Here is a 72,089-nt window from a genome sequence, read left to right as displayed (position 1 = left end):
ACCTTAATTTGGACCTTAAATTCATTAATAAAAATGGGCAAATGAAGATTTAAGAGTAGGTATCGTTACCCAACTATTTCTTCTAAAAATCTTATTCAAATCACCACACCAAAGCTATCGTAACTCAAAATGGTGAAATTTGGATCAAAACCCCAATTTGTTATAAACCATTCTGCCCAGGTATAAAATTCCCATCGCGATCATGATGACCAAAAACTCATGATTGTGTTTTGTTAGAAAGGTCAATTCACTTATGTTGATCATCACGATCACAACTAGACTTCAAACAATCATGATGTACGCAAAAATGCTTCGCGCGATAACGAGAGAAGGCCAAGCTTTCATGCCCCGAGCCTATACCCTAGACGTGGACAACACCCAATAACCATTTACGGACTTGAGCGAACCCTTGTCCTGACTTATTTAACTCATCGGAAAGACTTGTCTTAACTCCATTATAAAACTGGAAACATTCTCATGAGAAATACTTTAAATAGTTGTCTTGGCCAAAATGACACTTAAGTCTCAACATTTGAATATATAAAATGTAAGATAAGAAGAGACTGAAACTGAACTAATTGACTATCTGTGTATGAATCCTCTACAAATAATAAGATGAATGTTGGAACAGACCCCACAACATTCTAATAAAGAAACCTGAAAAACTTAAAAGAGATCCTTCGAAATGCAAGGAGGCCCAATGACTCTGGGTGCTCAAACTGGATCAACGAGGCGCTGGATGCTGATCCTGGTTACCTGGGTCTGCATCATAAGACGATGGAGGCCAATTGACATCGGTATATGTAATGTACGAGTATGCGAGTTGGATTGCTAAAGAACAACTTAGGCTTGATAAGAATAAGATGAGCTTACCTTGTGTCTGCTCAACTCAAGAATAACTCAACATAATATATGTATGTAAAGAAATTTAAAACTCATGCGATATATATAAATCCTTGTAAAATAGTAAAGCAACTCAATTCATCAAAGAAAATGCAGTATCAAACTCAACTTTACGTATATATGAAAGTAATTAGTTCTAGGGAGTTTCTCTAACTGACAACCACCACTATGAGCCTAAGTGGTAATACGACGTCTCGCCCATTCTGCCAGAATTGTCTTATACTTTGTTGTATAGAATATCCTCAACCTAGTGGATCCACTGCTTAAACTCACGTGATCATCTAAAAAGTAGGACCCATTGATACCCATGATGGATACATGGTTTACATGGAAACCTTAGTTAATATGAACTTTCATCCCCACATCGGTGCTCAATACTACTCCCAAAATATACTTTACCTCATGCTTTAAAAATCCCTCTTGGAATATATGTTTCTTTTTGTTGTTCAAAACTCTGTTGGGAAATCTTAGTTTCCTCTTTAGTTAAATCTAATAACATTTATAAACTCTCTAGGGAATGCTTATTTCCCTTATATCTTTTGATAAATAAACTCAACTCTTTACTCTTTACTTGACTTGAAATTTTTGATCTTACTCAACTCTTTAGGGGATACTTAGTTCCCTTATATATTTTGAAGGAAAGAATTCAAATTTCACTCTTACTTTAACTCTAAACTTGAGCCTTAAAATGAAGTTAAAAAACTTTACCTTAACTTACTTCTTAGCTTCAGACTTGACTTCCTTACTTCTTTTACTTTGATTCTAACTTTTTTTGAGTTGAATTATGGATTCAAGGTTCATGATTCATGTTTGTAGATGATTTTATGATGTTTATATGTACCTTAGAGTATTGGAATCGACTAGGAATAGTAGGTACATCACTTTGGAACTAGTACAAAAAGATAGGGAAAGAACGGGGTCTCCAGGTGACCTTTGCGCTCTGAGAGGCATGGAGCGCTAGATCCTAACGGACAGACTCTAGTCTGAGGTACTCTGGCTGGCGCGGCGCTCCAGAGCCTATCAGACAGAGGTTGTCTTGAGGGGCTCTGGTTGGCGTGACGCCCTAGGGCCTTTCAAATGGGACCTCCAACTTTTCTTTTCTATTTTTCATTTCTAAGCCTTCTAATCTTTCATGGATCTCACCGTAATCACTTCGAATTACTAATAAATCTAATAATACCCAATAGATTAGACCCAAAAAATAACTCAGGAACACAAATCCTATCTACTAGAATATGCAACAACTCAACCAACAAGAATTCAACAATTGTTCATCAAGAACTTTAATATTCATCAACCAATCTATTCAAAATTCGCTGAATTAAACATGATGGTGTGTGGGTGAACGAACCCAACACAGAAAGATCTCACATACCTTATAGGGATTACCCCCGGCGAATTAAACTCGAAGATCTTAGTGTTTTTAACGAGTTCTTAGCCTTTTCTCCTTTCTCCTTCTTATCTTATGTTTTCTCCTAATCCCTAAGCGTATTCAAATTTTAGTTTTACCCCAAATAAACCCTTAAAATAAATTAGGAAATAGTAGGGTGAAAAGACCACTTTACCCTTACTAAAATCTAGATTGGATTTTCCTCAATCCAATAGCCCAAATATCTCCCTTATACTATATTTAAAATGCGCAAACTCGGCGGCATTAGAAAGATCTCTTCAAGGTATTTTCAACCATATAAAGATTTAGTTATAACTCATCCTGAGCTAGAAGTTACAGCCATTTTAAAATAACCAAAAACTTACTTAAACACTTAGCAGATTTTCCAGATTTCTCATATTCTTTCCAAAAACAACTATTCTTAGTTTCTTTGTTTAATCCTAGATATTTTTGTTTACGAGATGTTGCACATGTGATCGTGATGAACATAATGTACACAAGACAACAGAAACCAACAATTCATATAAGTCACACAGGTACTCGAAATGGCCTTTGAAATTTGTTTGAAATCCTTTTTCGACAATTCAACTATGCTGCTAGCTTAAATTTGATGTTCCAGGCTCAATGTTACCATTTAAATACAAATATGAGATCATCTAACCTAAGCCTTCATAAGTCAAAAGAAATAAACATAACAGCTAAAATTGTCAAATCAAACTCTGAACCTCTAAAATTCAATAAAGACCTCACCTAGGCCTAAAATTATCCCCTAAATCCAATGGAACTCTCAAAATTCCCATCTAAGCATCTGTAGCTTGAATATTGACCAAAGCCAATCCAAAGGCTACAATTCCATAAATTTTTAACTTAAGACCTCAAATCCTCAAAATGACTTCGAATCAAAAGTCATCAACTCTCTCAGACCAAATTCTATATCCCATAACTAATGGGATCAATACAATTTTATTCCAACACTCAAAACTCTAATATACAGCAAAAACACTTTTTAACACAACCTTTAAAATTTCTAAAATTCTCATAATTCATAACTTTTTATTCAAAAATTGGAACTAGTTTCAAAACCTCATGAAAAATGACTCGGGGGAAATATCAGGAGGGGTAAAATAGTAATTATATGAAAAATTTAAAAAGCAACAAATGAGATAATTACATTATCCACCACCAGAAATTATGTTCGTCTTCGAACAAAAAGAAAGAAAAAAGAAGTACTTGAAACTTTAAAAAGAGGAGGATATCTAGCACGCGTAACAGACTAATTTGTCTCCCTATTCTTCTCACCAATTGAAGGGTGCTCCCACTACACCTTCACTGAAGGAATCTTCTTGGTCATAATCTTTCAAACATGTCTATCCAATATGGAAAGAGGATTTTCTCAAATGTGAAGTCTGGACCCAAAACTAGCGAATCGAGCAAAAACACATCGGACTTATCTGACACGTACTTTCGAAGCATGGACACACGAAACACATGATACACAACTGATAAGCTTGGTGACAAGTCCAACTTATAGGTCAACTATCCTACTCAAATCAAAATCTCAAAAGTTTCAATGAACATACGGCTTAGGTTGCCCTTCTTTCCAAACCTCATCAACCATTCATGTGTGACATGATACGCTCAAACTTACTTCTCAAATAAGAAGTAAAGCGGTCATATCAAGTAAATAACCCAACTAATGAGGTTGGGATCGTTCCCACAAGAAAAATAGTTCAAACTTAACATCAATCTATTTTTACTATTATTTAGTCAATTATTTCCTTAGAAAACAAAGACAATAAAGGGGGGGGGGGTTTATTTCTAAATGAATGAAAATAACTAACTAAATTAAAGTAGACACAAACAGATTCAAATGTTGGAGTTTAATCAACTAATAAAGTAACTAGGGTTTACGTGTTCCCCACAAGTTTCTAACTTGATAATTCTAACTATAACAATTCTTTCCTAGTATATTACATGCAAAGTGATAAGTTATGTATTTCTAAATCCTTGGTCCGGCATCTAGAAAATTTCACTCCGCACCTTGGTCTGGCTACGTGTGTTTCTATACTAACCCTTACCTTTTACCTCATATTAAGCATTGTATTCAATATTTGACTAAGTTATTACCTCGTACCAATCAATACTAGCCTATTAGAGAGTATATACACTAAATCTATGTTGATAATTCTTTTCCTATTATCTACGTCCTTGGTCCAGCAAGTAGCATTAAGGCGAGTTCTAACATTGGCCATCCACTAAAAAGACTTTTAAGTGAATCAATTATCAATACATGCAAGACACTATTCTAGAATTGTTATTTTAGTTAGAGTTTATCTTATTATTCACCCATGGTTCCCCAACCGTAGTTATGGAGTTTACTTACCCATAGTCATAATCACAATATTCACATATATAATATAAGAATTCATGAACTTACTTCAATGAGAAAGAATAAAATCCAGAAATTTACTTGATTAATCGACAAAATCACCAACAATCAACTCCAGAGAAAAGTGTAACAATCAAAAGTGTAATAATCAATATAATCTACTAACAAAGAATCTAACATAAAAGTGTCTAATCACCAAGAGTCTAACTCCAAAAGAGAGGTTTTTCGAACTATTTATAAAAAACAAAAACCTAATCAAAGAAGGACTCTATTTGCTGAAAATCTGTCAAAACACGGCTGGGTCGACGGACCTCGCGATGGGCCGTCGTGGTCACGACGGGCCGTCATGGTCACGACGGGCCGTCATGGTCACGACGGGCCGTCATGGACTCCATTGTCTCATACTTTATAAATTCTTCTGCTTCTCTCTTCATTACCCTCGACGGCAGGCATGACAGATCGTCACAGGCACAATGGTCCGGTGAGGGTCTCCGTTCTATAATACTTAAACTCTTTAAATTTGGGTACTAGGACTACTTCTCTGATCATCACGACGAACCAGCAGAACAGACCGTCATGGCTACGACGGTTTGTCATGAACTTTGTAACCCCACACTTGGTCAGACTTCTCCATCTTCCTTCAGTAGCTTCATTACGATGCCACCTACGGACCGTCACAGGCATGACAAACCATCACAAGCTTTGTAGGTGGTAACTTTTCTGCATTTATTGCTCAAAAACATCTGCGTTCATATTCAGACAGATTTCCTGCAAATAAAGGGAAACTTACATAAAAATCAATGCAAAAGGCTTTTGGACACACACTAAACTTAAGGAAAACGCATTAAAAATATTGTGAAACCACGGTATTTCAACGCCCTCAACTTAAATTCGTTGTTTGTCCTCAAGTGACGCACTATGACTCATTACAAAATCTTTGTACAATAGTATCCATGTTTTATCTTTCACAATCATTTGTCTATCAATCCCGATTAGTATCATCATATTTATGCATGTTATCACTATTAGGATTGAATTATGTGGAATCAAACCATGACACGGACTTACCACGCACTGACACCTATCCTCTTCAATTTCACACCGAGGTGCTAATATTTTTGGTATTGCAACTAGTGTCCTCACTTCAAAACAACATCCTCATTTTTAACAAAATGATTTAAGTTTGAGTATAAGGATTACTTTTCAACACTCACTCTCAGAACAAATTCACAACTCATTCATACATATTGCCATAAGCTTGCCTTATTTTCACTGCTTTAAGTTCGCTATACAACTCTTAGGATCACGAAAAGACTTTCTTAGCTTGTAACATAGGCTCAGGGTCAGGTAGGGTATATTTAGGTATTCTTTAGTAACTTTTTTCCCTCCTTGACATATCAGCTAAACATACCTCTTTTCATCATTTTATTTCACCCAATGTCTCATATTCTTTTACCTTGCTATTTTACCCTCTTTATCCAATTGTTTAAGTGACTCTCTTCTTTTGTTGCTTGTATTAATTGTATTTTTTTTATTTCACTTTTCTTTCAACTAATTCTTGAGTCACTTTACTTTTATTCTTTCTCTCTCTTTGTTCTTTCAAATCCACTTTCCAGAGCATTCCTCATAATAGCCACCCTCAACTCATGGCTTTGCCATGAGTCAAAGTACACAATACCCAAAGTTGGTTCACGGCCATAAAAAGGTTTTTTACTGCATTAGCCACCCTCAATTTATGCTTTTGGCATAAGCTGAGGTGCACATGTCCAAGGAGGGACGAGGGCTAACACATTATTTCCAGAAAAGATCAGTTGGGGTAAAAAAGAAAGGTCTAGTTTAAGCTCAAATCATTTGGATCAAAGAAGGATTACTTTCATTTGTTTTTTTTATTTAGGCTAAAAAATGGACTATATTGAACAAGGGCCTATGATCCTTTCCTAATTTTCTATTACAACTTACTTATAGCAGGACTAACTAGGCAAGTTCTAGCTCAGTACAAATAGTGGACTATTCAAATCTTCCTCACACTCACTTGACATCTCATTACTCTACCAAATTATCAGACACCTAGTTTGAATTTTAGACTTAAGGTCATGCAGTGGTGTATCTCTGTGTCATGCTTAGATCCACACATTTATCAATTACTATGCCTAGTCATGCATCATTTTAATTTCATCAGGATATCATTTTAGCCATCATGCTTCAGAGTTAAACTATGTACACAAGATATAGACATGCCGGTTAAACAATAAAAATAATCAGTCTCTTGGGAAAAAAAAACACAGGCAAGAATATTCCAAAAGAGGATAGTGAATTGGGCTACTCAGACTTCACCCTAGCACTCACTTTCCATTTACCCCACCCCCAACAAAATTCAAATGTCCCCAATGCATAAAAAATTGAAATACGAGAGTGGTAGGTGAAGCAAACCTGTGGGGCAAAGCACCGACGATCAGCAAGCTGGTGGGTCCGGTTCCCTGGAACCCACTACCTCTATAATCTGGACACCCTCAGTAGTGTCCTCATCAGCAACAACACTATCAGCAGTGCCTCCCGCTATCGCCACATCTCTGGAGCTAGATGCCCCAGCAGCTGACTCTACAACCCCATCCGACGCGCCTCCTCATCAGCAAGCGAGTCTCTCCTCGCAGCCTCCATCTCACGACGCTCCTTTTTTCGTGATCTAGCCTCATCCTCCTCTCAACCCTTACGCCTCTTGGCATGCTCTCGAGGGGGAGGTGGTGGAATCTCAGAAGTGGTGAATAAGGTCGCCATCACTATGTCCTCAGTAGGGTCTGCAGAAGGGGCCTCAGACTCATGCACCCTAGCCTCTAGGATCATATCATTGTCTGCTCGAAGACTCTCGACTGAAGCATGAAGGGTCGACACATCCACCTGAGGGGTTGGCGGAGCTATCACCCGCAACTCAAAAGTATCCAAGCGCTGATGAACCTCATCGATCTTCCGCTCTGTGTGCTGGGCCATTCTCCGCTCCAATCGCTCTTATGCCTCAGCAATAGACCTCTGAATCCAAGGCTGAATGTGATGCAGAAGTGTAGCCATCTGTGCCTCTAGTTTCTGGACCCTAAGAAGCGGGACCAGAGTGGGGAAAGGGGCTGAGCGAGAGGCGATCGGGGCAGTGCTACCACCCGAGATAGACTCGACCGGGGTAGTGTCAGTGGTTGAAGAGGCACCCTGCGTAGCCGTGCGAGCCTGTGCTACCGTATCAGCCAGGTTGTCTCCAAGTGGAGGCAACTATGGATGGGGACCTCTGCGTGAAGACAAATCATTGGCCTCATCCCTGATGAGGCCTATATCAACGGTGCCCAGTGGAGTCTTGAGCTGATCAATGTGCCAGATGGGCACACCTGTGAACCTTCATAAAGAAAATTTCATGCACGGAAAAAGGGTAAGTAGGATTGACCTTAAAAGCCCTCTCGTGCATGACCGCCTGTAGAATCCAAGCAAAGTCCACCTCAAACCCGGCTATCATCGCCGCCATCAGAACTGCATGATCTCATGTGACTATATTATCAACGGCCGTGGGGGAAAGGTAGTGGTGGACAATCAACCATAAGAACTTAGCTGTGAAGGTCTGGTTAGCCTTCTTGATGTCTCCCTTCGACTCGGTTACCTAGTCGGCACCCTCTCCATTAACAGACAAGTGCAGGGCCATCCACCTCTTGGTGGTCTCTCTCAGCGATGGATCACGCAAGAATTGGTCATCTTAGAAAATTTGCCACCGGTAGTCGAACTTAGCGGTGAGAGGGGTCTTGTTGGCATCAATATCCTCGCTATATAGATACCGGCGGATGGCAGGCAGGGAGATATCAACCTGAATGTGGTGTACTCAGACATATTCAAGTGGGGCCTGCTTGGCGGGGACAGCCCGCCTATCAATCTATGATATGAGAGTTGCCACGTAGGAGGCGTAGAACTCTCGGACCAACTCTTCACTATAACGGCCCAAAGAACGCGCTGTCTACTCCAGTCAGTGTCTGGTGAAGAGATTGTGGATCTCTAGCATAGTAGGGAGACTTCTCGTAAGGACCCGTCTCTCCAACGTAAGGGTTCGTGTCATGACTCCTTTATCATTAAGAAACTTTGTGTCTGAATAAACTTGATACTGCCCATCGACACATCACCATTTGGGCTGGTCGGCAACTGGGGTGAGAGCACGAGTAGGTGAGCCGGGAGTGTATTCAGAACTGTCAGCCTCATCAGATGAGGCAGACTGTGCAGCTGTGGCGGGTGCAGGGACTTTAGCAGACTCAGAGGCTTCCACCGACCACAAAACTCCTAAAGATCCAGACGCTCCTTCTTCATGAGTAGGTGATCCAGAAGGTGTGCCGGTCAGTGTGCGCTTCTCATCAGACTGGGAGGCAGTGACTACGCCGGACGCCACCTTTATGGGCGTAGATTTGGCAGCATGTGCAGCTTAGGATGGAGTGGCAGTACCTGGGGGCACGTACTCGGGGTCACGCTCATCATCAGAGCCAATGACCAGGCGGGTAGACGGGGAGACAAACTTTGATCGGCCACGTGTGTATACTCGATCTTGTTTTGGTGCCATAATAGATAGTACCTATAAAGAATCAATATTAGTACGAGGAGGAGCAAACAAGACGAGCAAAAATGAAAGAAGATAATATAAGAGCTAAGTTGTAATGACTTTTCTGTAGTAACAGTGAAACATGACGGACCAGGAGACCGTTCATCATGAGTACGACAGACCATCATGGGGTCTGTCATGTCTTACTTTAACAATATTGATGTGGAGACCCTTGAAGGAAAGTCTCTGAAAAGTATGAAGGATAAGAAGGACGGACCGTCGTGACAATGACGGTCCATCGTTGATGTCCGTCGTGGAGACCCTTAGGTGAGGGGTCTCTGACCATCACAACGGTTGTTCATGACGGACCGTCGAGGATTTGACAGTCTGTCGTAGATGTCCGTCAGAGGACACTTAGAAAAAGTGGGAGACCCTTAGCACAAGGGTCTCTGACAACCATGACGGTTATGCAGGACAGGCCGTCTTGGTAACGACGGTCCGTTGTAGATGTCCGTCAGAGGACACTTAGAAAAAGTATGAAGACCCTTAGGAGATGGGTCTCTAACAACCAGAACAGTTGTGTAGCACGGACGACGACGGTTCATCGCATGTATCCGTTTGTAGACACTTGGAGAAAAACGTACAGTGGGATGTTGGAATAGACCCTATGACGATCCTTCATGGGTACGACGGTCCGTCATCGGGGTCTCGTTCTTTCATTCAGTGACAAAACGAGGGATTCCACAATCATCCCATATGACTCATATTGAATACTTAGTGATAACCTATATGCTTCTAACCCAAATACCTAGTAAATTAGCAATGCTAAAGCACCTATTTGTAGAGTTTTAACAAGACAATTTTGAGGATTCTCAACCTAGGTCAGACAAAATTTGTAATAAAGAAGGAACCTATCAATAAGAAATATGCTAATACTAATTGATAAACAAAAATGCAATGTAAATGGGTACAAATCAGAGACACATACCTGAGAATTTGAGAAAAACAAGCGAGGAAGGTACTTGGTGATCAAGAAGAGAATCACAGCAGCAGACTCCGACCAATAAAATGGAGATATCCGAAATTAGGGAATTTGGGGACACGATCAGTTAATAGATAAGGAGGGGGGGGGTATGAAGTTGAAAGTTGAAAAGCGAGGGAAAATGGGAGAAAGAGGGAAGGAAATGGGTGAAATGAAAGGGTGGGGTTTTTAATGGTTTCCAATTTTTCAAATTTCCCCCAATCGGGTGGGGTTGAATATGCTCATTAATGACGCAACGAGACCCCGACGATGGTCCATCGCAGATGTGACGGTTCGTCATTGCTTCCACCACGTGTGCGCTAGTTTTGAAAATAATTGAAAGGCGTACCTGGCACGATGGATTCATGCGACGGTCCATTGGGTGCGTGATGGTCCGTCGATGTGTCCGTCAGTGACTGTTGCAGTGTGATTTTCTGCGAAATTTTCCTAGTGATGTGCCCGCACATTTAAAACACATTAGTAGAAAATGCTACCATTACTAAAAGAAAAAGTATAAGTATTGGGTTGCCTCCCAACTAGCGCCTGATTTAATGTCGCGGCACGACTGAGGACACTTGATTACTTAGCCTTCATCAACATGGTATGCCTTGATCACTTCATTCACCGATTCAGCATTCCCTAAATAGAGTTTTATTCGTTGTCCATTTACCTTAAACCGCACACCCTCCTTGGTTTCTAACTCAACTGCTCCATGAGAAAATAGTTGGGTAATCAAGTAAGGGCCAGTCCATTTGGACTTGAGCTTGCCCGGAAGCCAAAACAACCTAGAATTGTCTAAAAACACCAAATCCCCAACCATAAACTCTCGTTTTTCACTTTTTAGGTCATGGTCCTTCTTCATCTTTTCTTTGTAGGATATAGCAGATACCAATTGGATCTCACCACTCTGCCTCACGGACCTACAAATGTTGAAGGTCGCTTCTTCATTATTCAACCAAAATTTCATCTGCCCCTTTTCCATATCAACTAAGGCTCTACCCGTAGCAAGGAATGGCCTCCCAAGAATAATAGGCACTTCAAGAATCTGCCACAAATATGAAAGACTCCACTTTTACTAGCACAATGTGGAGTATCCCTATGGGCCTTTTCATTGTTCGATCGGCCATCAGTAGCCGCATCGTAGTGGGATTTAGGTCATCCAAACCGAACTTCTCATAAATCGATAGGGGCATGAGATTTATGCTTGCCCCCAGATCACATAATGCTTTCACAAAATGTAATGAGTGTACAAGGAATAGTGAACACACCCAGTTCTTCTTTTTTTTGTACGAGAGATCTTGTAACAATAGCACCACAGTATTGAATTCTATCATCATCCTCGAAAGTGACCGATATTTCATAAACTTGGCATAACCAGGCATTTGTTCTAGAGCTTCTACCAAGGGGACATTGATAGAAAGTTGGTTCAACATTGTTATAAAATGCCAATATTTACCATCCTCGGTCTTTTTTACTAATCTCTGAGGAAAGGGAGGGTCTAGGCATGGGAATTACCTTTATAGGCACTTCAACATCTTTTCCAGTGTTATCTTTTACTTCACCACTACCATCTACCACCTTATCATTATTTTTTATCACCTTTTCCTCCTTAGACGGCATAAGTGGGTCAATGGTCTTCTTACAACCCCGAGTAGTGATTGCCATAAAATGTCTGTCATTTTTTGGATTTTGGATAGTGTTGGTAGGAAGAGTGCCCGGTTGCCGTGTGTTCACAATTATATATAATTGGGCCATTTGCAACTCAATTTGCTTAATCGATATTGCATGTGTATCGACTTTCTACCTAATACCCGCTAAATCACTCCTTAACTCTTTAATGTGCTCATCATTAGCATCGAACCTCCTCATCATTTTGTGCAACATATCCTCAACTCATGCCATACTATCTCCACCATCCTAAGAGTAACTTCACGATTTTGAGGAGGGACATAGGGCCCATTCCTATCATTTCTGTTACCATACTTACGTTTCTTGAAGTTGTTATCGCGTTGTAGTTTCCATATCGAACATAATGACCCTCACGGTTATAATTACCATAGATCCGACCTTGGTTTCCTTGACCTTGGCGCCAATTCTCCTGATTTGAGCCTTGGGCACTCGGTTGGAAACCCACCCCCCGTCTGTTCATTTACCGCATAGGAATTCTCCTTATATTAACACTCATCATTTGGTGGTGGTGGTTTAGACAAGTAGTTAACTGCATTTATCTTTTCTGCACCCCAAATAATATGTTTTAATACCAACCTAAGCTTAGTTCTCACTGAGCCATCTCTTCACGAATCTCATCTGTGGCTGGGTTGTTAGTGGATTACGCTGCAAAGGTATTTCTCCTAGTATCTGACTTACTAGTACTCCAAGCTTTATTGTTCCAGGATATTTTCTCTAACTTTTCAGCAATCTCGGCATAGGGACACTCCCCATAAGAACCACCCGCTATAGTATCCAACACCGCTTTATTATTATCATTCTGTCCCCGATAGAAGTATCCCTTCAGTGACTCATCATCTATCCTGTGATTGGGGACGTTTCTAAAAATGAGGTAAATCTATCCCAAGAACTACTGACTGACTCTCTTGATAGTGCCACAAAGTTGTTCACTCTGTCTCTGTGGTTTAGTTTCTTGGAGACCGGATAGTAGCGTGCTAAGAAAACGTCCCTTAGTTGGTTCCAAGTGATAATTGAGTTATAATGGAGGTCAATGAACCAAATAGCAGTCTCTCCAGTCAGTGAGAGAGGAAAGACTCTTAGCCCTATTACATCCAAATCCAAATCAGGCCTCCCTACACAACTTTTACGCACTGTCCTTACTTTAGTTATATGGGCATGTGGATCCTCAGAAGGTAGCCCTGAAAACAAACCTCTGGCAGTGAACATTTGCATTAGGCTACTAGTTACCACAAAGGTGTGGCCTGGTGATAGAGGGGGAAAGACAAGTGGCCCCTCAGAGTCTGCTATATTATCATAGCCTCTGTAGTATTCTTGAGGATGTGGAGCGAGATTTTGTCCCCTTTGTTGATTTTGACACTGATCATTAAGTAATAACTTACCATGAACATCAACCGGAGCTGGGATATTCTGGTTTGGATCATCATCATTAATACCCAAGTTTCGAATCATGTTGCGTAGTGTACGCTCTAATTCGTGATCGTAGGGAAACAAGGGTTCTCTTCCTCTCCGTGTATTTGGCATCCAAGGAAGATGGTTCTGCAAGAATAAAAAACAATAAACAAAGTAAAATCAAGAAAATATTGACTAAACTTTAGTAATAAGTTTAAGTTAATCTAAAATCTACTTTCCCCGGCAGCGGTGCCAAAATTAGATACGCTCAAACTTACTTCTCAAATAAGAAGTAAAGCGCTCATATCAAGTAAAGAACCCAACTAATGAGGTTGGGATCGTTCCCACAAGGAAAATAGTTTAGACTTAACTTCAATCTATTATTACTATTATTTAGTCAATTATTTCCTTAGAAAACAAAGATAATAAAAGGGGATTTTTTATTTCTAAATGAATGAAAATAACTAACTTAATTAAAGTAGACACCAACTGATTTAAATGTTGGAGTTTAATCAACTAATAAAAGTAACTAGGGTTTACGTGTCTCCTACAAGTTCCTAACTTGATAATTATAACTATAACAATTCTTTCCTAGTATCTTGCATGCAAAGTGATAAGTTATGTATTTCTAAATACTTGGTCCGGCATCTAGAAAATTTCATTCCGAACCTTGGTCCGGCTACGTGTGTTGCTATACTAACCCTTACCTTTACCTCATATTAAGCATTGTATTCGATATTTGACTAAGTTATTACCTTGTATCAATCAATACTAGCCTATTAGGTAGTATATACACTAAATCTATGTTGAGAATTCTTTTCCTATTATCTACGTCCTTGGTCCAGCAAGTAGCATTAAGGCGAGTTCTAACATTGGTCATTCATTAAAAAGACTTCTAAGCGAAAGAATTATCAATACCTGCAAGACACTATTCTAGAATTGTTATTTTAGTCAGATTTTATCTTATTATTCACCCATGGTTCGCACAACCGTAGTTATGGAGTTTACTTACCCATAGTCATAATCACAATATTCACATATATAATATAAGAATTCATGCACTTACTTCAATGAGAAAGAATAAAATCCAGAAATTTACTTGATTAATCGACAAAATTACCAACAATCAACTCCAGAGAAAAGTGTAACAATCCAAAGTGTAATAATCAAAATAATCTACTAATAAAGAATCTAACATAAAAGTGTCTAATCACCAAGATTCTAACTCCAAAAGAGAGGTTTTTCGAACTATTTATAAAAAACAAAAACCTAATCAAAGAAGGACTCTATTTGCTAAAAATTTGTCAAAACACGGCTGGGTCGACAGACCTCGCGATGGGTTGTCATGGTCACGACGGGCCGTCATGGACTCCATCATCCCATACTTTGTAAATTCTTCTGCTTCTCTCTTCATTAACCTCGATGGCAGGTATGACAGATTGTCACAGGCACAACGGTCCGTCGAGGGTCTCCGTTCCATAACACTTGAACTCTTGGAATTTGGGTACTGGACTACTTCTCTGATCATCACGACGAACCAGCAAAATGGACCGTCATGTCTACGATGGTCCGTCATACAATTCATTACCCCACACTTGGTCAGACTTTCCCATCTTCCTTCAGCAGCTTCACTAGGATGCTACCTACAAGCTCCGTAGGTGGTAACTTTTTTGCATTTCTTGCTCAAAAACTTCCGCGTTCATCTTCAGACAGATTTCCTGCAAATAAAGGGAGACTTACATAAAAATCAATACAAAAAGGCTTTTGGACACACATTAAACTTAACGAAAAAGCATTATAAGTATCGTTAAACCACAATATATGATGACACTCGAATCCAAAAATGATCACCCTATATAAATACTAAGCCTCAAACTCTTGAATGTAGGCAAACTCTAGTAAGGGCAAATGGTGTTCTTATCTTTAACAAAAATTGATCACATATGCTCAGAGCATATCCTTTAATACCAGACTAGATGCTCGGACAGGCCAACAGTCGGCGAGTGGAAGGTCATGCTCATATTTGATTGAGTACCCAAATCATGCATATTGCAAATCCTTCCAAAATGTAAAGTAAAAAATGTGCCTCTATTGGAGACAATGGATACAAGGACTCCATGAAGTCGAGCAATTTTACTGATATAAAGTTGGGCAAACTTTTTTGTTGTATATTTCACCTGAACAAGGATTAAAAGGGATAGACTTAGTTATACTGTCAATAGAGTCATAAGCACCTATGGTGGTAGGGAAATCCATAAAAATCCATAGTAATACGCTTTCATTTCCAAGTACGAAGAGATATTTTTCTGAGATACACCTCCAGGCTGCTGGTGCTCACACTTGACCTATTAATAAGTCAAGCACCTAGAAACAAATTAGACAATATCCATCTTCATGCCACACCACCAATAATGCTAACTAAGATCATGATATATCTTTGTTGCTCCGGAATGAATGAAATATCACGAACAACGGGCCTCTTAAGGAATAAATCTAATCAACTCACCCACATTGAGCACACAATTTATGTCTTTGATCCTCAAGACACCATTAAAATCAAGGACAACTCATTTGTTTCCCCTCTCTACACTTTGTCTCGAATGAGACAAAATCTTTCATCATCAAACTAGTGTTTTGATGGATTTTCTCAAATAAGGAAGAACACATATCTATAAATCAATCAAACCACTAATATTCTAAAAAGTTTGCAATCAGGAAAGACTATTGGTTAATCTCTGAACAACTCTAGCCAACAGTCTCTTCTCAACACTGATAGCGACAAGACTCTCCAAACTAGAAGTCTTCCTATTCAAAGTAATAACCACCATATTTGGTCTTCCCCAGATATACAATACAATGATATCATAGTCCTTCAGTAACTCAATTCATCTTCCCTGCCTCAAGTTTAGAGCCCTCTAACTGCAGGTGTATCAAAGACTCTGATGGTCATTGAAGACCTCATAATACACCCCATTATAGTGTTGTGTATCGATCAGTTCAATTCGGTATTGAAGTATATCGACTTAACTTATTGGTTATCGATTTGTAGAGACACTAAACCATTGCGAAACCATTAAGATATTGACTTATCGGTTATTGATTTATCAGTTATTGATTGTTATTGATTCAGTTATATGTTTAATCGTTAAGATTTGTCAAACAAAATATATTGTTAATTTGTCATGACCCAGGGGTATCCCTAGATGTAACACGGCTTACTCGACCCCAAAGGGGTCTTATACAAGCCCTTATCGTATTATAAACATAGGTAATAGAAATGATGTGGAATCCAAAGCTTTTTACAATGAATTCTTTTCATAAAATAAAATAAAATTCTAGACATTGTCTCATTAAACAATCTAATACAATTGAGAATTAATAAGCGTTTTAGCCCTTTACAAAATAGTCTCAAAATCGTAAGTAATAATGAAGAAACTAGGATGAACAACTCTTGTCCTCGAACCATGAAGACTTACTGAAAGCATGGAGAATATTCAATCCAAGCTTTTACTTAATAGGAAGCACACCTCAAAAACAAGACTTTACACTTATAGAAAAAGGTAGAAAACATGGGTTACCACAAAAATTTTCTAAGTATGGAAACCATGCATAAAACTCTTTAAACATGTCACAAAGTGACATTCTAGTTGAAACCATGATCTTTATAAACTTTAAGATTCATCATGCACAATAATGTAAATACATAGTCAAACCATTTCATAAGCAACCCTTAGTTATGCAATGAATAGACAAGATCCCATACTCCTATCTATGCTAAGTAACACTCTCAAGCCACCATAACATGTATATAATACCTTGACCCCATCCATAACCAACACTCATAGACAAGGAAACATTCATGTTCATTTGTATCAAGTAAAGTCACTCTTAGCAGCAATCCATATCATATATTCATAAAGTCATATATCTTTATAGCATAAGGAAACCACATCATAACCCTTTTCCAAAGCCTACTTGTGCAATGCATAAGTGAAGTCTCATACCCCAACTCAAACTGAGTAGAAATCCTTGAGAAATCATAAGTATAGTTCATGTTTTTGTCATGTAGGGAAATAACCTTAACCGACATAGACAATATTGAGCTACATGCAATCTGGTGTCATGATCCACACTAAAAAGAGATGCTCTACTTGACTAAGGTAGAATTAAATGTATTAGCTTTTAGGTGTATGAACTAGCTAAAGACATATGTGGGCACATAGTTATTAGATAGGGATATTTCTTTTAGAAACCCCAAACCTATTGCATTGACGGGGGAGCTTTTATTTCATGAGATTACTTTAGATGACTCGGCATTTGGAATTGACGTGAGGGCCACTAACATTCCATATCCACTTGGTGCTAATAATTATTTTCCCAAAATTTACATATTAAGTCTTTATGAATTGTATTTACATGTATGAAGGAGTGTCTTATGTGAGAAAGGACTTTCAACCTTAAAATAGTTATTATGTGAGCAAATCTTTCACATGATGATTATAGTGTATTCATGAGAATATTATTTCAATCAACATAATAATACTATCATTTTCATATACATTTCATGGATAGTATTGTGTAAGGGTATGTGGAGAATGATCTTTCGACAATACCATAATTACACCATAGTCATATAATCTTCACTTTCTAATTAAATCAAAAGCTCATACACTATTCTCATAAACATGTATAATCCCCCATAATTTGTCCTCCAATGACCATGAATCACATTCAACCCAAACATCTATACTACCACATTAGATATGGAATATTATGATTCAATAAAATCAATCAATACGGACAATCAATTGACATGCTTCTATAATTAATAAACCCATATCATAAAATCACAAGTTATCAATATGTGGGATTCGTGGGTTCTTGGGGAAATTTCATAATAAATCAACATTAAATTATCAATTCAATCACATACCTTTGCAAATTAACCAGTGAAAAACGTTTTGAAAGAAAACCCATGACTTAGATTGAAATCCTAGTTCTTGGGGTAATTGGAAGCTTTGAGATTAAGTTTTGAAGGGACTTTGTGGGTCAAAGCTACCCATAGATGTAAATCTACCATACCTTGATTAAAAATCTCCAAGAATTTCGAGGAAGAAGACTTTAACCTCTAAACCCTAGCTCAAATTTAACCCATTTCTTCTTTGAGTTTTAAAGAGAAATATTGTGAGAAAAATGAACTTTTGGTTTGATTGGGTGTTTGAGTATAATGATTTAGTACGGGTGAATTTTGACTTAAAATAACTTATATCCTACCCCTAAAGATATCCAAAATGACCCCACTTTAATGCGACATAAAAGGAAAAGACTCAATTAACCTTCATTAAGTGATCAAGCCAGGTGTCACAAGTTGTGGTGAGGACCATGATCCGTGGTACCCCTCATGAAGTTGGGATAGTAACTAGGTATTTGATGCCACAGAATCATAATCCCAAGACATTCCCACGAGGGGCTCCATGAGCCATGGTCAAAACCACGAGTTGTGGTCCCTTTCGTGGTCCTCGAGGCAGTAGTTAAGCTATTTGAGGCCCCTAGCTCAAAAGCCCAAGGCCTCTTGACAATGGGCTTCACAAGACGTGCTCAAGACCACTAGTCGTGGTCCCTCTCGTGGAACTTGAGGTAGAGGCTCAACCACTTGGGGATTATCCTCCTTGTCCAAAGCAACTCACGAGGCCTTCCATGAGCTGTGGTCAAGACCACTAGCCATGGAAGTTGAGGCAGTGTGCCCAAGTTTGGGGCCTTGGCTTGGTCCCTTTGCCTTGACACTTGCCCCTTAGCCTTGACCTTGTAACCCTCATTTTAACTCTAGATGGTTTACTTATACACGGGAAGTCATTTTATGATTTTTAAGACTTACGTTTAGGCTCTAATTTAGCCTTCTATTTTTTGGAGTGTTACAAATGACATGGAAACAAGATAACAAACCAAATGAACCATGAACATGAATTCACAAGTTACATTTTGCTCAAAAGCAAACACTTTTACAATGTATAATAACCAAGAGTTTGAGACAACTATAAATAAAATTAAGAAACAAAACTCTATGTCAAGGACTTTATATACAAAATGATTTAAATTGTAACTATATAATTTACTATCGAGTTATCAGTTAACCTATTAAGAAAACACCTCAAACCGTTAAGAACTGATAACTCGATAATAAAAAATCAAAACCATTATCAAAACCGCTAAACTAATGACGCATTACTGATAAACCAATAACTTTTTCCAAATTGAATTATCGGTTTCGGTTTAGGTTTGGACAACCCTACTTCACTAGTAAGTACAGACCTTACCATGCACGTCGTATAGATAATGTTGCCATATATTAAGCATAAACACTATGGGTGCCAACTCCAGATCATGAGTAGGGTAGTTATTCTTCTGTGTCTTTTGTCACATCTAAAATGCCATTGAGATAGATAGGGACCTGATGCCATAAAATCCCAGGAGAACCGACAAACAAAATGTTTTTACCATGCATACAACTCTGAAAATCACAAAACCCTAGCAAGTATGCGCATAAACCATAAGGGATGATGAACAAGTACCAATTCAACCTATACCCGAAATCTCAGAAAGACACTTATTCTATAATAAGGTCCTATTACCCCCCCTGAACTTATTTTATTAATAATTTTCTTCCCCTTTTCGACCTACGTGACACTATCTTGTGGGCCCAATGCTGGCTGACTTTTTCTTTCAAGCAAGTGCCACGTAGGCCGAAAAGAGGTAGAAAATTACTTATAAAATAAGTTCATGGGGATAATAGGACCTTAGTATAGTATAAGTGTGTCTCTGGATTTCAGGTATAGATTAAGTGGGTACTTCTGCATTTTCCCAATCCATAACGAGAAAAGACCAAAATATATATTCATGATTTGGTTGTTAACGCCACAATTCTCAATGAACCAAACACAATTTCACTGCATAGATTGGTCTACAAAGCCTCTATACGATACACAAACTTAGAGTAGATCACGACAGACCTCGCCTTACCCTTAACTATGATACAATACCAAAATGAATCTACTAAGAACTCGGTAAAGGTCTGAATCAACCTGGAGCTCACCGAAAGCAGTTGAGTTTTCTGTTCTACTACTAAGGAGGTCTTTTAGATGGACTACATATGTCTGCAGCATGAAATGTTGTGTCCCCCACAAGGGATGTCAGCATGAAAAAATATATTGAATATGTAAGGCGATAGCAAAAGTAAAACAATGGTTCAAAAGAAATCAGGTATTAATATATAAGTGCATAGATCAGAATAAAAGAACATCTTTGTTACTATTGTGAGATCATGTATGTTACATTTTTTTCTGGACATTTATGTTCCTTATGATCGTTATGAGGAATTCTAATCAATGGGATGTTAGACTTTTGTCCCTGAGTCGTTACCCTTCTATACCAATTTGGATCGACCCATGCTAGGCATTTTCCCCTAGGTTTCCACCTACAAATATATAAATTGCTTCACTTAGTTTCTTTTATCATTGAGATTGTTTTTTTGGTGATCATAATCATTCTTGAGATTTGAAATTATGGACCAGTAGTAGATGACAAGAGAATAATAATTTCATAGCTGTAACAATGACATAAGGAGCTATGTAACATCAGCGCATTACTTGAACTTAATTGATATAATTGGCTTCAACTGACTAAGAGGAGAATTCGCCAAGCTTGTTTTTGAAAACACCATTCGTATACTAGAACACAAAAGGATAAATACACAAATGTGGAGTAATGAACATATAAAGAAGTGATAATTTGTGGAGTAATGAACATATAAAGAAGTGATTCGACACACTAGGGAGAGGGGGAAAATATTATTAGCTAATTTGAGATCGTACACTGCCAACATGTCTCCTTTCTAGGAATAAAATTATCACGACCCAGGGGTACACCCTAGACGTAACATGACGTACTTGACCCCCAAAGATTCTCATACAATTCATTAGCATATCTTAACATAAGACAATAGAGAAGTACGAAAATTTTAAAAATTTTATCCATACAATCAAAGTCTTTAATATAAGCAATCGGAAGTCTTACTAAACTTTGTCTCAAGCCATCTAAACTCAACTTTGAATAAACCTCTTGGGACACAAGCCATACAGTAGTCTAAAAACATTAAAATAAAAGACATAAAGGAAATAGTGGCTTCTTCCTCTAAGCTATAAGGCCTCACCAAATCTTCAACTCCTTGCTTCTTAGAAACCTATTCTCAAGAATGGAACTCAAATCACCGAAACCTACATTTGATAAAGCAAAGTATGATAGCTAGCATAACAAAAGCTTTAACCAATATAAGACATAAGACATAAGCATAAGACACAATACATGATCATAAGCATAATCTCCAACATAGGCATAATGTAAGCATTTATCATCATAAAGTACAATCCATATACATAGTCAATGCTTAGACTTCCATGGCATAAGAGAACCATATCATAAGGAACCTCCAAGAATGGATAGGATCCCATTATTCCATACATGCTAGGTATCCCATTTGGTCACCATAGTCATACTTACCATATTATCATCTCATCCTTTGCATAATTCTCATAACCAAGGGAATCTCTCACCTTTAGTCAATCATAACATAACAAGGAAAACAACTATTGAACAATCATATCTAATCATACATCATATAAGCGAAACACTTCATTAGTCACCTCAAGTCAAACTTGTGTCATGCATGAGCAAGATATAATAAAACTACCCATGCTAAGCTAAAAACTTTAGGTTCTTCATTCATGTTTATAATTTCTTATTCTCATACACAAGGGGCATAACCTTTAGTCATTCATGTTTAAAATCCAAACTAATCATGCTCATGTTCATAAATGCAAGGGGAATGTTTAGCTTATCATACATGACAAGGGTAATCAGCTCAAGTCATACATATCACGGAATCATGAAGACAATGGGAATGATCTCTAGTCATACATATCAACGAATCATAAAGACAAGGGGGATCACCTTTATCCATACATATCAATGAATCATAGGTATTCACCTCTGTATTTTTATTTTAATGAGACATAGGTATTCGCCTCCATGTCCACATCATCACATGAGGATCATAGGTAATCTCCTTCATGATCAACACAAAGGTTAATGGATAATCATTGTTTGCCTTGAGAGTCATACATACATAAAAAGTTAATCACCTCATATCATGACATGGGTAAGCACCTCATGTTTAACTAATTAGTAATAAAGGAAGTCACATAATATTCCTCTCATATGAAGGTATTTTAGGGGAATCGCCACAACCTCATCACATTTCATAGTCATTGGACTTAGATTCATTTTAGGTGATCAAAACTTTCAACCTAGAATCATTCTATTTGAGAAAACCCCTTTCATATCTTATCATATTCATGAATAATACCATATCTATAATTCTACATTAGACATTTATATCGACTTAAGTGATTCTATCACTTCATACAAGCTATCATTCATAAGGTAGGTTAGGTAGGTAAAGATCTTTCATCAAAATTCTATTCATTAACCTTTTATTCTCATACACACTTTATTCTCAAAGCTTTAACATACATATTTCATCATATTGGATTTACTCTCAAAATCCTAATGATCAACCTTCATGAATACAAGGCTTACTCTCAAAGCTTTACTCCTTATAATCATCATACATACCTAGATTTTAAGGCATTCTAATCACATGTTTCATTATTTGGTAATTGTAGTCATAAAGCATAAAAAAGATTCGACTACAATCTTTACTAGTATTGAACCATCATAAATACTATAATCTAACTTAATTAGTGTCTACAAGCTTTCATCATAAGCAATTACTATATAAGTCATCAATTTTAGATCATGATTTCTAAGTCTTCAATTTTACCTTTCATGGTATGAACCCACAAAATATGAATTTCATCAGTTAGACTAGGGTTAACCATGGAAAACATATAATATCATCATAATAACATAATTCAACACTAAATCAGTCATAAACAAGTACTATCCACTCAAGTGGAATCATACTCCATACTACCCAAAATGTAGGAAGAAACCCTAGCGAGAATTGGGGTTTATCTTCACAATTGAGGAAAATCTAGGGGCTGCGTGTAGGGAAGAATCCATGAATGAATAATATAACACAGCTTGATTATAAATACATCATATTTCTTGCAGCAATGGAAGATTTTGTCCTAGATTTCTTCTCTTCTTTTTCTTTGCTTCCAAGAGAGAGAATTGGGTTCTTTTGATGAGTTGAAAATAATGTCTAGGCTTAATGTATTTAGGGGTATATTAGGTTTGTATAGGTGTTCTTATTACTAAAAAATCGAAACCACTTATCCCCTAACTAATAATGAATTAACCCCTGAGTCCTTAACATAAAACAATTTAACCCCAAAGCTGCCTCACCCAAGAGACCCGACCCACGGACCATGGGTGGGTATAAAGACCGTACTGGTCCTTGGTGGGTTGTGTACTGTAACTCTAAAAATTAAACTTTACCTATGACCCCTTCCCACGGGGTATGGATCAACCTACTGGGTGTGAGTCCCATCTGTAGGTGGCCCATTTTTGGGTAGATTTTAGGGATTTTTTGGGTCCTTCTCAAGGACTCTTGGTTGGTCCTTAAGAGGTCATACCTTGACTTCCTAATCCTAAAACTTCCATTTTTAGTTTGGGAAGTCATTTATGAATCTATCCCTCATATTAAACTCTAGAACCCTCACTTAAGGCTCTAGCTTACTAGTTTTTGGGTGTTATAAGAACTTAGGACCCACTTTGTTGATATTAATCACAATAATCAGATTTCATGCTAAGGAATATGGAATTGCATAGCCTAGATACCATGATGATTCAGCCTCTCTTGGTGTGTTAATCTACAATATAATTCATGATTAAACTAATGTTAGCAGTTATTCTCATTAAGGGCCTCGTAAAACAGTACCTGAACACTTGAAAAACAGTAGGCCTACAATGCCTACATAAATGGTGTGATTCACCACGACCTTCTTCTATATATTAATACAACTTTATACACCTTTTTCCAAGATAACCAAGCTGCCCCCAACAACAATATACATAAGGTAACAACTATCAATCCAAAAAAATCCTTCGACATAAAAGGAAAATATTGTACTCAAGGATTCATCACCATCTGTGAGTTCTTGACAAATATATACAACAATCTCCACCCTAACTCAATATTTAAAGTGAGGAAAAAATGGGCAGTAGCCTTAACTTAGTTTCTGGAAATTTATCCTCTGAACTTGTACTTTAATAACTTAAACTCTCATTTAAACTTTTACTTGAAAGGGGGGTGGGGATATTTAAGAACCCTAAGCTGTTTAAGGCTATTCTGTTAAGCTAACAAACACCAAGAGAGAAACTTTATCCCATTTAAATGTAGGTGCATCTGACTTTCTTGATCAATTATGGACCATATATTGTCAAGTAGGTGAAACACCTACTTAGCCTTTAACTTGGGCCTTTGAGGACTTCAACATATGAATGTAAACAGTTTACCATAAAGAAGTAACACAGTACAATGCATATAATAACAATATCAATCACATAGACTATCAACCACTGGTCATGATACAACAATACATGAATTAACCAATGCATGAAACATGTTTCATCTGATCATAAATGCAAATTTCTAGTCCCCTCATGGAATCATCATTACATAACTTATCCTCTCACACAACCCAAATCCAAATTGTTAATATTCCAGCATGGTACATGAGTTATCTATAACTAGGTATCAGAACAATACATGATTCATTCATAGTTAGTGTATCGGTGTCGTACTGAGTATGAAACAATCATTTTGAATCACATAGCACAATGAACAATACATACCACTTGAAAATTAGAACTCACAATAACATTTTCATTACATGAAATTAGATACATGATGTCATTCTATATGTTTCTCTACCATCCATTGCACATATGATAATTTAAGTAGTAGACATGCACACATACATAAATAAAAAATATACAACCATCACCTACCTTGAATCAAACCTCTTGAGTAATCTAAATAAGCTGAGTTTTCTCCTTGAAGTACATTGACATTTTCATGCTCTAAAACAAATAATATAAATAACAATCAATCACGAATGACCTATTAATTTACTCGAATGATCATCAATCCTAAGTCTGATCAAAATATGATCATCTTTCGTAACTTAGGACTCTTTTCCACCATAGAATCATATCAAAACCTTCCTCCAAGACAAATAACCTAGATTCCAAGGCTCAAGAGATAGTGTATAAGGTCAAGGAGTCAAATTCTTACAATTACCAAAAGAATTCCATGGAAAAATAGGTGCAAACTGCCCAAAATCACTCTCCCTAGTTCAAGAATACAAAGTGAAGAAAATAGGGGTTTGAGGTTGTTTCTACACTAAAACCTGATTCATCTCATTATAGTGGCTCAATACACTATAGAGGTGCCATCATAGTGAAAGTTTACCCCACTACAACAATCTAAGAACCGTTATGATGGGATCGACACAACATTACACGTTAAACATTTGGAGAAAAGGTCCCTTTTACAAACAACTCATTTTCTTGACGTTCTGACACCTTGCACACCAAGATTAATTTCAGGAGTTGTACTTAACCAAATTCAATTTCATAAGTTCGTATGGACTATTTAATGTCTTGCAGTAGAACATATCAACCAAACATGAACAATAGACCCCACCTTCTTGGATAGTTCTAGACCTCACCTGTCCCAAATTTTGTAAGGTTGTCCAAGTCAAAATAATTTAAATCAATGTCCAAGAATTCTGTTGCCCAAATTCTTTCCAAATTGGCCTACTCATAACGATCGAGTCAGTTCATTCCAAAAGGTTCATCCAAACTTTAATGGTGTTCATTATATTTTAAACCAATTTTTCTTTTTCGTAATATTCAACTGATGTATAATAAGTTTACATTTGAAATATAACACCAATTAAATTCCAGCTCAAAATCATATCATATACTAAAATCAAGTTTATTATCTAATTTTGAGACTCAAAGATTGGGGTTCTTTTTTAAAAGTGGTAAGTGGTTGAATCTTTAAATATAATCCCCCCGAGTCTCTAATCAATTACGAAGTAAATGTGGTATGACCAAATTTAATTTAGTTGTTGATTTAGTAAATAAAAAAATCTGAATGAAATCATTGAAACTCCATTTTTTCATCCGAAGAATTTCACATCTCAATTTAAAAATCTAAAAAGTGAGTTCGTAGATTACCCATCATTAAATCGTTTTGAAAATCATTTATTGTACTTTTTTAATCGAAATGGACTGAAATTCATTTATTTAAATGGAAACAATCCAAGATTGGCTTGGGCCGACAACCCAAGCCCAAGACAATGAAAATGAACAATATAAAAGTGCAATACCCTAGCTAAACAAATATCAACCAAGAAGTAAAAGGTCTCTGTATAAGAGACTACAAACTACTGCCGTTCATCCTCAACTCCAATACAGTGCAAATTTCAGCCAAACCTTAACCAGATTGACAACCACAAAGCTGAGATGGGGATGGTTGGATGATATTCACTTTGGCATTTTACAGATTTTACCAATGACATGAATTCAACTCCATTGAAGACTTCTTCAGCTCCCAAATTGGCTTCGACTACAATACCTACAGATAAGGCTCTTCTTCTATCATTAAATCATGAATTGATCATTTTGAGACTTATGATAACCTTTTTCAATGATTTATACTAATCATTTATTGTACTTGAATTTAGATTTACTTATTTATTTGGAAAGTATATAAGGAAAAACAAAATCACCATAAGAAAATTTGAAAATCTTGAAGAACATCCAAATGAGAACTAAAATTATTTCCCCTTAGTTTAATGTGATTTTTAGGAAGTGGGATTTGGGGTTATTTGGTGGATTCAAATTTGGATTGGAATTTAATCTAGGAATTTAATTAGATTAGATTAATTATAAAATACACTAATCAATTGTGCTACATAATAAAATGAGAAAATTAATTATATTTTTAAACATGGTCGTAAAAATTTAAGGTATTTTAGGGCCTATATTCTCCTATGAGTGGAACGGTTACCTCGCGTGTTCCAACGAAAAAGTAAAAATAATAAAAACACAATATTTTTATGTGAAAAACACCTGACTCAAAAGATGTAAAACCAATGACATGTATCTCTACATGATGTAACTTCAACTTCACTAAATCACTGAGCCTTAACAAAACACAGATTGCAAACTATATAACCTACGAAACTAACTCTAATTCCTTAACCTCAAGTTATGAATTAAGATTACAACTCTTTCAATACTAGGAACTAATTCTAAATCCTAACCTTCAAGTTATGGATTTAGATTACAACTAGTGTAATATTACGAACTAACTCTAAATCCTAAACTTCAAAACGAACCTCCCAAGGCATGTGTTCCTAAACTTTAAACGTGCGTAATTATGCTTTTTATCTGATTGCTCAAAAAAATATCACATGTGTAATCATGTTTTTTATCCGAGGAACTAAGAGTTAAACAGAGTTAAATACAGAGATCGCTCACGCGATTCCATGATTCCACCTTTTAAGTATTTGATTTAACTTGGACGTTAAGTGATAATTTGAAAAATAAATGCTAAAACTAATAATTGTGGTATTAATTACATTATTGTTTTTAATCCAACACATAGTGTATAAGTTTATCTCTTATTGCTCGTAGCAGACATCCTCGTTTGTTGGAGAACAAACTATCCTAGGATAAGTTATCTTAGAATAAGTTAATCCATATATGAGATAATTTGTTTTATCATTATGATATAAATGACAAAATAAATAGTTTAAGGTATCTAATGTATCCAAGTATATGCAAGATAAAATAATTTCGCATTTTGTACCATCAACGCCAAAGCTCCACTTTTGCCCTTCCTAAATAAATTAAATTAGAAAAAAATACATAATTACACAACTTAAATAACATAATTTTAGAAAAGATTTGCTTTTAAATTAATTATAAAAAGTTTCTTTCTCTTTTAATATTCGAATACATTACTTTATGTGTACATTATAACGTTGTTAGTGTACAATATGTCTTATGCAAATTTTATTGTTGATAGATAATTCAATTATTTTGAACCTAAATTTATATGATTTTAATTTATGGTTATGTATCTTGAAATAGTTGAATTATGTTTCAACAATACCATTTGCAGTGGATACATTGTATACCACGAACATTGTAATGCATGGTGAAGTTATGTATGGGAATGTTAAAAGAGAAGAAAAATAAAGTGATTTTTGTTATTTAACTAGTGTAATTTTCCTTATTATTTTTAATTTATTGAGGAAGGGGAAATGTGGAGCTTTGATGGAGTTGGCGGTTAGTGGTATTATATATATAGAGAGAATTCGAAGAGAGGCAGAGAAGTGTTTTATCTTCCTTAATTTTCTCTTTCCACCCATTCAGATCTGAGAGAGAGAAATTGTATTTTGAAGAAGAAAGAAAAAGAAAGGGTAATTCAATAGAATTTTGGTTCCAATGTCGGTGGTATCGTCATTAGCAAAGTATAAGCTGGTGTTTTTGGGAGATCAATCTGTGGGCAAAACCAGTATAATTACTCGTTTTATGTACGATAAATTTGACACCACTTATCAGGTATCTCTTGCTCCTTCTTTCCATTTGGAATCGCTAGAGAAATTGATTCCAAAATTAGAAAATAAATACGTGTTGGTTACGGGTCTTATTTGTTTTTTATACGCAGGCTACGATTGGTATTGATTTTTTATCAAAGACAATGTACCTTGAAGATCGAACAGTTCGCCTGCAGCTCTGGTTAGGCTTCATTTTCGCAACTTATTTTTTGTAATTTTGTTTGTTTTCAAGTTATCAGTAGGATTTACTTGACAAAATATGAAACAGAAAACCTATTTACTTATAGCTATAATGGTGAATTAGGTATATAGTGGAAAACAGATTTGGGGGAAATACAGTCGAGATTGGACAGACCACTCTCTGTTAACATAACTCTATGGTTTTGTCAATTGGGATTTTTGGACTATGGATATTGAACAATGAATTCGTTTCTAATGCAATATCTGAAAGGATGCAGGGATACTGCTGGTCAAGAAAGATTTAGAAGTCTTATTCCAAGCTACATTAGAGATTCTTCTGTTGCTGTAATTGTATATGATGTTGCCAGTAAGTGATTGCTTGATATTCTTCCCACAGAATGTTTCGACGCATATTTGTGCCCTACTCAATATTTGGTCATACTACAAGGTTCCTAGGGAGCCTATAGCAATTGATTCTCTATAATTAGTTTTTTTTTTGTTTTTCTATAATTAGTTTGATTATTCATTTCTTTGGTTTAATGTTCAATGAACAAAGTTTTGGTGATAAATCATTATATCTGCAGACCGCCAATCATTTCTGAACACTTCAAAATGGATCGAAGAAGTACGCACTGAACGAGGCAGTGATGTCATTATTGTTCTTGTTGGGAACAAAACTGATCTTGTTGAGAAAAGGTAGGGTCTGGGATGGATCCTTTCTGTTTGACAACTGCTTTACCTACTACTCATGCATCAATGTACTTCTTACACGTTATTTTCCTCCGTATTCTGTGTATGATAAATTGTTTACCACCTATCAATTCCTTTTTAATTTCTGGTCGGGACCTAGTAAAATTAGATGTATATACTTGAGATTTAAACCAGACCTAGAACTCTGTCAGAATCTAGCATGGATTTGCATAAATGTAATATATATTTCGCTTTTCAATATGTTCTGTAAGAGAGTTATGGTCATGATTTTTTTTCACTCGAGTAGAGATTTCCATAGTTGGTAGATTGACATTTGATGGGAATTTGTCTGAGTACCTAGTCTTCAGTTTTGAGACACTGGTCCAACTAAAATGTTCAGTTTTCTAAAGTAAATAGTAGTAGATTTATGTAGATCTGCATTTCTTGCTATGTCCTTCTCTGGTCCAATTTCTTTCCACAGAAGAAAAGAAGAAAATGTTCCCATAAGAGATTATCAAGAAGAGGAAATTGCATTTTGATTCCTCTAGACTGTGGTTTATTTGCTCCACCATTTCTCTTACGGAAATGATACTGATTTAAACAGGCAAGTTTCCACAGAAGAGGGAGATGCTAAATCTCGTGAATTTGGAGTTATGTATGTAGAAACCAGTGCTAAAGCTGGATTCAATATCAAGGTACGGAGACAGTGAAGTCCTTTCTGTTATTTCCATTGAAATTACTTTGCCCCTTGGTCAAGTTATACTGAAGATAAAATATCCTGATCACTAGATTTTGCTCAAAATATTTGAGTTGGCATAATAACTTCTTTTTGTACTTGAATAGCATGATACTAAGAATATGAAATTGAAAATTGCAGCCTCTGTTCCGAAAGATTGCTGCAGCCTTACCGGGGATGGAAACACTTTCATCCACAAAACAGGAAGATATGGTTGACGTTAATTTGAAGCCTACAACAAATACATCCCAATCAGAGCAGCAAGGTGGAGGTTGTGCATGTTAGATTTGTACTTTAAGAGGAAGAGTAAGACAGAAGTAGGAAACATGCAAAGACACAGTTGCATCCAGTTATTTTAGGGTGTTCAGAATAGCGAATTTCTTAGTTTATGAGGTTTGCAACATGGATTTTTCTTCATGATGTACAACACTTTGTTAGACTTTATCAAGGAGGTATCTGATTAAAGGCTTCTACGAGATGGTTCCTAACAAGTTCAGAAACCATTTATGCTTGATCAATCTCTTAGTTGAATATATGATGAGATGACATGCGTATTTCACATTCATTTTAGTTTGTTGCACCACATGTAGTTTATAGATACACCAATTACTTACAAGTTACAGGGAGTTCTTTTTCATTATCAAAGTTCTCATAACACCTGCATGTTATTTACAGACACACTCATGAGGTGCAGTTTTTGAATATAATGACAAGTCTTCATAATCAATTCATTACAGGTTCCTTGTGCATTATTTTGCTGCTGCCATCATACGACAGTTTCATAGAACATCATCTCTTCGTTTCCTTGCCTCTTTGGGCCAAAGTATGGGTTGGGGTTTTGGGGATCCAGGTTAGCTGCACACATCTGGATTAATTTCACAAGATATCTAACAACTGTTACTAGCATCATGATCCTCGCAATTTATACTTAATGTATACACCGACATGATAGTATAATAGCAGTGCGACTGTGCTCAACATTGATCGCCTTAGAAATAATTTAAAGTAGTTCGATTCACTTTTCAAACCTCAAATGTGCACCGGTGGCAGGACAAAGGCAACACAAGGTTATTTGGCTAAGTCTGAAAAAGGAACAAGTATGTCTCCCTCCCCAAAATGAAAATGGGGAGACGAAAATTGGAATGTCTCCATGATTTCGCTCCATGAAATTGGCAGCGGAAGGGTATCCAAGTTTTGAAAGTTATACAAATATGAATTAGATAATTTTTCTTGTTGATTTGAGTAGTCTAGGAGGAGTATCTCTAGTTAACATTGCAAGGATTAAGAGATTTTCACCATATAGTTTGAAACTTCTTATTTGTTTAATATTGAACTATTTAAAATTATATTTCATACTGCATTTTTTCTTCTAGTATGAGTAGCTAAACCGATTATTCGGGGTTTTAGACTCTTATAACTTTTATGTGATTGAATATCAGGTTTTCTTGCTTATTATTATTTGGTTTGTGATTATCTGCTTGCTTACAGTCTTATTTGTGAGGTTGCCAACACTAGATTTAGCCCTATCTATTCATTTCTTTACTCGGAAGGGTGAAAATTAGATTGAATTTTTAACAAGTATCAAGGAATCAAGGAATTATTTGTGTTGATTAGTGAAGTTGAACTAGGAATAGGGAGATTTCTACTTGGTCTAAGGGATTAGCTTGCTAGAGTTGGAAAATTCTTGTTACTTTTCATTAACAATAAGTATAATAGGTATCAGATATTCTTTGTTCACCAAAACTAGGATAGATGGAAAGAAATTACCTAATCTCTTTGTTTTTTGTCTTTGCTCCCACTTTTGTTTGGATGCTTATTAGGTATTGTTTCATAATATATGGTATTGTATTATACCATAATATATTGTTTAATGAATATAGCATTTCGATAAGATAAAACAATTTGAATGATAAATCAACAAAAAAAGTAGGATACAATTAAGAAAATATAAAAAAGTAGGATCAAAGAGAAGAATATATTAAAGTAATGACGCGATTGCACCAAATCGATTGATAACATTTAGCATTTAATAACGATAAAAACAAACATTCAACAACCATCCAAACAAGGTGTAAAGGAGAAAATCTAAATTTCTAAAACAACAAGCCAAAGTAAACAAATGTACCAACTACGAATACTAAAAAAATAAATAATAAAATAACAACTACGCCTTAGTCCCAAGCAAACTAGAATCGGTTATCCATGTCGTTCCTTTTAAGCTCATCGATCTCCAAATTAAATCGCAACATCAGCAGATCCTCTTCATCGAAAAGAAGCTTTCCTTAGGCATTACGAAAGATTACGAGCTCCTCGTGTTATAAATGATAAACATGTTCATCATCCTACTCGTTGTATCATATAAGTATTCCTTTGAGTTCTTCTGGTTTTTAAGAATCAACAATTCACCGTTCCTCGTGCCACCAACAGCAACAAGTTTCCCTGTTTCTGGCAGTGATCTCTCATTTGGTCGCGTTGATTTGGATGGACATACATAATGTGTTAATTCTGCTACGATCGTATGTTTCTTGGACCAATCTTGTCCGTGAAAATCTTCCAAAATCCAAACATCCATTGTCGTCTCAGAATCACAGGTGATAAAAGAGAGAAATCCATCCAATTGAATCAATGCGTAATTGTTAGTTTTATTAACCACTTCATCGCGTTCTGGAAGATAGGCGATACTGTATTTCCCCTCTTTTACATCCATCAAAACGACATACTCACTCGAATTAACATACCAATGCAGAATCCTTCCGTTTATCGATACTAGATTCTTCCAGCAAAAATTAACATCGAATGGCTGATTAATTAGACCTTCCCACAGATCAGAATCAACTCGTTCCCATTTCCGATTTTCTTCCCCACTGCTAAGATTGAATATTTAGAAATGAAAACAGTACTTAACAATGTGCACTACTTTATACTGCTCTGTCGAAGAGTCAAATACAAGGGCTGCACTACATGTTCCATGTTCACAATGCGAAGGGCATCCAGGGATAGTGATGCAGAACTTTTTCGCGGGATTTATGACTCGTAGTTTCCCAAAGTAGAAATCATCTGGCTCGCTCTTCAATCTAAATCCATCACAACTAGAATGAATCTTGCGTGTTTTATTTAGTCCAAGATCACGCGATTCACATTCAAGATCTTTTTCAATCTCAATCAATTTTGTTTTCATATGCCTTGTATATCCTGACTGTATCAGTAACTCTGATTTTGATTCGTTGAAATTTTGCTCAATGAAACAAGTTCTCGAGAAAATTTCCTTCCATGATTTGCAAACGGGCATGGCATTCTTATGAATCTATCGTGGCGGGATCTTCACAAGTATGTTAAATATAATCTTTTCTTCAAAATCAGAAAGAGGAATAATGTGATGACTCTTATCAACTACTTGTTTTTGTTTCATTCCTCTGTTTCTGTTTTCTTTAGCTCAGCATCTGTCGTTCAAATTCAATGTAATTTAAACTTCTTTTTTTTTTCTGAATCTCATACCTCAACTATTCTTTCTTCTCTTTACAAGTCTAAACTATTAACTGTCTTTGTATTAAAAGTACACGTGACTGTTGTTGACAATTGGTAACAAATATTTGGCCAACTGCGCATTAAGGTCAATTGGTCAACTCAGCGTCAACGTGTTCTTTAATATGAAGAGAGTGTTAGTTAATGTATGAAACTTACGGAAAGATGATAATTTTGAAAATGTAATTCGACATGGAAGTTTAGTTCGCTATACGGAGCCAAAATATTTACGAAGTCCTTGTCAATAAATATGAAACAAGTAGATACATGAAGAGATTAAGGGGAGTCAACATTATATAACTTAAATTTTGATCTAACGGAGTATTATATAATATGAAACAAGTACAGAATAAGGGGAATCAATATTATATAACTAAAATTTTGATCTAACTAAATTATAATATTCCAGCGAATTGACGGTATACCCACACAATCATCATTCATCAAGGAATTGAGAACATACAATTCTTTTAATTTGCTTTTTGGCCTGTGCGAGACTTGAGAGAAATTTTATTCTGTCGATAAAAGATGAAGAATGGAGATTTTATGAGCCTATTTATAATTTTTATTTCTAGCCCTAAACCTAAGTTCCCAAGGCAAATTGCCCATATCTAAGATTTCAAATATTTTTGACAAATAAAGAGGAACTTTCAACTATAGCCACTCAAAAATAGCACAATTACTCTCCATAGCTATATTTTGATAATTACATTTCATAGCTACATGTTATAGGGGAGAGGGGCGATTGAGACTGGGAGAGAGAGGAGAGAGGCAAGCGAGAGAGGGCAAACAGTGAGAGAGAGGTGAATTATATATATATATATATATATATATATATATATATATATATATATATATATATATATCAGTTAGATAATTCTATATTATGCATATTTATTTGTACATGTCAAGTGAGATTGGGAGAGAAAGGAGAGAGGAGTGCGAGATTGGGAGAGGGGGGGGGGAGAGGCGAGCGAAATTGAGAGAGATGAGAGAGGTAGCGAGAGGGGCAACGAGTGGGAGAGTGGTGAAGTGTATATGTATATCGGTTAGATAATTATATATTATATATATGCATTTGTATATATGTCTAGCGAGATTGGAAGAGGGAGGAAAGAGGTGAGCGAGATTGGGAGAGGGAGAGAGAGGCGAGCGAGAGAGGGCAGAGAGAGGAAGAGATGTGAATTGTATATCGGCTATATATTTGTCTATTCTGGCAAATTATTCATATATAAATGTGGCTAATTACACAAACTCGAAGTCAGTCTACATAATTGATGTTTAATGTTAGTCGTGACTCACGAGTGGTAATTATAACAAACTATAACTATGATGAGTAATTAAGTAGTATAAATTTGCTTAACCGCATAATTTTTCCAATAATATTTGGGTCAAGTTTTTGGTGAAATTACACCTTGTGTTTTGGTTTAAGTATTCTAAGAATATTTGACTATTTAAAAAAATATGATTTATGCTCATATATAAGTTCTAAAACTATTAGAAATACTTAAAAATTTGTATTATATATTTATAGTGAATATGATCAATTAAAAAGTAACCTTATAACATAATTGAAAACAATCAACAACAATAAAATAACAATATATGCAAAAGCAATACATTAATTGCATATTCAAACTTGTCATGATTCGGTTATAATTATAGCCCATTAAAACAAATTGTTCTTTTTTCTCAATTTATCACTCAAATTAGAACTCAAACTTTTCTGGAGGAGTTAGCAACAAATATTATTGGACTTAATAAATAATGGGTATTTTTTTTATGAAATATAAAAGTTAGGGGTAATTTTTGAATTTTCTAAAATTCTCAAGTATTAGAACTTGGCTCGAATACTAGTTTTTCTTCTTCTAGTATTTAGGAACTTGGAATGCTTGGCAAATATTGTGCCAAGTTATATGACAAACACCACTTCCCAAAGATTTTCCAAGTATTCTTAGGCCAAACAAGTCAGTATTTCTTTTCTTGAAAAAACAACTATTTTTTCACCTATAAATAGAATTTAATTGAACACACAGAATAAAGTAATTTTTCTTGAAAAATAATGATATATAGGAATATGTGTATGCATGTGAATGTATCTTTCTCAATATATGGTATAAAACTCTTAATTAATTGTAAAATATGTAATAATTTAAAAGTGTATATATATATATATATACACACACACACACACACATATATTTACATTTTTCCTTATTATTTAGATTCATCCTATTAAGTGTTAATCAAATTTGTAATATAGTGTTAACATTCATGCTCATCAAAATAGTCCGTGTTATTCTACAAAACTTTTCATGCCTTTGAGCTTCTAGTTTTCAAATATTATTTTTTCACTTTAAATAAATAAATCTACTTTTTGAAAATTAAAAATGGTACATGGCCAAACGCCCCTAATTAAGTGCGAACAGACGAGGCGAAAAACTCCCTTTGAAGGTTCACTTAAATTCTGCATATTATGGTTTAATCAAGAATTTACCAATTATAATTTGTATAACTACATTAAATGGTGCATATTATGGTTAAAATACGGTGTCAAGTTCAATATGATTGGTAAAATAAGGTCTACATCAAGATATACGCTATAAACTTACAAAAAAAAACACCAAATATGTAAAATTATCTATTTAACTAGATGACGGTATATATTATGTTTAAACTATGGTGTAAAGTGCAATATGATACAAAATACATAATTTAAACCAATATATACACCATAGTTTGATCAAGAATTTACCTATTATTTTGTACAACCAAATTAATTAAAAATTTGTGTACATTATTGTTTAACACTGATTTTCAGATCAATATTATCCATAAATGGTGGTAAATATATACAATTTGATTTATAATCGATTGTAACTTTTGCTCTGATTATATGTATAAAACCTACCATTAAAATATCATAGTCTATAAGTGATACTAAATGTTTCGTTTCAACAACTTCAGCAATAAAAATTAAATCTACAATTCAAATCCGTAAAAGAAAGATGAAATAATTTACAACTAGATATCGTAGGAACAATAATACCATAGCAATTATCCATACTTCTGATCATATCCTCGCAATTTTTTTAATCAAATTTTTGTTGGGCCCGTGACCATTATAAATTGACAAGCAAAATAGGTCTAGCAAAATGGCCCCAATAAGAAATAAAAAGCAAGAAAATATCTCATCCAGCCCAAGAAGTAACCCTATAAACTTCCGCCTCATTCTCACTTTCCTTTGTTATCCTTGTCGTCCATATGCTCATATTCGACGGTCGTTAATACCTCCATCTTCGTCGTCTTCTCCTATGGGTTTGGTTCCTTCTTACTCCACCCTTCCTCCACTTTCTGTCGCTTAGCATTCACTAATAGAAGGTAACTCTTCTTAATTCCTTTGTTTTGCCTCTTTATCCATTTCTTGATATTTAATCTGTGATTGCCTTTGTTTGTGAAGTGAAGTCCACTAGTGTGTGGAAATATTGGAGGTTGCTATCCGGAGTGTGCAGTAAGAACACAGGTTCCTCCTCTCCTTCTTTTGGATTGCACCACCCCTTTAGATCTGACCCTGCTTTAATTTCTTTTCTTTCTGTCCTTTGAACTGTTCGAGTTGAATTTGTGCGTAAGTGCTCTTTTACTTTGGTTTCGAGCTGATATCCATGCTCTCTTGTTAAGGATAGTGTTGTACCCCTGTCTGTTTGGTGAAATATTTTGCATGCTAATGTAGATTACTAAGAGTTTTGTAAATGTAGGTGTAATGATCCCCCATATGTGGGAGTTCTCTTATGTAATTACTTATGTTTCACCCTTCCCTTCCAGATTAAGAACCTGATTGTCACGTGGTTTTGCTGTTCTATCTATGTATGTTGAATTATGTTCTTTAGATTGAGTGAATCAGTTTCAATTATTATGTTCTTTAAACTATTCATTGCACTAAACATTAAGGCCTCTATTATTGCTCTTGCCTCCACTTCTATATTCATTGCAATACCAAGTTCACCTGCTTGCGCATGATAAGATCTCTATTTTTGTTTCTTATGCAGAAAACATATGCCCTCTTCCCTCGAATTCCTTTACCGCACTATCTATATTACATATCTATTGATCTTCGTTTGGTACCTTTCATTGTATAATCTAGTAGTAAATTCTTGACTTATAAGCTTCTATTATTTTCACTATTTCGGGCCAAGATTTTCCAGTTATTTTGAATTTTGAATTGTTAACTATCACCAGCAATTAAATCCTCATTTCCATTTGTTGTATTAACTCTTCAAAGGTAGACTAACCTCCATGCTTAATATGGTTCCTTTTCTTCAACAATTTCCACATAATGAGAGCTAACATAACTCTAAAATATGTTTTAGTTCTGTAGGAGCTTTCACATACCACTAGCTCTTGATCATCTGCATCAAATTTCTGCCTTCTGTTTCCAGACCTACTCATGAGGCAAACACTTCTAAAGCTTTTGGATAATGTTAGATGGTAGAAAAATATTTGACATTTTCCCCATTTGTTGTGTCTCATAACACAAACATCAAGAGATAATGTTAATCTCATTCTCCTTAAATTGTAATCTGTGGCAATCCTCCCATTCCACGCCCTCCATAAAAAGAAATTAATCTTAAAAGACAGTTTTTCATCCAAATCATATCATGTGTTTCCTCCTTCTCCTTTTTCTTTCTCATTTAATCCAAGCTAATTTAACTGAAAAAGAACCCTTTAAGTTGCCCATCCACCAAGATTTATCCTAATCTTATGTATTCATTACCGAAGAGATAGACCTCACAATGTGATCAATCATTTCTTCAGAATATACTGTAGGAGTTTCCTTCTACCCACTAATCTTTTATAACAATATTTTCACCTTCAGCTCCTCCTGCCCCCCCCCCCCCCCCCCTTATTTTTTCCACATAGTACTTAACACCTTGTTTTTTCCAATCATCTTTCGCCATGAGATGTCTCATGTCTTTGTGCCATTATTGGATGCCATTTTTTACAACGTTTGTTTCACATAAATTCACTCCACAAAGAATTAGTGTATTTTCTTAGTATCCATCATAATTTAGCAGATAGAGCATCTGTACATCATGCATCGATCTAAAACCCACTCCTCCCTCTGATTTTGATAAGCACATTGTTTCCCAAACAATTTAGTGTTTCTCTTTTACTCCTCCTATGTAACCCAAAAAAACATCACCATAATCTTATGAATCTGATTTATTATGCCCTTAGGAGGATTCATAGCACATATAAGATAAATAAGCATGGATTATAAAACATGAGTTATTAAACATACCTTTTCTATAAGTCAAAAGACGATTTTTCCACCCCATCACACTTTTGGCAACTTTCTTTATCAGCTCTTCAAAATATGACTTCTATTTCCTCCCATAAAAATTGGGCATCCAAGATACATATAAAGAAAGACACCTTGTGATACTCCAAAATTGTTCTTTTAATCCCCTGAAGAGAATAAGGAACCTTTTTCATGCAGATATACATAACTTTTGTTCAGGTTTATGAGCTACTCTGACACATATTCATATCTCCGCAAAATCTTTATTATTTTTTTCATAGACCTGTTATGCCATGAACAAAACTGATTGCATAATTTGCCTAAGAAAAATGATTAATCTCTCTACTATTTTTAGTCATTCTAAATCTCTTGAATATTGAATCCTCATTTATCCTGTTGACACTTCTGGGTAATACCTCCGTTGCTCTGATGAACAAAGTATGGGAGAGAGGATCACCTTACTTCAGTCCCAAGAAGATTGAAAGAAAAATAGAAGACTTAATTAACACGGAGTACCATTATTAGATATTAATCTTCACACCAAATAAATAATCCTCTTATAAAACTCAAATCTTCTCATAACTTGAACAACAAATATGTCTGACACCCTTACACGCTTCAGGCATGTCCAACTTCCGTACAACACTATGGTATTCATTCCTCTTGTTCATGTCTCTTATTATCTTTTGCCCTTGTAAACCATTTTCAATAATACTTTTTCCTTTCATAAACCCTCACTGATTCTTAGAGATATTATCAGGCAGAGCCTTTATTATTCGTTCATGTCATACCTTTGAAAATCTTATTAGCAAAAGATCTCAAGCTGATGGGGTCATAAATTTGCTGACCTTCTCTAGATTTAGAACTACATTCGTGTGAGAAATATATTGGTAGTTCACCACCACAGAAAAATAACCATCACCATCAATGATATATCTTTCTTTATAATCTCCTGACACGTTTGAAAAAGCTCTTCTGAAAATCCATCAGGCCCACATGTTTTCTCTTTATTCAAATTGAATACTGCTTCCTTAATCTCTTCTTCTGTAGGCTCTCTTGTCATTTCAATATTTTATTTCGTAGTTATACTTCTTTCGAGCATTGCTTGATCCTCAGATCATTGACGCCCTCTTTAAATTTTTCCCTAACATTAACAACTTCCTCTCCTATGTTTTGAGTTACACATATCGTATCCTCCACTCTAAATGAATTTTAATAATTATTGGTTTCCTCATGCCTTTCACGTAAGAATGAAAAACTTCTTACTTCTATCTCTTTCTTTAACCCATTGTATCTCATCCTTTTTTTCTAGTAATCCTCTTCTAGTTAATGATATTGTGTTTAGATCATCTTCTACTTTAGATGAATCCTCTTTATTTACCATTGAAGAGTTTATTAGCAATATCCTAAAAGGTGGCTATCTACACAAAGATATTCCCATATGTTTTTTTACTCCACTGCTTCTCACATACACTACTGTTCTGATAATATCCAACTTCAAGAAGCCTTTTGCTCCAACTTTCATCTATTTTCATCATTCTTGATCAAATGCTTGATTGCTTCACTTCTTTAGCTCCAAGTCCTGAAATTCACCAATTTAAGTTAGTTTAGGTTATTAAATAATACTAAAGACACTTAAAACTCAAGAAAAAAGGTAATTCATATATTGGTAATTTTTAAACTTACCACTTATGGCGAGGCTTATGACATTGAGGAAAGAAAAAGAAAAGGCTCTCACATCAAGTTTCTCTAGAAGCTCCTGAATAGAAGATAGGGGGTTGTTCAAGTAGCTCTTTCCCAACTTCAAGAAGTCCTTTGTTGCATTCCTTTTCAATACAAAAATACGAGTTAGGAAACCATTTTCTTTTTCACAACACACAAAGAACAAGAAGAGCACTAGAATTTCGAAACCAGGTTTAAAGTCTCAAAAATCCAAAAGAAATCACCAAAGAATAAAGGGAAAAATTGGAAGGGCAGATAGAACTAAAAGGTGACATCAGATACTAGTTTCTAAAGAAAAAGTAAGAGAGAAAGAAAAAAAGACGGGTAGATGAAAAATGGAGCGCATACATCACAAGAAACACACCTACGTCAATGAGTGAGTAGACTATTTGACAGATGTGGGCTACCTATGGTCTATGCACCCCATTTTTCATATAACCCCTCATTTTCTCTCCGTCTCTCTTACTTGTTCTCTGTAAACTACTATTTGGCATTACCTTTTAAGTCTTTCTACACTTCAATTTTTTCCTTTGCTCTCTAGTGATTTCTTTTGGTTTTTTGAGACTTAAAACCTAGTTTCAAAATTGCGGTGCTCTTCTTGTTCTTCGTCTGTTGTGGAAAAAAGGAAATGGTTTCCCTGACACGTGCTTCTGTTTCTAAGTACAAATGACACAAAAGACTTCTTGAAGTTGAAAAATAGCTATCATGCCAAGTTTAGTTTCCATGGAGATGTTTATGAGGGTAGAAGAGATTGAATTTGGCTAAGTCTGAAAAAGAGAAGTAAAAAAAAATCATGCCCAAGTTTAGTTTTCATGGAGACGTTTATGAGGGTAGACGAGCTTGCATTTGGCTAAGTCTGAAAAAGAAACAAGTCTGTCTCACTTCACGTTGACTTAACATCTAGGATATCTATAAATACGAGTTTAATAAACTTACAATATTTTATGTTATTGAAGTAGATCTGGAAATAGTTGGTATACTCGATCCCTGAAAATGCAAACAAATTATGCTGTCTAATTTTTCTTCTTTTTTGAACTCATCATGAGGTACTTAACTAAAAGAATTTGGGCTAATGGATATGTGCTAATGGGACAAATTCTTTTAGTTAAGTACCTCATGATGAGTTCAAAAAAGAAGAAAAATTAGACGACAGAATGTTTTTGCATTTTCAGGGATTGAGTATACCGACTATTTCCAGATCTGCTTCAATAACATAAAATATTGTAAGTTAATTAAACTCGTATTTATAGATATCCTAGATGTTAAGTCAACGAGGATGAATTTCTCTCATTGAAAAATATTTGTTGGAAGGACACAATCTCCTAACATTTTTGGCTCTGGTCTTTTTTAATTCACTTTTTTTATTCCATATAAAGAAGCCTCAATTATTGAAGAATGTGTTTATGCTTTGATACCATGTTAAAAATAATATATTTTTCTTACAATAGATATAAGATGCAGTCTATATGACCCATACAAGATATCTAGTACATAACTTTAGGCTATGATCTTCAATTTCATAATCATAAGAAGAGATTCCTATAATCTTGTCACAAGATCTTTAATTAAAACTCATTATTGTTATAGTTCATGTCAATATTTTTGTGTTTTTTAAAAATTATATATTGTTTAATAATATTTTTTAAAATTTAAATTACGTGAAATTGAACAAAAATATTTTCTTGTAATGGCTTTGTGACACTCCAAATCAAGATAAGAAGTCCTACATCATCAAAACAGAAGAGATACATTGAATATATAGATAATCAAACCTTATAAATTAGTGGTACGTTTTAATGTTGTATGAATCTAGATAAGAGTGGTCAATATCATTAGCGGACTGATTTTTTACAAATGGTATCAGAGTCACTCTGGTGTCAGTCTTGTTGATGTGGGCAAGAGCTCAACTAAGTTTAGATAAATTTCAATAAAGAGGGGCAAATCTCAGTCCTAGGTCTAGAAAAAATTCATACGGTTGGGCAAACCTTTACTAGACCGTTGAACTAATAAGATGGGGTTGTATGTTGAAGAAACCTTACCCCTATATCAAGAACCAGGTTCTTGATTGCTTGCCTAAGAAAAGAGTTAATTAAAACAATATAGTTTAACTAAAACCTTCCTATCTCAAGGAAGGAAATACTCAACTTTGTTTTATTACTTTTTCTTACTCAATTACAATTTTCGATTAACTCTAACCGGATTCTCTAAATTTACAAAAAGCCATACCCACTTCTTGCAAACTTACTCACTAATCTACTCTCTCCACAAAAAGCCAAACCCACTTCTTGTTTACAATAACACAAGCTTACGATCTTACTAAGAACAAAACTCACAAGTTAACAAAACACACAGAACTCACAAAAACGCTCTTTGCTGCCTCTCTCTTCGTCTCACCTCACACTTTCTTCGATTGCAAAGAACTACCCTCTTTGTCTTGAAATCTCTGTTTATATAGACTTTTGAACAAGAATTATTTCCTCTCTTTGAAGTTGATAATGATTCTGATTTCAATATCCTTCTTTTGACATATCAAAAGTATTTGTCATTATCAAAAGTTATTAACACAACTTCCATCAAATTCCCCCTTTTTGATGATGAGAAATAATACCCATAATAACACCAGTTCTTAGAAACTGTTTCCCCCCTTTTGACATATCAAAAATCCCAATATAGAGCCAAAACATATCAACAACATTAAAATAGAAGGATACTACCATAAGATATCCACAAAAACTATAACAGCAATACAACCAAGAGCCATTAATATTGTCTGAATATAGAACAGAAAAACCATTAACTAAGGCCTGGAAAAAGCATGGAGTATATGATCCATACGAGCATTTGTTATCAATTTGCTGTTGAATAAGTTGATCTTTTAATCTCCCAACTTCCCCCTAAGAAGCAGCCAACTGAGCCTGAAGAATAGTAACTTCATCTTTGAGTAACACATTTTGAGATCGAGCCTCATTAAGCTTAGAAATAAGAGCAGTGACTGGACCAGCAGAATGTATAGGAACTTGATTAGCAGCATCGTCCAAAAGATTACATTCAGCAAGAGTAGTTTAAGTAAACATATCATATTTACTCAAAGACCTGTCATCCTTCAAAGGTATCCCAAATTCTTTAAACACAGTAGTAAACAAGTTCCCATAAGCTAATTGATGAGGTTTCTTAGGATCCACTATTCTGACCATATGTTTAATTATAAGGGAAGGCCAATTAATAGGGCGCATGGTATCCAAAGCATGACCAAGACCCATATCTCGAAAGTTAGCTTCATGTCTCCTTTCTCCTCTTGGAATAATACCTTTGTGGATTACTTCAAACACTAATTTGTGAAAAGGAGACATTTCTCCTTTCAGTACTTTTCGCGGTCGATCACTGAACCTCCCTTGTGTAAATTTTGAAGTTAATGCACAATTTTCATCTTTACCCTGTGATATTCTTCCAACCCTATGTAAGGAATACGAAGTATTGCCCCTAATCTAGTTTTGTCAAAAACTATATCTATACCATGAACAAACGAAGAAGTACTAAATCATCAATCATTGTCAAATTTGCATAAAACTCAGCCACTTCTATTTCAAATATCATGTTATAAGAGTGAAGAAAAATATCTACCCATCCCTGTACTGCAAGTAGTGCCAACAATTTTTTGATTGCAGTATGATCCCTGATTTCTGGATGAATTGTTCGCCCTCTCAAGATTTTCTGTGATTTAAAATAAGCCTCCCTTCCCATGGCAAGAAATTTAATTTCGTTTTTGGTTAGGGTTTTAGAAGAGGGAGGTTGTGAAGAACGGGTAGATTCTAAAATGTCTTCATCAGACTCAGAAATATCAGGGGTGGAAGAGGAACAAGCAGGTGACTTACCAGTACGACGGCGTTTGTTGGTAGATTCTATCAACATCTATAGATGAGCTTGACTTGATTGTCGAGTACGAGGAGTACGAATCGCCTCTTGTTTGACAATAATATGCTTGCGAGGACACTGGGGAACTGGTGTAGATGAAGGGGTTGTATGTATTTGAGGAGATTTAGAAGAGGGCATAGTTTTTGGAGGCGATGAAATAGGGTTAGAGGTTTGGGGGTTTTCTAGGAGAATGGAGGAAGGAGATGGTGGGGAATAAAATTGGTGGTGGTGGTCGGCTATTGGTGATGGTGGTGGACTGGGTTCCCCCTGAGTAGTTGCCGGAGTTTCTGATGTGAAGGTAGGTTCATCATCGGAGTAGTCGACGAGAATGAGAGAGGAAGACATTTTTTTCTTTTGTGTGTGTGGGGAAGATAAAAGGTTTTATGGGGAATGGAAAGGTAATAATGATGAATCGGTACTTTGAACAACCCTGAATAGAATTCAAAACGACGGCAGTCACATCGAAGAGACGTTGGAGTTTTAATGTGACTCTATATATTTCCCGCCCAAACAAAAAGTTAATAAGGAGAACCAGGTTGAAAATATAAGAACCTGAGTCGGTGGTGAGTAGAACCTGGTTTTTTTAGTTCTGAAATACAAGTCCAAAAGATAGACGATTTTTAAGGAATGGTTCTCGCCCAAGATCCTTAGTAAAGATGTCAGCAAGTTGATTCTCAGTAGCACAGAATTTCATTATGATAAATCCTTTTTCAACATTGTCTCTCAGAAAGTGATGTCGAATGTCAATATGTTTAGTGCGTTTGTGTTGGACCGGGTTCTTTGCCATATTAATAGCATTAGTGTTATAACACATAATAGGAATGCAACCTGTCTTAATCCCAAAGTCTTCTAACTGTTGCTTTATCCATAATAATTGTGCACAACAAGATGCAGCTGCTACATATTCTGCCTCTGCTGTAGAAAGGGCAACTGAATTTTGTTTTCTAGTGGCCCATGAGACAAGACACGGTCCTAGAAAGTTAGCCATTCCAGAAGTACTTTTTCGGTCAACTAAGTATCCAGCATAGTCAGCATCAGCAAATCCTATTAAATCAAATGAGTCTCCTGATGGGTACCATAGCACCAGGTTCACAGAACCTTTGAGATACATAAGTATTCTCTTTACTGCTTTTAGATGAGATTCTTTAGGACATGACTGAAATCTTGCACAAAGTCCAACACTAAACATAATGTCGGGTCTGCTTGCAGTTAGGTACAAGAGTGATCCAATCATACCCCTGTATTTTGTATCATTGACTGGAGAACATGCTTCATCTTTGTCTAACTTTGTTGTAGTGCCAATGGGAGTGTCAATTATCTTTGCTTCATTCATGTCAAATTTTTTCAGTAGTTCATGAATATACTTATGTTGATGAATGGATGTTCCTGTAGGAGATTAATCAATTTTAAGACCTAGGAAGAAAGTTAGTTCTCTCATCATACTCATCTCAAATTCACTACTCATGAGTTTTGCTAACCCAATTCCAAGTGAGGGGTCAGTTCCACCAAATATGATGTCGTCGATATAAATTTGTACAATAAGCATATCTGAACCTTGTTTTTTAAGAAAGAGAGTATTTTCTATTTATCCACGGGAGTAACCATGTTTTAGAAGAAATGTGGATAGACGATCATACCATGGTCTTGGATCTTGCTTTAGTCCGTACAATGCTTTTTCTAACTTGTAGACATGTTTAGGTTTGTTTGGGTCCTCAAAACCAGGGGGTTATTTCACAAACACTTCTCCTTGTAGAAAACCATTCAAAAATGCACTTTTTACATCCATCTGAGAGAGTTTGAATTCCATATGGGCTGCAAAAGCAATGAACATTCTTATAGCTTCCATTCTTGCCACTGGTGCAAAGGTTTCATCATAGTTGATTCCTTCTTCTTGGTTGTAACCTTGAACCACTAGTCGAGCTTTGTTCCTAATGATCTGACCTTGGCCATCTAATTTGTTTCTGAAAACCCATTTAGTACCTATGAAAGTTCGATCATGTGGTCTGGGAACCAGGTTCCAGACTTTGCTTCTTTCAAACTGACTCAATTCTTCTTGCATAGCAATAATCCAGTCTGGATATCCCAAGGCTTCTTTAATATTTTTGGGAAAAATTTGAGATAGATAAGTTGAGAAGGCACACATATTTCGTACTCTAGATCTGGTATGAATCCTTGATTCCAATTCTATGAGGATGTTTTGAATGGGATGAGAACTTTGATGTTTCCAGCCATGAACTTGAGGATTTTGAGTTGATTCAGATGTTGGAATATCTGATGTTTCTCTTTGTCTCTGTTGGTGTATTTTCAATTTCTTGAGGATTTGACTTATTTGTGGTGTTATCCTCATCTGATTGTAAATCTTCAGTGGTTTTGGAGGATGTTCAACAAGATTATTCAATTCTTCTACTATGCCTTCATAAAAAATAATATGCATGCTATCTTCCACTCGATTTGTTCTTTTGTTGAGTACTTTATATGCTTTGCTTTGTGTTGAATATCCTAAGAATATTCCTTCACTCTTGGCATCAAATTTTCTCAAATTATCCTTTCCATTATTGTGCACGTAACACATGCATCCAAATGGACGAAGATGTGCTAAGCTAGGCTTTCTTCCCTTAAGTACTTCATACGGGGTTTTATTCAAAAAAGTCCTTATTGTGCACCTGTTTATCAGATAACAAGCAGTGTTTATGGCCTCTGCCCAATAAAACTGTGGTAGTCGCTTGCTATTAGCATGGTTCCAACGACATCTTCAAGAGTTCTGTTTTTACGCTCAACTACACCATTTTGTTGCGGAGTTCTTGGTGCAGAAAAATTGTGATCAATTCCATTTGTACTGCAAAAATTTAAGAATTTTGAGTTTTCAAAATCTGAACCATGATCTGATCTTATGTTGATGACTTCTGTATTGAGTTTCTTCTGAACTAATATGACAAATATTTCAAATACTTCATAAGTTTCATCTTTTGTTGCCAAAAACATAGTCCAAGTAAACCTTGAGTAGTCATCAACTATTACAAGAATGTATCTTTTGCCTCCTCTACTTATCACACGCATTGGTCCACATAAGTCTATGTGAAGCATCTCTAGAGGTTTTGTGGTGCTAATCATTCCCTTTGGTTTAAAAGATGATTAAGATTGTTTCCCTTTGACACATGCACCACAAAACTGTTCACTTTGTAAAATTTTGTTCGGCAATCCTCTAACCAGATTTTTTGATATTAGTTTATTAATCGTAGAGAGGCGAATATGTCCTAGCCTTTTGTGCCAACGGGCAGAGTTTTCAGTGAGAGCACTGAGGCAACTAAGTGAATTTTTTGAACTTATTATTTCAGTTGTGTATACATTCTTGTGTCTCTTTCCCAAAAGTACCAGTTCCTCAGTTGTTGAGTTTATCACTCTACATTCACATGCTGTGAATACTACCTTGTTCCCTTTGTCGCACATTTAATATAAGCTTAGTAAGTTATGTTGAAGCCCATTTACGTAGTATACATCATCGATGGCTTGTTTGAGATTGATTCCTACCTTTCCAATTCCTTGTATTTCCCCGGTTTTTCTGTTTCCAAAGGCTACTTTTCCACCCTTAACTCGTTTCAGTGAGAGAAAGTTATCTTGATTTCCTGTCATATGTCTTGAGCAGGCGCTATCCAAGTACCAGTGCTTTCCTTTTTCTCTCACTGAAGCCTGCAGTTTTATTCAGATCGAGTTAGTTTTGGTACCCAAATCCACTTAAGTGCCTGTTTGTGATTAAAGGGATGTTGAGAATTTTTCTAGCCCATCTGGGAAGAACTTTAGATGTAGAACCAGGTTCAGGATCAGTTTTCTTTTTGACTCTTTCTTAGAAAGGAAATTTTTTTCTGATGAGCAATTTGTTTTTTGTCACATGCATGACTCTTATGTCTTGTCAACCCACACTGAGAGCATACAGTCTATGTTAGGATTTTTTGTTTCAGAAAAACCTATTCCATGTCTTGAACTAGATTGAATTTTATGAAGACTATCGAGAATTATGGAGGGCCTGTTCTACCTCATACTGTTCTCTGCTTCTTGTTCAGTCGTGTTCAGTTTCTTTTGTAAGGCTTGATTTTTTAAGAAGCTAGAGTTTAAATCTTTTTCTAGTTCTACTTGTTTATTGAGCAGGGAATAGTTTTGTTGTTCTAAAGTCATGTTTTCTTCTCTTAGAGATGTGTAATATTCCATTAGCAGTTCTTTTTCATGTCAGGTTGACTCATATGACTTAATTACAGTTTGCAAAAGTGACTTTAGCTCTCTTTTAGTATAGATTTCCAAGTTTTGTTTAGAGAAAATTGAGCTAACCTGACTGTTTTGGTCTTCTTCTTCTTCCTCGGAATCTGAACCAGCTATTAGAGCATGAATTGTATCTTGTGCTTGACAAGTACTTTCTTTGTCTGCTTCTTCAGTTATTGCTACTAATGTAAGAAAGTCGTAATTGTCTTCTTGCTTTATTGCAAGTAGAGATTGATTCTCGATTTCTTCATTCTCAGATTCATCTTCAGATATGCTTCCCATTGCAGCGAGTGCCTTTTTCATGGCTATGTCGGCCTTTTGATTTTTCATTCTCCGGTTATTGGGAATATATCTGTCTTTTTTGCCTTTTCTGGGTTGTTTTTCTTGTATTCTAAGGCCCATAGTGGACAAAATTTTATAAAGTGATCTGGACTACCACATTTATGACACAATTGTTCTCTTGAGTTTTCAACATTCTTCTGTGAACTCCTTTTTTTTAAAATGTTTGTCCCCTTTTTAACAATTGGGAGAATCTTTTGGCCATGAGTGCGATGTTTTCATCCTCAAAATCTTCAGAGGTGGTAGTTTTTAGAGTCGGATTCTTTTCTTTCCTTTTTCTACCAATCTCTCTTTCTTGATTTTTCTTCAGTTCGTAAGTTATGAGGTTTCCAATGAGCTCATCCATAGCAAGCTTATCTAAGTCACGTGCTTCAGTAATTTCTTCAACTTTACTTTCCCATGATTCAGGTAAGACGCTCAAGAGTTTTCAGACTGCCTTTCCATTTGGAATTACTTCTCCTAGAGAGTAAATTTCATTGATGATCGCAGTGAATCTAGTGTGCATATCTTGAATAGTTTCTCCTTCCATCATTTGGAATAGGTCGTATTGTCTATTCAAATTGTCAATTTTTGATTTCTTAACCTGAGTTGTTCCTTCATGTGCAGTCTGCAAGGTTTCCCAGATTGACTTGGCATCTTGACAGGAAGAGATCCTGTTGTACTCGTCTGGTCCTATGCCACAAATTAGAATTTTCTTAGATTTTGCATTATTTTGAATTGCCAGTTTATCTGCGGCATCCCACTCCTTTCTCTCTTTTGGTACCATTGTTTCTCCATCAGGTCCCCTTTTCATAGGAATAGTAGGACCATCTAAGACTACACTCCAGAGATCAGGATTTTCTCCTATTAGATGATCCATCATGCGATTCTTCCACCATCCATAGTATTTTCCATTGAACAGTGGGAGTCGAGTTTGAGAAGCTCCTTCTTGGGGGTAGGTGGTGCTGCCATTTACTTTTCAAGATGTTAATCTTTTAGTTAAAAGATCCTGCTCTGATACCAATTGAAGAAACCTTACCCCTAAATCAAGAACCAGGTTCTTGATTTTTTGGTTAAGAAAAGAGTTAATTAAAACAATATACTTTAACTAAAACCTTCCTATCTCAAGGAAGGAAAAACTCAACTTTGTTTTATTAGTTTTTCTTACTCAATTACAATTTTCGATTAACTCTAATCGAATTCTCTAAATTTACAAAAAGCCAAGCCCACTTCTTGCAAAATTACTCACTAATCTACTCTCTCCACAAGAATTCAAACCCACTTCTTGTTTACAATCACACAAGCTTACGATCTTACTAAGAACAAAGTTCACAAGTTAATAAAACACACAGAACTCACAAAAACGCTCTTTGCTGCCTCTCTCTTAGTCTCACCTCACACTTTCTTCGATTGCAAAGAACTACCCTCTTTGTCTTGAAATCTCTGTTTATGTAGACTTTTGAACAAGAATTATTTCCTCTCTTTGATGTTGATAATGATTTTGATTTCTGTATCCTTCTTTGATATGAAAAAGAATTGCTTTCTTTTTTCTGTTTATACGCAACCTTTTCTGAAAGGGTTTTGTCTTCATATAAAGTACGCAACCTTTTCAGAAAAGGTTTTGTCTTATTTATTTATGGAAATAATTATTATATTCATTTATTTTTTCCATAAGTACATACGTGCCTTAATATTTGTACTTCGCCTCTTTTCAATTAGAACGACAACTGATTTAATAAATGAACCTGGTTCATAAGTGAATCAACATCAAAAGTATTTGTCATTACAATGAACCTGGTTTTATCATAAATGAACCTGGTTCATAATTGATGACATCAAAAGTATTTGTCATTATCAAAAGTTATTAACACAACTTCCATCATATGTGACACATCGACTTAAGATAAGAGATTTCAATAGACAAAACATAATATAAATATCGGATATATAAATAAGCACGTCTTACACCCTAATAACATGTGGTTCTACGCCTAAAGAATACAACATCACAAGAGGGTTGGATCGTCACTAGCATGATCCCAAAATGCCCCTCGTATAACTTAAGTGGGTCAAACATGTTCTTTTCTAGCGAACATATGTTTTTTAAACACGTTTTTACCTGATAATTTCTTTTATTTTTTAATAAAAACTTTTTTCTTGTTTTTTTCTTTCAAAAGCTCTTTAACTAACAGGAAAACATAAAGTAATTTAACTTCTACTTAATGTTGTTTTATCAATCAAAATAGAATAATCTCATGCACTTTTGTTTAGATGATAATAGAGACAAAAAATATTAAATCATAGTAACCTAATTTTTATATTCATTTAGAAAACAATAAAAAAAATTCTAATGAAATGGAATATATTTATTTCTTAACTTGTTGTAGTTGGAAAAATAAGTTTTTACATTTTTATGAGGATATTACTTCACTTCCTTTTTCTCCTATTAAAATGAGTTTTTAGTTGCAATAAATTAAATTGTAAGAAGAAGAACAAGATAGGTGTGTATTTGGTTACAAAGTGAAGGTTTTTATCCCTATTTTGACATTGCATTTTAAATATTTAAGAAAATGTGTGAAAATAATTTATTTTTCCTCTTTGAATTGAATGCTCTATATCAATAGTATTTTAATACGAAGTTTAAAAATGTTATAGAAATGCATTATCCTACTTATTAAAGATAATACATAAACTTTGTTTTTATAATGCAGATACTAAAGTATGACTAGTGTTTTTTCATCTCTACAAGGATTTGAATCCACTGATCTTCCATGATTTTTATTATCTTCATTGAAATCGTAAGATCACACCTCTTAGCTTTATAATACATATTTTTTCCCATTTTGAATATAGCTCACACCAAGAATGTTAAGTCAAAGCATATTTATCTCGAGTCTAACTGGTCATAATTTGGTTACTCAAAATGTAATGACAACATCAAAATTTCATCTTTTGTTGATTTAATGACGTAGAAATTTCAGATTTTTTTCAATGTATAAATAAAGCATAGTTTGGGGGTTGGTAATGCTTAGCTTATGAAATTGATGTAGTAGGCTTGAAATAACATATGTAAGAATTTAAGTTTATGAATTTTCATTATTGGTGATGGTTAAAATATCATATGTATTTGATTAATAGGTTAGATGATTAATATTGACTAGGTCATTAGATATAAGATATCTATAAGCGCTAGGAAGATAGAAGTGAACACAATGTAATGTGTGATTAATTACATGATATTATAGGGTTATTAAAGTGTTATATATTACCATTTAATATGCTGGAGTATTTAGGTGTAGAGGAGGCTAAGTATAGTATATCTTATGTGGCGTTCTTAAGAGTTTATTCAACGATTTAGAGATAAATGGTGTTGCATTTTTAGTAAAGTTTATCCTCCATTGATTCTGGAAAATGTGAACTTGGAGGAATATAAAGGAATAACTTCCGAACAATGATCATCATTAATCTCTATGAATTTATGACTTGTATCACTATGATATACAACTCTTAATGCATGCGTCTATTATTTCTTAATATGCTAAGTCTGATCTACATGATGACTAGTAAAATCTCAATACGTTAAGTATGTTTTCAGAACATATTTCTTAAACAACTTGTGCCTATATATGATTTTGCTTATTCTATACCCTACCTACGTTCACTCATATAGTTGTAACATATTCTTTGCTTATAATGCCTTGTTAGAATATATGCGTCCACTTATCAGTGAATGGACCAGGTCCCTTGACACACAAACAAGTATGAACAGAAAGTAAATGCAGTTTAACAACACAACAATTTTACGTGGAAACCTCCTTTTTTAAAGGAGTAACACCATGACCTGTCTCACAGGATTTTCACAACTGTTTCACTAATCTTTGCAAGCAAAAGTAAAACCAGTTACACAAATGTGAGAAAAAGTTTTTAATCTGACATTCAAGCAATAACTCTATTGCTTGATAAGCCTAAGTAGAAGTTATTCTACCCACTAAGTTATCCCTTCTAGACAACTTAGAATTTCGACACCACCACACTGATTCCTTTATAGATTTACGAATAGTTTACAATGTAAAACCACAAGAATATATTCTTAAACAACCACACGATATGCTCCTGGGTTTTCAGTTGTTGTTTGAATAATTCTTCACTTTAATTTTCTATAGCCTTTGCAAGTGTTCTTGAAAGTACTTTGTCAAGTTGCAAAAACTAAGGAATGATGTTTAGGAAAGTTACTTTGTATGGACATGTCCCTTTCCTTAAACTCTTGCCATTTGTTGGAGAGGTCTGACTTTTCTGACGCCGTTGGGAAATGCGCACCCACTTTCTGTACCTTCTCCAGCTGGCAGTCAACAGGCTATTCTTGTTAAGAACCTGGTACCTTTACAAGGTTCCTGAGTTGTAACATCATCAAAACTCATGTTGAGAACCTGGTACCTTCACAAGGTCCCTGAGTTTGTCATATCATCAAAACTACAAATAACATTTTCCCTATTTTGATGATGACAAACAATACTCAGGCACCACTCCAGCTTCATAACAAGTTCTCCTGGAATTACTAGTCCATTCTCCTAAAAAAGAAATTTCCCTCTGACTGTATTCCCCCTCACAAATAAGTCTACCACTTATTAGTTTTAATTCCCCCTTTTGGCATCATAAAAAAGAGATACAGTAACCAATATTATCAAAAATAATATCAGATAAGATCAAAGCTTGATAGCAATCAAACACAAAGGAAAGCATTCACAATAGATAATAGCTAGAACACCAGGGGAATAAGATAAATAGCATTCCAAGATAACATTTAATACATTATTACAAAACTGGGAATCCAACTACACAAAGACAAGCCACACAAGGAAAAGCACACATGAAACGATTGGGAAAGACTAAGAAGGGGGAGGTTGATGAGAAAGGGACTGAATAATGAGGGTGAGTCTATCATTTGCAGCATCATTATCCTTTTTTGCCTTTTCTTTCAAGGAAATAACCTTGGCCCTCAGCTCTGCATTTACCCTTTCCAGGGCTTGAACCACATAAGTACCAGGTCCATCTGTCTGTGCAGTGAGCAGTTCAACTTTGAGTATAACAATTTCAGCATCTTTTCCACTCAATCGCACAGTTAATTCCTCAAATTCATGCTTGAGTTGGTCCTGGTCTTCAATGAGTTGAGCCATTTTGCTCTTGGGATTTCCTTTCCCTTCAATACACTCACATTCAACCAGAGTATTCTTTGAAAAAGCTTGTTTCATTGTCCCAACCTTGCCAACGCTCAGAGGAATTTTGAAGTGTTTGAATACTTCATTAAGAAAGTATCCATATCCCATTCCATGTATTTCTTTCCTCTCAATGACCGTCTTGTACATGTGCTCAAGAATAAGCCCTGGGAGATTCAGAGATTCAAATCTGCACAACAACTCCATCATAAACAAATCAGCAGAAGTAGCTGAAGTCCTCTTTTCAATTCGAGGAAGTAGAGTTTTGTTTACAAAGTCAAACACCAATTGATACTCACTCTTCATCATCTTCTTAAAAATCCCAGCACACTTTGTTGTGAGAAGCTTTGAAACCAATGCCACAAACTCAGCCGAACATGTTTTCCCAATGACAGACCTGGTACCCTCTCGAGGTACTCTGAGAATTTTTCCCAACCGAAACTAATCCAGATGCACTGCAATATCATTCACTCTGGTAAGGATACTCCCATCTTCCTCAAAGTGAATGTTGTAGTAGAATTCACGCACTTCCTCTTCATGAAGAATAGGAGATTTTCTGTTGAATATATGCATCCATGACTAAATCTCCACCATATCATGGAGAGAGTCCATTTTGGGAAGATTGATTATTCCCATGTCAGAGACTCTCCCATCAAGCACGGACTGCTTTCTCAAGTTTTCAACAATTTCTTGTTTGTTGACCTCCTCTTCATCTTGTCGTTGGGTATCAGGTCCCTGTGATCTTTTCCGTTTTCCTTTAGAACTCTTCATTGTGGATTTTGCTTTTTCAACCCTCTTTGGATCCCTTGACTTTGTTTTCCTAACTTTTTCTTCTTGTGTTTCTTTTCCACCTCTTCAGCAGACATCTCTATGACACCAAATTCAGGCATTTTAAAGTTTGACACTTTGAATGTTCTGGCACTCCTGATTTCAGCCGTAGATCTTGCACTAGCCTTTTAAGCATCAGCCAGCAACTTCCTAGCATCAGACCTAGTAGTAGGTCTTCTTCTAGGAACCTCTTCTACTACCTTTTCTTTTCCTTTTCTTGATACACCAATATCCCTCCTTTCAACCTTCCATTGGATGGATTCATCATCACTTTCAGAATCAGAGGAGTTAGAAGATGGGTACCTCCCAAAATCTGGAGTTTTATCGAAAATGGGTTGGGTCTCTCTGATCTCTTCACCCTGGAAAGGGTCATTTTGTTCTACCCTGGCTTCTTCTCTCATCATTGTGAGACTTTCAATTACAAGCTCTTCACTTGCAGCCAAAATGTTTGACTCAGAAGATTTTTTTCTTGGCAAATATCCTTCAAATAAAGTGTTTGGCAGCATCTCATGATAAGGACCAGGTCCAGTAGGGACACCAGAGCTGTTCAGATCTATGGAATGAAATGGATTTTTAGGAATATCTTGGTGAGAACATGAAGGAACATTAGATCTAGACTCTACTGCTGAAGGAGAGTGAAAGGCAATAGGTTCAATCTCACTAAGAGCAGTGAGCATTTGCTTAGAGGTTAAAGAAGGATCAGACATCTTGACAAGAAGAAGAGAAGAAAAATAGCAGCTTTTCGAAGACAAAGAAAAGGGGATAGAACCAAATTTCGTCTTTTCACTCCATTTTTCTTCTTTTAGAGTAAAGAAATGTTGAGAGACAGATGAAGAATCAAACGGAAAGAAGTAGGGTTTAAAAAGGATTTGAAACGGTGCCACGTCTTTGATTTGACGTGTCGCTTGAAGAATAAGAGATGGGACTAACGGTCAGAATGACCGATGACTGACACGTGGCTTTATCAACGGTCATATTTTTTCAGTTTAAAATTAATGTACAAATGCTAACCTTGACTGGGACCAGGTCCTATAACAAAACTTTATCATCATTCCTCAATTGTTCTAGCCATATCTTTGCTTAGCTAATCCTTCCTGAATGTATACCTACAATAGGTACCAAAATGATCTAATCCAGATAATAAATTATTGACACAAAGGATACCTGCACTGCAAGTTTAGCCATCAAAGGAATTCAACTGTTGGAACTCTGGAAATCAGTTAGAGATCATCATGCCCAACTTCAACCTGTTACTTTCAAATTGATCTTTGCTGAGAGCCTTGGTGAAGATATCTGCAATTTGTTCCTCTATTGGACAATATGTAAGCACAATATTCCCTTTTTCAACATATTCTCTCAAAAAATGATGTCTAATATCAATGTGCTTGGTTTCTTTATGTTGAACTGGATTCTTTCCCATACTAATGGCACTAGTATTGTCACATATAAGAGGAATAACTTTGATGTTACACCATAATCCTTCAAATGTTTCTTGATCTAATAATTGTGAACAACATGCAGCAGCTGCTAGATATTCAGCTTTAGCTGGTGAGGGAGCTACAAAATTCTGTTTCTTAGTTCCCCAAGAAATGAGTGATGATCCAAGGAAATCAGCCACTTTTGTACATTTACTCTTCCTATCAAATTGATAACCAGCAAAATCAGCATCTGCAAAACCAACAAGATCAAAAGTGTCACATGCTGGATAGAAGAGGACCAGGTCCCCTGTCTTCTTCAAGTATCTTAGAATACATTTTGCAGCCTTCAGATGTGAATCATGAGGGCATGCTTGGAATATAGAACATATTCCAACACTGTATACAATATCAGTCCTCTAGCAGTCAAATACAACAGGGACCCAATGATTCCCTTATACATGGTTTGATTCACAAGAGAATCAGATTCATCTGCTATAAGCTTGGAGTTTGTTCCCATAGGAGTGTAACGATTCAAAAAAAGAAGAGAATTATGTAAATAAGAATAAATAGGTATTTAAGGGCATAATTGTCCTTTCACGTTTTAAATGAATAAATAAATAAATAAATAAAACAAATTTGTATTTATTTATTTTAATGTTATTTGACTAATTCTTAAATTAGTCTCCTAATCCAATTAGCCCTCTCTCTCTCACGCTTCTAAACTCCCTCTCTCACGTTCTCCATCTTCCTCACATTATTTCTGCCAAAATATCAATAATTTTCATGCTTGAAGAACTCACAAAAAATTTTTTAAGCAAAAGAAAAAGTAATCAAAACGTCAAGGCTAAGAGAGGTTTGGTGAGTGAGGTGTACGTTGAAGTGAATTGGGAGTGGTTTGGAAGAGTTTTCCGGGCAGCAACATTCAAAGTTTGAACATCGATTAAGGTATGGGTTTTCTTCTCTCTTGGATCCTTTCCCAAGAGGTTCCTTACGATTCAAACTATTCATCTCGAAACTAAGGTTGTTCCCCCGTTGCATGTCCCTGTCACTAGCTCCCTATGATCTTAGGTTGGGTATTCTTGTTGATAGAATTTAGGGATACTTGTTTGTGGTGATAATCTCGTTTCGAGTATGTGTTCATGATGATGTGATTATATTTTATGTTTTTCGGAAAATATGAATGTAAATATGTATGTATTTGTGCAAAATTTTGATCATGACTTTGACTTTTTCTTTAGCATGTTAATAGATTTGAGATTACTCGTGTTTTATGTGCAATTAGAGGCTCTTAAAATCGTAATATTCGTAATATTCACATGGTTGAAAGGCTATAAATTCTAGTCACAATAAATGATCAAATCATCCCCCTAAATTTGTCTTAAGAACATAAATGAATGTATAAGAAAAAAATGCTAAATTAACCCGTAAAAAGGATGTGAAAAATTATGGAGTAGTGTCCCAGAATCTGGAAATAAGTTTTAGACACATTCTGGAAAATTTGAGCAAAAAACGAATTAAAAAAAAATAGGTGAGGTCTTCAGGGATCGAACCCGAGACCTCACCAACACATGCCTTGATAAAATAATTAAAAAGGAGTGTTGAAGACGGGGCTCGAAATGGGGGCTGGGACCAGCGAAATTCGCCAAGAAAAGAAATAAAAAGGGGGCTGGGGGGAATCGAACTCGCGACCCCCAGCCACGCGCAAAAAAAAGGGATTAAAGAGGGAATGCTGGGGGCGGGGATCGAACCCGCGACCCCCAGCTATGCGTGGAACGAATTAAAAGGGAGAAAAGGAACGCGAGGCGTGGGAATCGATCCCACGACCTCAGCGCTGAAGGGAGGGCGCAAATAATAGCGTGAGGCTGTGGGGATTCGATCCCACAACCTCACTGCCACTCCCCTATTTAAAAAAAAAATAGAGGGGCTGTGGGGGTTCGAACCCACCACCTCACAGCCTCCTCTTCAGCGAAAATGAGAGGAAAAATAAGGGGGCTGTGGAGGTTCGAACCCACAACCTCCATATTCAAGCGAATTTAATTAAAAATAATAATAATAATAATAAATTAAAATTCTAATTAAAGTTGGAAAATTAATTCTCTTATGTAAACATTGAGATTTAATTTAGAATTTTAATTAAAAATAGAATATTAATTCTTTTATGTAAGTATTGAGATTTAAATTGGAATTCTAATTAAATTAGAAAATTATTCTTTCACGTAAATGATTGAAATTTAATTTAGAATTCTAATTAAAAATAGAAAATTTATTATTTCACGAAAATGTTGAGATTTAACTTAGGGTTCTAAATTTATGAATATTAGAACTAAAATCAATAAAAAATATAAAGGATGTTCAAATAATTCAAAATTTGGGTTCTCGTGTCCAAACCTCCGTATTGATACATAAGTCATACGTGGGTGAAATATTCAAGAGTAATGTCATCTACTTAGATCAAAAATCAAAGATCTTGGCATATATACAAGATACATAAGTCTTGTAATACATAATCTTAAAAAAAATAAGAATCACTTAACGAACTATAAATGAAGTCCTATGGTTTGTATGTATAGACACATAAGTCTAACATACGTTCAAAAAATAAGTGGACCTAAGATATACATAATGAAATGAAGGATGTGGTGACAACCATGATGTGAGGCTACTGTATATGATGAGAGTAATCTCAAATGAGCCCAAGTAAATGTTACTAATACGTACTTACCAATGTGAATGTGAGATAATGAAGAGACCAGCCTCTATGAATATTCTAATAAAAATATTGAGTTTAAAACACTTAATACTAATGATGAGATGAGAAATCATCTATTGAGATATGATGACCTCATACTAGAAGCAAACTTCTATGATGTATGAGTTGAATGTAATGGAACTTTATACCGAGCACCGATAGGCTAGCTATGAGTGGTGATGCCTTCTTTCGGGAAGGGCGGAGGTTCACGTAATTCTCATGAGATGGGACTGTCCGGCTTGTCGGGTATGGGTCTCCATACATCTCCTAGTCTTTGAACCTATATTGCCACTATAGGGATCTGGCGGGGTTAAATTCCCATATACGCTAGCATGTTATTGAATCGCTTTGGCCGGTGATTCCACCTCTTTTCGGTGTGGGGAAGACACTGAATTTCATGATGCTCACATGATCTATGTCGGTTAAAGTTAAAGTTCCCAATGAATGAATGAGGCCAGCCTCAAATGAATCATATAAAGAAATGAATGATACCGAAGGTGTTAGGATAGGATAATCAAGAGATGAGCTAGATTCAGGTAATGACATTAGGTCATTCCTGATCATTGCACAGCAAACCCGATGAAAGTCTTAAACTACATCCTAGGTATAGCTGGTGTTCACACTGGCCTATGAATGAATTGAAATGAAATACGAATGAATGAGTGAAGCAGACTCTGTGTTTGCTAAAGAAGGCTCCCTAGTTGAGGTCCCATATGTTGAGCCCTCATTTTGGAAAGTCTTAAAGTTAAGTCTATGATAATAATGTCCCATGGTATACGAATGAATAATATGAGAGGAAGTATGTGTTATATGTTATGTGTTATATGAATATGTTATGTTTTGTGTGCCATACGATAATTATAATGATGCATGTCCCTCTCATGGCATAACTTTCCCAATCTCACTTTGGCAAGTCCACTGACTTGACTTCCAAAAATCATGTTGTTAGCAAAGAGCTATTCTTTCTCATGCATGTCCCTGGTGTGTACTTGCATATACTCATACTTAGTACAAGTGTGTACTAATTCCATACGAACATCTACTTTTAGGTGCAGGCACAGGTGGACGCTAGAGCTATAGGTTCGTTGTCGCAGCTATCCGGACATCAGTATTCATCCGGAGTTTGGTAGGTCCTCATGCTTTCGAGGATGCTACTGTTTTACATTCTAGCGTAGTTTTAGAGTTGAGCTAGTGGAGCATGTTCCACTAGCGTTTCTTTCCTGTTTTGGTTCAAACTTTGTATTGGTGCTATTTTGGCCGATATACAATTAATACTTAATGAATTATTTATTTCAGTTGCTTATCTCTTAAATGTTAGATAGTTGATGATGAACGATTACGAAATGTTAAGAATGTTCAGCAAGTATGATTAAAAAAAATATTTCAAATTTTCCGCTAAAATTAATCTATGTAAGGTAAGAATGACGTAAGTAGGCTTGTCTGCGACCTCTGAGAGGTCAACGACGCCGGTCTCGTCTGGGGTCTAGATTCCGGTCGTGACAAGGAGTATCAATAGGTTTTGAATAAAACATATTGAATTTCTTCAACAGCTCCTTAATGTACTTCTCCTGACTGATTGAGATTCCATATGATGATTGCTTGATTTGTAGACCAAGGAAGAACGTCAATTTACCCATCATGCTCATCTCGAATTCCTTTCCCATTAATGATGAGAATTCTTCACACAAATGTTCTGATGTGGCTCCAAAAATTATATCATCCACATAAACATGAATAATAAGCAATTCTTGTTCTCTTTTTAATAAGAACAAGGTATTGTCTATTTTTCCTCTTTTGAACCCATTTTTCAATCGAAACTTTGACAGCCTTTCATACCATGCTCTAGGAGCTTGTTTCAAACCATACAAAGCCTTATTCAATCTGAACACATGATCTGGTAGCTCAGCATCTTCAAACCTAGGAGGTTTTTTAACAAACACCTCCTCTTTCAGGTCACCATTTAGAAACGTACTTTTGACATCCATTTGATACAACTTGAAACTCATGAATGCTGCAAAAGCTATTAGAATTCTGAAGGCCTCCATCCTTGCAACAGGTGCAAAAAATTCATCATTGTCTATTCCTTCAAGCTGATTGTATCCTTGAACAACTAATCTGGATTTGTTTCCAGTAATCACGCCATTTTCATCAAGCTTGTTTCTGAAAACTCATCTGGTTCCTATCACTGTTCTGCCAACAGCTCGAGGAACCAGGTACCATACCTTGCTTCTTTCAAACTGGTGAAGTTCTTCTTGCATTGAGTTGATCCAGTCTACATCACCTAATGCCTCTTTCACATTCTTAGGCTCAATAGATGATATGAATGCTGAGAATGCAACTAGATTCCTTATTTTTGATCTAGTGTGAATTCCAGAATTCAAAGGAGAAATAAGATTATCAAGAGGATGTGATGAACTATGTTACCATCCTGGTGTCAAGGTAGACTTGTTCAGCTGATCAGCATGTTCTTCTTCTTCAATGAGCTCATCATTTTCTGGAGAGTTTGAGGTACTCTGGCTGGAATTCAGAGTAGTACCAGGTCCCTCATCACACTTTTCAACTTCATCAGTTTTTCAGATAGACTATCATTATCATTATCATTGTCCTTCCTCAGCTGATCATTTGCACCAGCTTCACTTCCTTCAATTTTCTGTGAATTGAACAGCTTAATCAACTCATCTTCATCATTTGATGCATCACTTTTCAAATTTCCATCTTCATCAAACACAACATGAATGCTTTCTTCAATACATTGAGTTTTTTTGTTGACAATTCTATATTTTACTTGATGAAGAGTATTCAACAAACACTCCTTCATCACTTCTAGGATCAAATTTCCCAGATCATCTTTTCCATTGTTCAACACAAAACATTTGCAACCAAAATCCCTAAGATAACTCAACATAGGTTTTCTGTTATTGAGCAACTCATAGGGAGTCTTATTCAATACAGACCTTATTAGACACCTGTTAGTAACATGACATGCTGTGTTGACAGCTCAACCCGAAAACTTTGAGGAAGATTTGACTCAATAATCATGGTCCTGACAATGTTCACTAAAGTTCTGTTTTTTCTTTCCACCACACCATTTTGTTGAGGAGTTCTTGGAGCAGAAAAATTATGACTAATACCATTCTCCATGCAAAATTGATCAAGTTTTGAGTTTTCAAACTCAGTTCCATGATCAGATCTAATTCCAACAATCACTTGATTCAATTTTGTTTGAATCATTTTGAAGAACACCACCACTTCTTCAAGTGTTTCTTCTTTTGATCTTAGGAATCTTGTACATGTGTATCTTGAGTAATCATCAACTATAAACAGAATGTATTTCTTACCATTTCTGCTTTGAACCTTCAAGGGTCCACATAAATCCATGTGTAACAGCTCTAGTACTCTTGATGATGTTACTTGTTTCTTTGACTTGAAGGATGATCTGATTTGTTTTTCTTTGACACACGCTTCACATATTTTGTTTTCACTAAACTTTAACTTTGGAAAACCTAGGACCAGGTCCTTAGAAATCAGTTTATTCAATAAAGATGAGCTCACATGCCCTAGTCTTCGATGCCAAAGATCAACATTTTCATTTTGAGCACTAAGACATGTCAGATCATCTCCATGAGATGTTTCCCAGTTAGCCATATACATGTTTTTTACTTCTAAAGGCAGTAAGAATCACTTTCTTTGTGGTTAGATTAACCACAGTGCACTTCTCAGAAGTAAACTTGACTTCATTTCCCTTGTCACAAATTTGAGATACACTCAAAAGACTGTACTTCAAACCACCGACATGATACACATTATCAATTGATTCTTCAAGAGATTTTCCCACTTTACCAACTCCCAAAATGTACCCCTTATTTCCATCACCAAAAGACACACCTCTTCCTTGAAGTGTCTTGAGTGAGAGGAAATTTTTGGTGTCACCAGTCATATGTTTAGAAAATTCGTTGTCTATATACCAATATTGATTGCTGCTCCTCTCACTCACCTGCAACAAGAATCACTTGTTAGGCTTGGGAACCAATTTCAATTTGAGTTCCTAGAAGGCAGACAAGGGAGTGATCAGATTGTTTCTAGTCCAATAGGGTAGTTTTTGAATCTTTTTGACAAAAGATTTTTGAGTAGAATCAAATCTTTTCTTTGAAAACCTTTTAGTTGAAAATTGTTTTCGGGGACCAGGTCTCTTTTTTGATACTCTTTGCTTCTCTGTATAATTAAAGAGTCTTTCATGAGATTTTCTTCAGCCAGTACACTCTTCTTTTAAATGCCCATTTTTACCACAGTGAAGACAAAGCAGATTTTCAGACACAATAACATACTTGTTGTGAGTATTAAATGGAGGAGTAATATTCAAACTTCCTAGACCCTTCTTATTGAAATTACTCTGATTTGTTACACTTGACAGCAACTTAGATGATTTTGTCCACTTAAGAGATTTTTCAAGTTCTTCCTTACGTTTGACAATATCCTTTTCTAAGTTGCTGCTCTTCTCCAAGGCCAACCCAAGATTTTTTTCAGAAATTTTTCAGTTTTTCTTCAATTTCAACTTGTAAACCATTTGACCTTCCATTTAGCTTTTCAGCTTGTTCATTTATTTGAGACAACTGTTTTTAAGTTCAGTCTTGTCAGATTCTAGAGAAGCCATTTTATCTTCCATTTTCAACATTTTCTCTTCCAATTTAACTTTATTTTCAGTTAAACTGTCAAGCTCAGCATTCATAATGGTTCTTTCAGAGGTTAACTCAATTACTGAATCAATCATAACATTTGCTAATGTTCTCAATTTTTTAAGAGAATAAATATTTAGATCATGTTTTATATCAAGAAGAGTTACCTTGTTCTCCTCTTCTTCATTTTCTGAATGAGCCATGAAAGCAAACATTTCATTGAATATGGTTTCCTCTTCATGAACCACCACCATTGACACATCATTTGGTTCATCAGGATCTTCTGAGTCACTTGAAGAGTCTCCCCATGCAGTAAGAGCCTTTTTGACCACATAGTCAGCTGCAGCTTTACGATCATTTTTATTTAGTACCAGGTCCCTTCTCTTCTCTCTATCACCTCTTCGTTTTTATATTCTTTATTTTCAGTCTTGAGTAAAGGACACTCTCTTATAAAGTGCCCAGTTTTCCACATTTGTAACATGTATCATTTTGAGTGGCAGTTCAAGGACCATTTGCTCCCCTTTTAAAACCTTTGTTCTTTCTAACAATCTTTTGAAATATATTGATGAGGTAAGACATATCATCATCACTAGAGTCCTCTTCAGATTTGTACTTCAACATCAAGGACTTATCCTTTTTGACTTCCTTCTTTGACTGATCATGCTTTTGATTCATCTCATGAGTCTTCAGATTTCCAATGAGAGCATTCATTGTCAGCACTTTCAGATCTTTTGCTTCAGTAATAGAATCAACCGTGCTTTCCCAAGACTTTGGAAGGATTCGAAGCACTTTCATGACTTGCTTGCTCATGCTGATAGGTTCTACAAGGCTTCTCAACTCATTGGTAATGGAGGACAATTTAGTGAACATCTCATGAATGTTTTCTCCTTCTTTCATCTTGAATTTTTCATACAAAGAAGTAAGCATATCAATCTGACTCTTTTACTTGTTCAGTTCCCTCATGAGTTGTTTTCAAGCAGTCCCAAGTTTCTTTTGCAGACTCACAGGCTGAGACACGATTCAAATCATCTGGCCCTATCCCAAAGACAAGAATAGTCTTTGCCTCGTAACCTTTTTTGATCTTCTTCCTATCAGCTTCATCATATTTTTGTCTAAGCTTTGGAACAAGCCTAGTTTTTTCTCCATCTTTTTCTTCAATCATTGTAATAAATGGTCCATCTAAGACAATGTCCCATACCTCACTATCTTCAGCCATGAGGAAATCATGCATTCTAACTTTCCACCAACTGTAGAAGTGCCCATTGAAACAAGGAGGTCTGGTTGAAGATTGTCCTTCTTCTAGATTAAGTGGAGCAGTCATCCTAGAACAGATATCACTTTCTTGGTGTGAACCAGATAGAAAGTGCCCGCTCTAATAACACTTGTTAGAATATATGCGTCCACTTATCAGTCAATGGACCAGGTCCCTTGACACACAAACAAGTATGAACAGAAAGTAAATGCAGTTTAACAACACAACAATTTTACGTGGAAACCTCTTTTCTTAAGGGAGTAAAATCATGACCTGTCTCACAGGATTTTCACAACTGTTTCACTAATCTTTGCAAGCAAAATTAAAACCAGTTACACAAATATGAGAAAAAGTTTTTAATCTCACGTTCAAGCAATAACTCTATTGCTTGATAAGCCTAAATAGAATTTATTCTACCCACTAAGCTATTCCTTCTAGACAACTTAGAATTTCGACACCACCACACTGATTCCTTTATAGATTTAGGAGTAGTTTACAATGTAAGACCACAAGAATATATTCTTAAACAACTACACGATATGCTCCTGGGTTTTCAGTTGTTGTTTGAATAATTCTTCACTTTAATTTTCTATAGCCTTTGCAAGTGTTCTTGAAACTACTTTGTCAAGTTGCAAAAACTAAGGAATGATGTTTAGGAAAGTGACCTTGTCTGGACAAGTCCCTTTCATTAAACTCTTGCCATTGGTTGGAGAGGTCTGACTTTTCTGACGCCGTTGGGAAATGTGCACCCATTTTCTGTACCTTCTCCAGCTAGCAGTCAACAAGCTATTCATGTTAAGACGCTGGTACCTTTACAAGGTCCCTGAGTTTGTTACATCATCAAAACTCATGTTGAGAACCTGGTTCCTTTACAAGGTCCCTGCGTTTGTCATATCATCAAAACTACAAATAACATGCCTCTTTGTGTATGTTTTATGCTTTAAGTACGTGAAACACTCTTGCCTATTACACTAATCTTTTCATATTCTATACTTATGAGTTTCATGATAAGTATAAACTATCATTTCACAATATCTCCCTTATTTTAGATCCTATTACTATATTCCTTTATGACCCTCCCTACTTTGCGATAGTGGTGTTGATAACAGTTGAATAATGATTATAGATGAGAAGATAGTAATTGCCTGTTATTGGTAAGATCAGGGTATGTTTATTTTGTCTAAGGTTATAAAAGTGAAGGGAGATCAAAGATCTATTGTATGAAATATTTAGATAAAAAATCATGGTGTGTCTCCGGACAATAATATTTGAAAATTTTACCTATGATTAGTCCTTCAAAATATTATAAGAGTTTCATCTTAAAATCTTTAAGCAAAAGAGAAATAATTTCATGTCATAGTTAATGCTCTTCAAATCTATGCTAATTTTTATGCTCTTAACTCATGCTTTTAAATCCTTATTTTTTATTGCTAGATCCCTATTGTTGGTAAAATTTATTTTATGCTAATATATAAAGCAAAAATAGACCAAAGAAATCTTAACTTACTCAATTCACATGTTTATTCTAGTTTTGATGCTCTTTCAAGGACAAATGATCTCATGGGGAAAAATTGTAACATCATGAAACTCTATTCTTTGAATTTGAATCTTCCTATATAAGCTTGAACCAAGTGATGTCCTATTTACTTATGTGTTAAGGTTCATTTCTATGTGTGAAAAGTTTATTCAAAGTGGTTTTGGGTCATAAGATATCTCTAGTACTTAGTCGAGTTCAAATCTCCCTACCTGTTATGTTTTTTTATTAGTTCATGCAAGAGTCAGCTTCAAGTGATCATATCTCTCTGCATATCATGAATTATGTAGATCATAACCTATCAAATTGAAGGATTATGAATTTTTTTTCCAATGCCACCAAATTTGCCTTATTTAGTGTTCGGAGTATAGGTTATGACCGTTTTATCAAAGACTACCACTACATGTTTCAGAGCCAATGACCTACCAACCTCATCTACAGGTCACAGATGAAAGTACGACACGTACCATTCACTCATGGAAAAAAAGTCTTGGAAGTCATCTTTGGGTGCAATTCCTACGGACCCAGTTACGAATCATAGAAGTATCTACATGCCGTAGTTTTAGCCCATAGAATGAAGCTCTAAAACTCAAAATTTCAGTTTGTCTTCCACAAATAAAATCTACAATACACCAAAGCCTGTAGAAGGCATTGTGGAAGGTTTTTGACAACTTTTTATTTGGGATTTTTTAAATCTTTTCCCACTTTTTCTAATTCTAAGCCATTAAATTACGCTCATCTTAAAAAGGATTTTCACGCTCAAGATCAATTCCTTCACTTCAACCCTCTCAAACTTAGAAATATAATAAGCAAGATAGAAACTAGAGTTTCAATTCTTTCAAGCAAGTTTTTTTTTCCAAATCTCAGTCTCTCAAGTATGTCAGGCTTTAGTGAGTGTATCACTTCACTCTCATGCCTAAAGTATTTTGATCTTCAACAATATTACTCTATATCTATAATCGAAGTTAGGGTTTTTTTTAATGAAATTATGTTCTTTCCTAAATAAGCTATGCTTTCATTGTTTCACTTTGATTTTGAGACCTTTTGGTACTGATTTAGTATGGCTTTTATGGTCATTAAAACCCTTGTGATTTTTAAGTCTTAAATCAAACCTGAAATGAATTAAAACCTAAACACATGTTATTTTCAAGATATGACTTTTGATCTTAACATCATTTATGATTTAAGATGATAAGAGGTTTATATACCTATGAGCATTTTATGAATATATGTTATTTTGGATGGACTATTTAGTATCGAGAGGATAGGGTTTAGAAAATTCAAGTCTCATAACTACGTGCCAACATAGAATTAAGTTTCCCTGCTTTATTTGTTGACCTTCTGGCCTTGAGAGGCTCAAATTAGTCGATCCACATATGATAAGATATGGTTCCACACTCTATCAAGGTATATGTCATCCCATCCAACTGGAATATAAGTTGTCATCGTAAGATCAAAGACGTATGTCAATTCTAAGGAACTCCTTAGTTATGCATTTATGATATGTTTTCAAATTATATGATTTATTCTAAATATGCTAGTTTTTATGTACAATTATGCAAGTTATTTACTTAGTACATTCAACATATTAACATATATATTTCTGTGTGATAAATCTTTTTTTGACACAAATTCCAACTTTTAGCACTCAAATTCGTGGTTAGTGCGTAGATTTTGGCATCTTAGTGAGGTTGCAGCTCTCCTGAATACATTTTGCGTAATACCTTGTACTCTGTAGTTAGGGATTGATTCACTTCAATATTTTCTTTCTTTTTTTGTTTTCTTTTTCAACATTTTGTATGGTGCGGTGGGGTTGATGCACCGGCCATATATAAGCTAAGGTTGCACCAATAATAATAATATTATGCTAAATTTTATGTGAACTTTATTCTTAAACATATATAAAAATTTAACTAATATAGATGGTTATCCCACTCTTGAAGTCTACGTTGTAGGCCCAAAACACTAATCTACATTATCTCTAAATATAGTTAATCTTGATACAACATCTTGAACATTTTCTAATAAAGGGATGGGTGGTAGGAATACATTTTTGTTTCCCACTCAATGTTAATATGTGATTGTGGTATTAAAAGTTTCGATTAAGTCAGATTCATATTGTCATTCTCCATTTTTAAAATTGATGTATGAGTCTTCTAAATAAAGATAGAAAGATCTTATTTATTTCTGCATAACCCTTTATAGTGATAGTGTAGATGACTATTTACATTATTTGAACATCATAGTTGAAGACCATCCAAAATTTTCCAATTCCATTTATGCTACTACACAAATAAATAATCAATCATAGTAATCTCAATTTTTTGCTTAATTAAATGCACATTGAAACTACTAGTTTGTTGTTGCTTGAATTAATTGCACATAGGCAATAAATAAACCTATTAGATTTTGTACCACGTAGTACTTAGCTAGTCAAGAAGTTGCAATTTTTAGCCTATCTACTCAACCTTCTTTTTTTCCAGGATAATTGGACTTAAAATGCTTTTATTATGTTTATTTTTGCATGCTAGTATCCTATTTTACTCCTTTATGAGAAAAAATAAATTGTACTTAAACATAGTTTTTTTATTCTTCAAATAACAGGTGTGACACACAAGATATTGTGGAAAGGTGAAGGACTTAAACATAGTTTTTTTATTCTTTAAATAACAGGTGTGACACACAAGATATTGTCGAAAGGTGAAGGACTAAAGCAAATATGTTATTTTAGAGGTGAATCAAAATTCTCAGATCACAAATCAGTTTACTCACTTTTTTCTTCTGTAAATAATAGTGTTATCTAAAAATTACCACAGTAAAAAATAATATTTATCTGTCTTTAGCTCAAAATCTTTTAAATAACACAACGGCTCAATCCAACTCAACCCGTTATAGCTATTGACAGTTCGTTATATGGGGCCGGATAAAGTGACATGTCCGTAACCGTGTGCTCTATGTCAAACGTAATGGGGTTTTAACACGTGGCAATCAAGAAACGATGTTCATATTTTTTTATTTTTTTTAAATTACAATTTTCTATATTTTGTTTTTTTATTATTAGTATTATTATTTTTATTTTGTGTTTGGGTTAGGAAAATTGGGAAATGAAGAAAAGTAAAGTTGGAAGGCTTAATTAAGCACATGTAAAAAGGAGTTTTTTCTTTCTTTCTGTTTTTTTTTTATTTTGTTGAAATATTTTAGTTGAGGAACTTTAGGGAACAACAGCCTAATGGCCTAGTCAATTTTGTAATATTAATTTCAATGGAGTGATTTCTAAATTCTGAAAAAGTAGAGTGGATCATATTGAATTTATATGTATTGTTTTTTTTAGATTATTATTATTATTTTACTTAGAGAAAAATGATAAATATATTTTTGAACTATTGTTAATGATCTCTAAATATCCTCAATTATATTTTTAGGACACTAATTCCCTTATCATCTAATAATTAGAGTGTATATACCCTCTGGCCTAAAGAAGAACTACATGTTGCGATTTTAACGACCTATCCAAATTTTATATAATTTTAACCCACAATTAAAAAATTGACCTGAATAATTTATTAAATAATGGCAGCCAAGAAGACACTTTGTAACTGAAAAAAATAATCAATCGCAGGTCCACGGATTGAGAAATCCCTTTTAGTTCCACCTATACATTCAAAGAGTCTCTATTTGTGTCCTTTGTTATGTCTGAAAAAAATTTAGTGGATCTTAGTGTACACATTGAAAATTTGTGGGACTGTACAAGATGTATTCAATTCTAGTTGGAACTCAATCAATTGTGTTCAACTTAAATTAGGATTCTTGGAGGCTACTCAACCATAAACTCTAGTTTATGCCTATATAAGGGGTATTAAATTATCTTAAAAGCATCTCAGAAATTCTATAAAGAGATCAAGATCTCGAATGCTCCACAATTAATAAATTATAAATATAGAATGCTCAAATCTAAATCATCCTAGTTTGAGAAATATGTCACTTATGACCTCGAATCAAGGATAAGTCTTAGAAGAGTAGAATCAATGGATCAACATAATTATACCCACAATCTATCTTTATCAATCAAGTTATGTTTCTACTTATTTTATTGTGAAAATAAATATATTCTATCACTTCAAAATTTGTTGTTAACAAATTGGCACGCCCAGTGGGACCAAATCTGCTCTCTCTTCTCTCTTAAATCAAATCTAAGCTTCAAAGGTGGAAGAATTAGTACTTTAAGCCCTATCTTTGAGTTTCATCAGTTCTACACCTCGATAAACCTTGAAACAAGGGGCATTTGTAATCTACAAGATACGTTCAATTCTAGTTGGAACTCTACCAATTGTGTTCAACTCAAATTAGGATTCTTGGAGGCTACTCAACCAAAAACCCTAGTTTATGCCTATATAAAGAGTATTAAATTCTCTTAAAAACATCATAGAAATTTCATAAAGAGATCAAGATCTCGAATACTCCGCAATTGATGGATTATTCATATAGAAATGTCAAATCTAATCATCCTATTTCGAGAAATATGCCACTAACAGCTTCGAATCATAAATAAATATTAGGAGAGTAGAATCAAAGGATCAACAAAATTGTACCCGCAATGTATCTTGATCAATAAAGTTACGTTTCTTCTTATTTTATTATGAAAGTAATTTATTTTATGTCACTTTAAAATTTGTTGTAAATATATTCGCATGACTAGTGGGACCAAATCTCCCCTTCATCTCTTTTCTTTTAAATCAAATCTAAAATTCTGAAGCTGCATTGGTGGATGAATGAGTACTTCAAGCCTCGTCTTTGAGTTTC

General features: G+C 35.3%; 5 protein-coding genes across 5 annotated transcripts; 1 reads left to right on the top strand and 4 right to left on the bottom strand.

The window, feature by feature from the left end:
* Window positions 1-26,764: 26,764 nt before the first annotated feature.
* On the top strand, window positions 26,765-31,074 carry LOC101262189 (ras-related protein RABH1e-like). Its single transcript, XM_004235014.5, has 6 exons — window positions 26,765-28,996; window positions 29,103-29,173; window positions 29,451-29,539; window positions 29,757-29,868; window positions 30,467-30,557; window positions 30,740-31,074. The coding sequence occupies exons 1-6, from the start codon at window positions 28,880-28,882 to the stop codon at window positions 30,881-30,883; spliced, it is 624 nt and encodes a 207-aa protein (XP_004235062.1). The 5' UTR covers window positions 26,765-28,879; the 3' UTR covers window positions 30,884-31,074.
* A 14,562-nt stretch (window positions 31,075-45,636) lies between these two features.
* LOC138347616 (secreted RxLR effector protein 161-like) lies at window positions 45,637-46,386 on the bottom strand. The gene has a single exon (XM_069295919.1). It carries the CDS (start codon window positions 46,384-46,386, stop codon window positions 45,637-45,639), a length of 750 nt encoding a protein of 249 aa, XP_069152020.1.
* Window positions 46,387-46,779: 393 nt separating this feature from the next.
* Window positions 46,780-47,196, bottom strand: LOC138347615 (uncharacterized mitochondrial protein AtMg00820-like). Its single transcript, XM_069295918.1, has one exon. The coding sequence runs from the start codon at window positions 47,194-47,196 to the stop codon at window positions 46,780-46,782; it is 417 nt and encodes a 138-aa protein (XP_069152019.1).
* A 2,874-nt stretch (window positions 47,197-50,070) lies between these two features.
* Window positions 50,071-50,502, bottom strand: LOC101264602 (uncharacterized). Its single transcript, XM_004235083.2, has one exon. It carries the CDS (start codon window positions 50,500-50,502, stop codon window positions 50,071-50,073), a length of 432 nt encoding a protein of 143 aa, XP_004235131.2.
* Window positions 50,503-63,467: 12,965 nt separating this feature from the next.
* On the bottom strand, window positions 63,468-65,824 carry LOC104646422 (uncharacterized). The gene is made up of 4 exons (XM_069295917.1): window positions 65,450-65,824; window positions 65,034-65,400; window positions 64,671-64,843; window positions 63,468-63,824 (listed from the first exon to the last, which is right to left on the bottom strand). The coding sequence occupies exons 1-4, from the start codon at window positions 65,822-65,824 to the stop codon at window positions 63,468-63,470; spliced, it is 1,272 nt and encodes a 423-aa protein (XP_069152018.1).
* Between the last annotated feature and the right edge of the window lie 6,265 nt (window positions 65,825-72,089).

This window comes from Solanum lycopersicum, chromosome 3, assembly GCF_036512215.1.
Source record: "Solanum lycopersicum chromosome 3, SLM_r2.1".
Classification (NCBI taxonomy): domain Eukaryota; kingdom Viridiplantae; phylum Streptophyta; class Magnoliopsida; order Solanales; family Solanaceae; genus Solanum; species Solanum lycopersicum.
The sequence above is the reverse complement of the archived record's forward strand: the minus strand, read 5'-3'. Positions and strand labels throughout refer to the sequence as shown.

Bases quoted from the DNA above. Each gene is read 5' to 3' on its own strand.
- LOC138347615 (XM_069295918.1), bottom strand. From the start codon at position 47,196: ATGTGTGCCTTCTCAACTTATCTATCTCAAATTTTTCCCAAAAATATT.
- LOC101262189 (XM_004235014.5), top strand. From the start codon at position 28,880: ATGTCGGTGGTATCGTCATTAGCAAAGTATAAGCTGGTGTTTTTGGGA. The intron at 28,997-29,102 runs GTATCTCTTGCT...TTTTATACGCAG, and splicing joins AATTTGACACCACTTATCAG to GCTACGATTGGTATTGATTT. The intron at 29,869-30,466 runs GTAGGGTCTGGG...TGATTTAAACAG, and splicing joins ACTGATCTTGTTGAGAAAAG to GCAAGTTTCCACAGAAGAGG.
- LOC104646422 (XM_069295917.1), bottom strand. From the start codon at position 65,824: ATGACTGCTCCACTTAATCTAGAAGAAGGACAATCTTCAACCAGACCT. The intron at 64,844-65,033 runs GTTTTAAAAGGG...GTAAAGCTGCAG, and splicing joins GATTGTTAGAAAGAACAAAG to CTGACTATGTGGTCAAAAAG. The intron at 63,825-64,670 runs GTAACTCTTCTT...TTCTTGTTGCAG, and splicing joins ATGAAGAAGAGGAGAACAAG to GTGAGTGAGAGGAGCAGCAA.
- LOC138347616 (XM_069295919.1), bottom strand. From the start codon at position 46,386: ATGAATGAAGCAAAGATAATTGACACTCCCATTGGCACTACAACAAAG.
- LOC101264602 (XM_004235083.2), bottom strand. From the start codon at position 50,502: ATGGATCATCTAATAGGAGAAAATCCTGATCTCTGGAGTGTAGTCTTA.